Below are 51,236 nucleotides of genomic sequence, written 5' to 3' on the forward strand. Positions count from 1 at the left end.
TGAAGGAGCTGCTAGTATATGAAAAGTCATGTTTATAAAGTAACACACGTATTAAACACTGCAGGGATAAGATCTGTAGTCCTCTCTTTCTTCATAGACACAATGAGGATATGATTTTATTTTTAGTATTTGGATTGTTATGAAAATGAACAAAAAAATTGTGTGGTTACACTCTGTGACTTGGAAAATTTCGACATCCCTAATATTTAAAGATGCTCCCAATCATCAGAAGGGCGTGGTTTGGGCTAAATTACAAAGACGTTTTTGTCATCAGAAAAATCTATAAAAGATATTTTGCCTGAAGAAACTCTTGTTTTTATTATAAGGAAGAGCACATTTTACTTATAATTAAGAATACCATGAAGTAGAATTAAAATTCTCATTATATAAAATAAAAAAAGATCACTAACACATTTATTTACTTCTGTGTCCTGAAAATGGCAATATTTTCAGATACCAAATATTTCAGAGGTCCTTTTTGAGATCACTCTGTGATCATCGTGGAAATGAAAGTTGAGAGGATGTTTCAAGTTAATTTTTCATACATATATATGAACAAAAATAGGTTAGCAAAAAGGTGTTTTTCTTCAAAATCCAGCTATATAAGTGGTGACCTCTTGCTCAATATATATAATTGCCTATTCATATGTTTCACACATTTTCTACTGAACTTTTCCTTATTGATATATAGAGCTTTTTATAAATTAGTATGGTAGCCTTTTTGTATGTACCGTGAATTCTAATTTTGTTCAGTTTGTTGTGTCTTTTGCCTTTGGTTACCAGGACTGGGAGGGGGGTGGTTAAGCACATATTCTTATTTATATCAAGTAAAAATAAATATTTTATTGTGTAAAGTTGAAACAAGTTTTTCTTCTACATCTTTGTTGGAGATATAGATATCTATCTATCTACATATATATCATAAGTCTGAATATATATATATATATATATATACCTTTAACTGATTTGAATTTATTTTAGTGTGTATCAATTGAACCCCATTATTTTTCAAATAACTACCCAGTTTGTCACAACACCATTGATTTTAAAATTCCAAGACTCCCTGATCTATTTGAAATACTACCCTAGGATATAGTACATTTCTTCATCATCTTCTTTTCCTTGTTTTTTTTTTTTAAGATGTACTTATTTTAGAGAGAGAGAGAGAGAGAGAGAGAGAGAATGAACAGGCAGGGCAGAGAGAGGGACTGAATTTCAAGCAGATCCCATGCTAAGCACAGAGCCTGATGCTGAGCTCAATCTCAGGACCCAGAGATCACCATAGGATATAGTAAATTGCTGTACATATGTGGGTCTATTTCTGAAACTTCAGTTTATTTTATCAGTCTGTGTATCCAGAAGTCACTAACTTAATTTTAAATTGAGTTTTGTTTTTTAATAGGCCTAATCTAATCACTCTTGTCATCATTGTTACTCTTCTTTCCAAAGTTTTCGTGGATATTTATGTCTATTTGTTTTTCCATATAGCCTGTCCCTGACACTTTTATGAAGCTGTCTTTCTATAGTATATATCTCCACGTACTTCATTTTATGTTTGTGATTAAGAATGCTGAAAATAGGGACGCCTGGGTGGCTCAGTTGGTTAAGCAGCTGCCTTCGGCTCAGGTCATGATCCCATTGTCCTGGGATCGAGTCCCACATCAAGCTCCTTGCTCGGCAGGGAGCCTGTTTCTCCCTCTGCCTCTGCCTGCCACTCTGTCTGCCTGTGCTTGCTTTCTCCCCCTCTCTCTCTGATAAATAAATAAAATCTTTAAAAAAAAAAAAAAAAGAATGCTGAAAATATTTTCTCAGGTAGATTTTTCTCAACTTTCGCGTTTTTTCTAAGCTTTTATTTTTGTTGAAAATGTAAGTCAGGTCTTCTTTTACCTCATATCTTCAATTGATCATTGTGTGTATTGATGAAGCCTATTGATGTCTGTATTTTAATTTCACACCATACCACTAACTGAATTACTTTGTCATCTGTAGAATCTTTCCACTGAAGTCCAGTGGAATTGCTGGGTTTAAATCATGTCATCTGCAAATACTGATATTTTTAGTACTCTCTTTCTGATGTTTATGCTTCTAATTTCTCTCTTTTGACCAATTACATGAGTGAGAACATCTAGTGCTGTGTTAGACAGAAGAGCTGATTATAGTACTTTCATCTTCTTGACTTAGCAATAAAGCTTTCAGTATTAGCCCATATATACAATGCTTACTTTTCACATACATATGATACACACGATATATAAGATACATACGTGTACATATATATACACATATGTATTTCATATTTGTATATGTATTTTACATATGTGTGTACAATACACACCCATACACACATAGACACTCAATTCTCATTTTTCCTGCTACTAGTGTCTAGAAAATCACCACAAAAATCTACATTAACAAATACTGAACCACTGCTCCTAGGGGTATCATATGTACATGTATTTTTGTGTCTATGTTGATAGAGACATACCTCACATATAATCTTAATTCCTAAAGCATTTCATCCCGGTAGATTATACTTGCTTTATTTTACAGAGAAAAAAGTGGGTTTAGAAGTGTTAAGTGACCATCCCAATAACAGTACCAGAGTTGACCTTCAAACCCTACCTAACTGGCCATAGAGCCTGTTTCTTATACTACACAGTCCTGCCCCCTGCTGCCTCCATCCCATGGTCGTCTCTGTAGAATTGCTGGAAAGGACAAGGTAGAGCAGCACCTTGTTGGACCAGCAGGGGATGTGCACATTTGGACAACTATGATTTTTCACTGCTCTGTGTGTGTACGTGCCCTGGAATTATGGTGAAAAGGCCCCAGGTATTAATTTTAGGGTTACAAATAGATTTTAGCCAGAAGGTGAAACTGCAGATACAAATTGACAAATAAAAAGGATTTGTAAGTTATGTTAGTGAATTCCTAATCAATTTCTATTATGTTCAGTGTTTTTAAACCAGTAATTAGTGTTGTAGAGATTACTTAAAAATAAACTCTTAAAAATGTCTATTTCTTATTTATCAATAATACAAATATTTCTGTAAATGAGAAAGCTCACTTGGGACAAAGTACCAAATAGCAAAAAGTCTTGAATTATTTTATCTTGACTTTTTTCAGTATACCCACAGATTCCCTGACAAGATATTTTAGTGTGTAGAGTTTGCAAGATACACTGGCTGTGAACGCTTCTTTCATTGGACAGCATTTTATCCCTCTTTTTCCTAGTTATTTTCCTTCTCTTCTTCATAGGTCAACCCAAATTTCTTCAAAGAACTTTCCTTCATCTCTCAAGTTTTTAATTTCTGCCCATTTCATTCTCATTCATAGTCCTCTTTGTGGCATGTACTATGTTTTTGCTAGAAATACTAATTTCATAGGATTTATTTAATATCCATACCCCCAGATAAAATGTAAGCTTTGTGAGGGCAGGGATTCTGTCTGGTTAGTTCACCCTGTATCCTCAGCACCGAGCAAAGCCCAGGCAGAGAAGACAAGGAATTAAAGCCTCCATGAATGGATATGTAAACAAACAGGTAGATGGATGAGCAAAAACTCTTTTACAGACAATTATGGACATGTCATTCATGAGTGGTTGTGTCTGATTTTATGGGATGGGGCAGCCTCAGGTTCTGCTGTAGAGCTATTTGATTCTCAGGAGTCAGGCAGGAGGAGTCTGGCATGTCTGAGACTTTCTTCATAAATTAATATTCACCGAAGTTGATAACCCACCAAATCAGAAATGACTGATTTGTGATTCGGATCTCCAGGTGATTTAGTCTCAGATGGCAGCTTTGATTGTGTCAAAGTAAACAGCCCACTCTCCCATGTCACCTTTGATTTTGACTGGAGTGGACGTACTTGTGGCCAAACTGACACCAGGTCAGATTTGAGGGTTATCAGCTCAAAGCACCTCCAGCTAGTCTTTTTGGGTGATTCTATTCACGCACATATTAATTTTCTAGATAGTCTCATAAATCAGTCATTCCTTCTTTTCTCCCTTCTTTCAATTAATTTCTTAATTTGGCTGGATTGGGAGCCCAATTCTAGCTTTTAATGTTTTCTATAAAGGATATCTGCAAATGCAGATTTCAAGCATTTTGTATAAATATTATATATTTTAAGGATATTTTTTATTTATTTGAGAGAGAGAGGGAGCCCGATGCAGGATTCAATCCCAGGACCCTGGTATCATGACGGGAGCCCAAGGAAGACAGTCAAATGACTGAGCCACAGAAGTGCCCCTAAATACGGTATATTTAATATATGTTATGATTTGTGATTATAACTGCTCCAGGCAGGAGCAGCACCATTGTACATGGTCGTGGTAACTCCCGCATATCTATCCTCTAAACTGCAGTCAGAGCAACCTTGTACAACTGAAATCTGACCCCTGCACCCTCGCTTGTAACCACCCAGAGATATCGCCATGATCCACAAAATGAAGCCCATGTTTCCTTAAAAGCTTTAGAAGATTCACGAAATCCTATTTACCTCTCCTATACCTAGTTTCTTTTAGTTTCATGCTTTATGATCTCTATGAATGTAGTAGCTTCTACTGCTACCTAACCAGTTACCAAAGTTAGTTGCATAAAACAGCAGAGACTGTCTGTGGGTCAGGAATCTGGGTCCTCTGGTCAACTTGTCACAAGACTGAAACTGAGGTGTTGGTTGGCCTGTGTGTTTCTTCTGCAGGTCGGTGTCCTCTCTCAAGCTCACAGGGCTGCTGACAGTATTGTTTCTTGCAATGGTAGGACTGAGGTCTCGTTCTCTTGCTGGCTCATGGCCGGGGATGGCTCTGAGCTCTTTCAGGCTCTTCTCAGTTCCCTCCCCGGGGACCTCCTCCGCAGGCCCTCTCACACCTCAGTCTCTCTTCAGGAAGGCCCTGGATCCAGCTAAGGGCTTCTCTGGCTAGTCAGATATGCTCAGATGAACTCAAAGTCAATTGACTAATCACATAATCATAGCAGTGGTATCTCATCATGCTTACATTTCTTTCTGGTACTAAGACTAGAGTGAAAATCTTAGAGAAGTCATCTTAGGATTCTGCCCATCACAGATACCGGTCACCAGTGTGGATTTGCTGCCAATATTCACATTCCTGCTTATGCTATTTCTTCTGATGAAACGTTCCTTCCTAACTTTTGGTCCTGGTTGATCCTTGTTCACCATTTGAGATTTTGCTTAGGCATAATATTCTACAGAATATGTACTTTCCCTGAATTCATGACCTCACCTAAGTTTTCCTCTCATAAGCTGTGATAGTGATGCCATGTGTAAATGTCTCCTAGCATGCTTAAGCCACCTAAGACTGTGTTAAATGGTTTGTTTCCCAAAGGCAGATTATTAGGCACTGATGCCACCATAACAAAATACCATAGACAGCGGCTTCAACAACAGACATTTAGGTTTTCAGTATTCTGGAAACCAGAAGTTCAAGTCAGGATGCCAACACGGTCAGTTTCTGAAGAGATTTCTCTTCCTGGATGCTACAAGTTGCCTCCATCCTGCTGTGTGTTCTCATGACCTCTTCTATGTGAGCAGAGAGAGAGAGAGCCCGCTCTGGTGCCTCTTCTTAATGAGCGCACTAATCCCATCATGTGGACACCAACCGTCATGATCTCATCTAACCCTATCTACATTTTATAAAGGACCTGTCCCCAAATACAGGCACATTAGAGGGTAGAGTTTCAATATATGAACTTGGGGGACACAAACATTCAGTCCATAACATGTAGGGATGGTGACTTTTTCTCCTTTGTAATACAAATGCATAATAGCCTTTCAACAATATTTTTAACTGAACGGGTCTCGTACGGCCAAACTCAGCATATTTGATGTCTTTTGTCATTGATTACCTCTATCATCCAATTAGTTACCACTTCTTATGCTTTAATATTGCTTTATACCCTTGTAAATAATTTAATGCCTCAAGGTCCAGCTCTGAGCATACCACTCCATCAACTAGTTAGGATACAAAAATAAATTTAATATTCCTTAATCTGATCTGTCTCCTGAGGTTGAGAGAGAGATAAAAATACTGAGATAAATGTCTTCCTTTTAATTGCAACATTATATCCTAAATCCAAAATAGAAAGACATAAATGTTCTATGATACAGGATTGGTCATGCTAATTATATGTTAACAACAGTAAATTATTTACTGTTCATTGAATTCATTAATTCAATGAATACAATAATGTATTCATTGAAAAGATATTATAGAAAATAAAAGTGTCATATAATAATCATGTCAGAATATTATGTACAAAATCAATTTAAAGAAACAATATACTGTTATCATATTATTTGTTTTCCTATCTAATTCCCTGACTCCTTCACATAAACTGTATGATCCTTCAGGAAAAGGGCTGTGTTTTGTTTTATACCTTATGCCTCTGGAACCAAAGAGATTACTGACAGATAGTAAACACTGAAAACTGTTTATTGCTTTGACTGCATTGGCTGAAACCAAGTGGAAGAGATATAAAATATGAACATATTCTTAGTAACATAGAGATACACATACTGCCAAGTATTAGTAATAGTAAATGTCAATATGTCACAAACACTTTGAAGAAAATTTAAAACTACCAGTGTGATTACAAAAATAAATCCCCCTTCAGAAATGGAAGGAATTAAACTATTTTCTGTGTTCCTTCTAAGTACAGACAGCAAGTTGTCTCATTTTAAAATATTTCTTTACCTGGTGTAGTTATAATATTATTCCAGTTTCATTAAATGGGCTAAATGTATTGCTTTTCAAAACTCTTTGACTGTTTTCCTTACTCTATATAGTTTATATTGAACCCAAACGCATTCTGATAGACCTCTATGAGCATCTGCAGGTGAACAGTTCTTTAAAGCCTGCAGCTCTAACGGTCCAAAGTAGCTAGAGAAACAGTTCAGTTAGTCAGAATGAACCATTCCAGTCCTGAAACTGGGCAATCATTTAGTTATGGATTATATTGCCTGTATGTTCTTCCTTTTCCTATGTAAAGAGGTTAGTTATTTTATTGCTATGGACACCCTGGATTTCCTTAAACAACTATCTTTTGGCATAAAAAATAATTTTCTATACTATCTCAGCAGGGTCTGCACAAGAACAAAATAGCAAGTGATTCTATGTGACTTGTTTTTTTTCCCAAAGTTCAGGGTGCATGTGTGTGTGCACACATGTATGGTTGAGATTATGTATGTGTGCATGTTTGTATTTAGTTGACAATAGTAATTTTTATAAAATGAATAAACAAGACATAGCATCTTGCTTTATTTTGAGATCAACATAGAACTATCAGACATAAATATTCATTTACCTACTTAACAAATATTTCTTGAATATTCACTATTTACTATCATATTGTGTGGGAAAGTAACTTTAAATAATGAGTGAAAAAGGCATATCCCATCTTCTCCAAAACTTATTCTTTTTTCCTTTTTTTTTTTTAATGCTCTTATTTAGCTGGGGGTCAGTGGTGAGAACAGGTAAATTCTACTCTCTTAGCAAATTTCCGTTATACCATATATGTTACTAACTATAATCACCTTGTTATCCATTAGATCTTCCAACTCGATCCTATAATTGAAAGTTTGTATCCTTTGACCAAACTCTCCCTATTTCTCTCATCCCCCAACTCCTGGCACTCACACAGGCTCACTAGCATTCTCCCATGACCCACTCTCGGCTTCTGGAAGAGAAGATCTGTTTTTTTCTTTTAATCCTTTACCCATAAGGTTTTGAAGTTGCTATTCCCCACCCTCCCTCCCCAGTTTTACCTAAGTTTTTCCCCCAAAGGCACAGGGGACTGGCACAGTACCTGTTCCCCACCCAGGCAATGGCACAGAGGTCACCCTTCTGTACCTGAGGCAGACCAGCAGGGGGCACCACAAGGCCGGGCAGCATCAAATCTGTGGGAAACAAGACAAAGGCATCACAACCCACATTCTGCCTCTAAGCAATTCCAAGTTTGACTTCAACATTAATTCATTCACTCAACCAACAATCACTTATTAAGTATCAACTAGGTTATTCATAATGAAAATTAGGAAATGCAACCCGAGTATCAGACCTTTTCCCTTCCGGGGCTAGTGGTCAAACTGAAGGAACAAGCTGAGGGTCACGTTCCATGATCTCTTATTCTGCTTTTCCTAACTTTAGCTTAGTGATGTAAAGCAGAGCGTATGGTCGCTCACAGAGTACTTTCAGCTGTAAGTACAAAGTACGAAGCTTATTGAAGCCTTTCAACGGGGTCGTGGAGGCCCAGGGACCTTATGGAAGCAGCCAGGTGAGGGAGGAAACACACATGCACGAAAAATTTCATTTTTCAATGGTATGAACCCAGGAAATGGGTGCATTTATTCAAGCAGCTGGCCCTTACTAAGTTTCAGCCAATAGCCAGAATACAGGAAAATCCTCTTACCTGCTCCCCCCACCAGTTTTTTGAGCACCAGAGGCCATGTTGTGAGTATTGGGAGACGATCAGGATAGGACGACAAGGTGTAACACTGCTCAAAAAGAGACACAGGAAGACTTACTGCCAAAAGGTCAATCTCTGAGGGAACTGGACAAGCCAAACACTAAGGTCACTTTAATTTAGAAAAGAAACTCAACTCAAAGCTAGCAAGAAGGCTGTGAGGCCCTAAGAGGTTCCCTTCTTGAAGTAGGCAGATACTTAAAAAATGGAATGTCCCTTGAGACTGGGAGGCCCCTATGATTCCACCTGGATGCAGCAATGGCCTTGGGCACAGGAGATAAAAGCAGGGACAGAGAACCAACAAGGATTCCATCTGGTACCTTAGAAGCAAGTAAGTGAACAGCCTGTGGGACATGCTGAAACTTCCCCATGTTTACTACTTTTATTCCCCCTGTGCTCCCAGAGAATAGCAGTAAAACTGTAAATCAAAAAAGGCCTGTGTCTGGATAAGCGCAAAGTGGGCTGGGGGCACAGGTAACCGAAGGAGACCCCACTGCACTGGTGCAGCCAAGCTGGGGAAATAAGAGCCCCAAGTGACAAAGACAGAAAGCAAAGGATCCTGAGAGCCAGGCAGAGCCTAAGAAAGAATCCTTGTGAGATATCTGCACTGAAGGACATCACTGGACAGCTGGGTATGTAGTTCCATTAACCCAGCTTCCTTCCTATTCAGTTTCTTAAGAAAATCCTGCTACTGATAATTTTTTTTTAAGATTTTATTTATTTATTTGAGAGAGAGAGACAGTGAGAGACAGCATGAGCGAGGAGAAGGTCAGAGGGAGAAGCAGACTCCCCATGCAGCTGGGAGCCGGATGCGGGACTCGGTCCCGGGACTCCGGGATCATGACCTGAGCCAAAGGCAGTCGTCCAACCAACTGAGCCACCCAGGCGTCCCCTGATAATTTTTAAAATATTTTTTACATATCCTGAAATTTCACCCTTTTCGAGACCTCTCCTCCATCCCTACTTAACCCACTACGAACTATTATTCCTTCTTCTCAGAAATCCCTTGCCAACTACCCTCTTCCTGTGTTAGATCTTTCGTTCTCCTCCTACAGCAGTTTTTGATCTTCAAAGACCCAATTTTAGGGACACTGGGTCCAAAAAGATCCTTAGGGATGACACTGGGAGATTTTGTACTTCCCGTTTTAAGTAAGGCAGAAACAGAGGTTGGGCAAGGATTACAGTAACGGCCCTCTCCATCCTACTGGCATACCTGTTGGGTATAGATTTTTCTCCAGTTCAAACAGGATGGGGTTACCAGCACACACATACACAGTCACCGCATCCCCCCTGTGAGCATATAACTTCACAACGTTGAGCTCTTCCTTTCCAGGTACTAAGGCAGAGACCTGATCTGTTCCAAGAGTGGGGAAAGCAGCCGCCACATCAGCCCGAAGCTTTCTCCTGCAGAAAGCAAACCAACAGGTGGCATGAATCCTGCCTGGATGGATTTTAATAAATTCAAAGGACTCTGGAGGAACTACTATAAAATCACGGGGGCCAAGGAAACTGGTTTATGATGCCCTATATATGGTATATGATGCCCTACTCTTCCAAAACATGCTATCGTCTTTCTCATTCAATGTCTCATCTAGTTTCACATACTCCTGGGGGCAAGTCTTTCCATTTCACAAAGGAGGAAAACTGAGATCTAGTGAGTAACCAAGTTAGCCTGTCTAGAAACTCAGCCTTGCCCTCCACCCCACTCCTTTCTCTTATCTGCCTCGCAAATCTGTCAGCTTGTGGTCAAAAAGCTATAGGAAGGTACCAGGAGTGACAACTAGGGAACACTGGTCCCCAACTTCGCAACGTGGTACCAGCATCAGCAACACTGTGTACAGACAGCAACACTGTGTAACAGACGCAGTTCTTAAAACGCGTCCCTTGGTTCTCTCACCCTCCATCCGTCTCTCCTGCGACAAGTAGATCCCTTTTCTCCTGCAGTCGTAGTTTTCGGTGTCCCATCGGATTTTTCCTAAGGGACTCGAAGCGCTGTGGAGGGCGGGCCTGTCACTGTTCGTGTTTGCACCGCCCACACCTTATCTAGCCGCAGTCAGGAAGCGCTGGCTGGATTACGTTTTCCTTTACTAGCCTGGGAGACACGCTAGGCCTGTGCTCCGTCTTCGCCCTCAAAACGTGTCTAACCCCCCCTGGCTCTCCGGGGTCCCATCCTGGCTGGACTTTCCCCGGCCTCCACCCAGGGCGGCGGACCCAGCTCAGAGAGGGCTGTGGGCCAGCCCGCACTGGGAGATGTCTGGGTGCCTGGTGGGCGGGGCGGGCCCCTTCTCTCCCTCACCTGTCCGACATCTTGATGGCCGTGTTGGACTTGACCCGAAAGGCCTTGGCAAACATGTCTGCTGCAGTGACCTGGGGGAGGCAAGACGCGCACAGAAGCCGGGGGCTGTCAGGGAAACCAGAACGCGGCGACTTCCCGACTCGCAGCCCTGTGCGCAGCCATGTTGCGGCCCCTCTGGAAAAGCGGCTCGGCTGGAAACCCGGACCACCAGCTTCGTGGCTACAGGCGCTGCAGAGACCGCGGCCGCCCCTAGTGGCAACGCCGGGAACTGAACCTGGGTGGGCGGGGCCTGGGGAAGGCGCGGAGGACTTGGGCTCTGTAGCTAACCCAGGGCTGGAGTCTGTGTCTGTGCAAATTGCTAGCACTGGGGGGTCTCTGGCGTCCCGGCAGTGGTGACCCGGGCTTAATTTCCACTCCATTGTGTTCGATCGGAACTGTGCCAGCTCCTGTTCCGTTCAGTTTAGTTCAGGTCCACAAAATTAATTGAGCTCTTGTGTTTTATTAGTTTTGCAGGCTTCTTGAATAAATTTCTTAAGGACTTTTGTTTCTTAAAGTCTATATTTTATTACACGCTAGAGATCTCGGGATTTTATCTCTCTCTTTCTTTAATTTATGTGGAATGACAGTAACAATAACAGAGAATCCACACTTGTTCCAGGTTTGCCCCACATGTTATGAGGAGAAAACTACAAATGATCTCCAAATCTATTTAAAAATATTTTTGGACACTTCTATATATATTTTTCAAAGAGTTACTGCTTTTTGAGTTCAGGTGTTATTTGTAAAAGGGAGGTTGTTTTTAAAACTAATGAAATAGACTTTCTTATTACAAAAAAATCTGTGTGATGGATTAGTTTCAAATTATGGTTTGGCTTCTCCCTATCAATGTCATCAAGGGGCAATGGCTTATTCTTACTGAACCTCTTTAATTCTCTGAAAGATGTGGAGGTAATACCTACCTCATAGGGTTTGCATTAGAAACGATTGAGATAATGTATGTGATACGTTACACAGTGCTTTCAAACTCACAGTAATATATTTAAAAAGTCTCTGACAGCATTGAGAGAGTGGAGGGTTTCCCGGCAGGGGGCTGCTGTGCACACCTGGGGTCCTGGCCCCTACTAAATTAAATTTTGCATATGAAAAGTTAAGGACAGAGTGTCCATCCACCAATAAAAAAAAATCCTTATTATTTGACTGGATGACACAGTTACACAAAGAAAAATTCCACATTGGCTGTGCAAAGATGAAGACTTCCACAGTATCTGCCCACCACCACCATTCTTGCAGGGACCCCGAACCCCATCTGGGGGCCCCCTGCAACTTGGGCTCCTCCTACATGTCGGACCCACCAGACCTTTATTCTAAAGCATCCCAGCCACAAGGCCAAAGTTGGAGGATCCCAGAGGAGGACAGTACCCCAGAACCTTCTCTCTTTGGGCCCCTAGCCAGCAACACTTTGGTGGGGGATGATGCCAGACTGTGTTATTGACTAGGTCGATTGCAGCACAGCTACTAGGGTAGCCTCTGCCCAGGGAGCTAAGGAAGGTTATTCAAGGGGATATTAGAAATAGATACTAAAAATAAATAAATAATAAGTAAACACAAAAATGGCAATGTACAGACAAATGTGTAACATAATCCCCCTTCTCTATAAAAAAAGAAGATTAATGAAACAGGAAAGATGTCAGAAAGTAATAAAAATATAACTTTATGAAATGAGGGAACAGATAAGATGGAAGTAAGACTGCTCAGCATACTTCTCATATTACTTTTTCTTTTGAAGCATGCAGATGTTTGGGGCACATTAGTGGGTCAGATGCTTAATCTTCTAACTCTTAGTTTCCTGCCCAAGTCATGCTCTTAGGGCCCTGAGATCCAGGCCCACATCAGGATCACGCTTGGCTCAGAGACTCCTTGAGTTTCTCTCCCTCTCCCTCCGACCCTCCCTGCTCATTCTCTCTCTCTCTGAAATAAATAAATAAAATCATTTTTTAAATGTAGGTGTTTTTCATACTTTCAAAAAAGTTTAGCTTAAAAGAGGAAGATGCAAAATCTAAAATTGAAAAAATATATAAGGCAGGGGTGCCTGGGTGGCTCAGTTGGTTAAACAATTGCCTTCAGCTCAGATCATGATCCTGGAGTCCTGAGATCAAGCCCGACATCGAACTGCCTGCCCAGCAGGGAGTCTGCTTCTCCCTATGACCTCTCCCCTCTCATGCTCTGTCTCTCTCTCTCAAATAAATAAAATCTTTTAAAAAAAAATATAAGGCAAATAAGTGTAAAACTCTATTAATTTGGTAATTTGGTAAATGAACCTATCAGAGGTAAGGATGATTTCAAGTCATTTTTGAAGGGCGTACTTACACTCACAGTCAAACTTCCTGGGACAAAATAAATGCAAAGACATTTTAACCTTCATTCAGTAGTTTAACTGCAAATAGTAATGTTTACATTACACTTTTAATATTATTTTAAATACTGAAATATACGAATAAAAGAATAAACAGAAGAGACAGAATATGTATTTAAAAGTTTCTTAACCTAGTATTATTTATAACACTGAATTATAAGATCCAATAGGAGCCAATGAACTTCAATTTCATTTCTTTTTCATATTTCTGATAAGTAAAAAGACATTTAAAAACATTCTGATAGTATTAAACATTATCATCTAGTACCAATAACACAGTTCTTGTGTTCTAAACACTATTTTCCAGTAAAAAGAATCAGACCTTTTTGGAAAGCTGTATGATTATGGGTATTGGTCAGGGAAGTATACAGTGAGACTGGAGTACTGTGTTGTTCTAAAAAGAGATAAAACACTCAAAGACTAGTGGGTATAACAAAACAATCAGGAGCCAGTTTCAAGAGGCGCTCACTAGCCAAATTTGGGACAATCAGAGCTTCAAAGCATAATGACTATAACTGTGACAAATGAAATAAATAAAAATTCATGAATCCATGCTGATAGAATGTTTAAAGAAAAAAAGAAAAAAAGAAAAAAAAGCTTAAAATCCATCACAGTCACTATTATTAAGTCTTTACTCCAAAAACTGGAAATTAAAGAGCAAAAATAAAGATTTTCCAAATCATTTTTAGGCAAATTTTTTTTTAATTTTTTATTTTTTTATAAACATATATTTTTATCCCCAGGGGTACAGGTCTGTGAATCACCAGGTTTACACACTTCACAGCACTCACCAAAGCACATACCCTCCCCAATGTCCATAATCCCACCCCCTTCTCCCAAACCCCTCAGCAACCCTCAGTTTGTCTTGTGAGATTAAGAGTCACTTATGGTTTAAGGATCTGGCAAATTAACATTCATCTTCACACAAGAATGACAATTAGTAAGTTCAGAAAAAGGATAGAATGTCTTAAAACTCATTATTTTGCAGCCAACAATGAAAATGATTAGTTACAGGCTATATTGATTACAGAATAAGTGTCATAAATAGATTCCACAAGAATTAGGTAAGAGATTTTGGAGAAATAGTGTACATACCAATATTAACAGCAAAGATAACTTGCCAATTATAACAATGTCCTTTAAATGTGAGAAAACTGGTTGTCAATTGTGTTTCAGACTTAGATAAATTGGGTCCATTAGAAAGACCCAGGTTTCTAAGAATTCCACTTGATTTGATACAAAATGAAGTAACAAGTTACCACCTTAAAACATTTTTACCTTAACTCTATCTTTATTTTCATCTTAAAGTTTTCATAGTTTTGCAGAAGTTAAAAATGTGTATGGGCAACTGATTTTAACTAATTATGTTGTTTGAAATGTATGAATATAAAAATCGTATTTCAGACTCTTGTGTTTCAGTGTTTCCAAAATCCTCTATAGCAGCAAAATCATGAAGATGTCATTGGATTTGATGATCGTTACCAAAGAGGTCCTCATAATTCTCCACATATATTGTCTCACTTTCAATAAATCATTATTTTATTTTATTTTATTTTATTTTTTAAAAAGATTTATTTATATATTTAACTACATGGGGCTCAAACTCATGACCCTGAGATTGTGAGCACTCTCCACCAGCTGAGCCAGCCAGGCACCCCATTAAAATAACCACCTTATTATGGTTCAAAGATCATACATATAATGATAGAAAGCATGGAAAATACAGGTGTGCGTTAAGGACTTAACCACCAACTCTATAGCATCTCTAAAATCAATTGTAGTCATTATAAATATTTCCTTGTATTTCCTGACAATCTTCATTCTATAAATGTTTCTGTAGGGTTCAAAGCATACTGTGTGGGGAAGGAAGCAAGATCACAGAGGAGTAGGAGACTGAAATAGTATTACGTCACAGGAGTTCCGCTAGATCGTTATCAAACCATTCTAAAAACCTACAAACTCCAAAGGAGATAGAAGAAAAGAAGATCAGGATTCTAGCAACAGAAAATCAACCACTTTCTGGAAGGTAGGATGTGCAGGGAAGTGAATCCAAAGTGACAAAAAGATAGACTGTGGGGGTAGGGGCCGGCTCCTGGCAAGCAGTAGAGCAGTGGAGCACAAACTCAGAACTTTTAGAAGTTGGATCCACTGAGGGGTGTCACTCCAGAGGCTAAGCGGGATGGAACCCTCACAGAGACAGTGTGGTTTCAGGCCTATGGGGTCACAGAATGACCGGGGGTGCCTGAAATAGGCAGAGCTCCCAGGTATTGGAGCAGGGAAGCCAGGTACAGAAATGGAGCCAAGGTGGGGGCTCTCAGCTCAGGAAACCTTAAACAGTGATCCAAAGCACAGACCACAGCTCTTTGAGCAGGGACACCACAAGTGGTAGATCCGGGGATACTCACCTTCCTCTTCTGGGAGGAGCAGTGCAGCAGAAATATGGTTGGTTTGGAGACTCCAAAGAGGGCTGTGTGTCATAGAAAGGAATGCTTGGTCACAGGCCAAGTGAGCTTGGAACATGGCTGGAGAGGGAGATAGGAATAATTGACCACTTTTCTCTGAGAGCACACTGAGGAGTGGGGCCCCGAGCTCTCTGCTCCTCTGGGCTGGAGATTGTAGGCTGCCATTTTCATTCCCATCCTCCAAAGCTGTGTGGAAAGCTTTCAGGGAATAAAAGCTGCTGAGAGCAAACCTGAGCAGATTATTTGGCCTGGCCCTTGTAAGGACAGTGCAACTCTGCCCTGGCAAAGACATTTGAGAATCACTGCAACAGGCCCCTGTCCCAGAAAATCAAAAAGAACATCCAGCCAAGACCCAGTTTACCGATTAAGGAAAACTGTGGAACTCCAGAGCTAGGGGAAAGCAACACTTAGAATTCGTGGCTTTTTTCCAACAATGCTTTTAGTCTTGCAAGGTTAAATTTTTAAAATTTTCTTTATTTCATATTCTATTTTTTTAATTTTTCTGCTGAACTCTTTTAATGTGTTTTAACTATTTTACCTTATCCATACCTTCTAGAAATCTTTTAAAATTTTCATTGTTATAGCCATATTTTACACTGTTATTATATTTAAACTTCTTTGTTGCATACATGTAGGATTTTTCTTTAAAATTTTGGGATACAATTTATTCTAATAGATGAAAATATACCCTAAATCTAGCTGCAGCCTGATCACATTCTCTCCTCTTTTTTTTTTCCTCTTTCCAACTCACTTATCTTAACTGATTTTTTACAATCTTTTTAAATCTTCATCTTTACAGTCATATTCCACCCCTTCATTGTGTTTTCTTATTTTTGTATGTATATATATGTGTGTGTGTGTGTTTCATCCTTTAAAATTTTAGGAGGTAGTTTCTTCTAAGAGAGCAGAATATACCCAAAATCAAGCAGGTGGTTCTGCTCTATTCACCAGTCTAATATATATATATATATATATATATATATATATATATATATATATATTTCCCCCCTTTCTTCTCCCCCTGGTTTCAGGTCTCTTCTGATTCGGTTAGTGTATATTTTTCTGGGGCCTTTGCCACTCTTTCAGTATTTTACTCTCTCATTCACATATTCTTATCTGGGTAAAATGGCAAGGCAAAAAAACTCACCACAAAACAAAACAAAAACAAAAACAAAAACCAAGAGGCAGAACCTATGGCTAGGGGCCTAATCAATATGGACATTGGTAATATGTCAAATCTAGAGTTCAGAATGATGATTATCAAGGTGCTAGCTGGGCTCAGAAAAGGCATGGAAGATATTAGAGAATCCCTTTCTGAAGACATAAAATCCCTTTCTGAAGAAATAGAAGAACAAAAATCTAACAAAGTTGAAATTTTAAAAAAAGCTATTAATGAGGTGCAATAAAAAATGGAGGCTCTTACTACGAGGATAAATGATGCAGAAGAGAGAATTACTGATATAGAAGACCAAAAGACAGAGAATAAAGAAGTGGAGCAAAAGAGAGACAAACAACTACTGGACCATGAATCCCCCTCAAAATCAGTAAAATTAGGTCCACACCCCATCATCTAATAGTAAAACTTACAGTCGTAGTGACAAAGAGAAAATCCTGAAAGCAGCATGGCACAAGAAGCCTGTAACATACATACAATAGTAGAAATATTATATTGGTGGCAGACTTATCCACAGAAACCTGGCAGGCCAGAAAGGATTGGCATGATATATTCAGAGCACTAAATGAGAAGAATATGCAGCCAAGAATACTATAGTCTGATAGGCTGTCATTGAAAATAGAAGAGGTAAAAACCTTCCAGGACAAACAAAAATTAAAAGAATTTGCAAACACCAAATCAGCCCTTCAGGAAATATTGCAAGAGGTCTTCTAAGCAAACAGAGATCCTAAAAGTAGTAGACCAGAAAGGCACAGAGACAATATACAGTAACAGTCACCTTACAGGCAATACAATGACACTAAATTCATATCTTTTCATAGTTACCCTGAATGTAAATGGGCTAAATGCCCCAATCAAAAGAAACAGCGCATCAGAGCGGATTAAAAAAACAAGACCCCTTGATATGCTGTCTACAAGAAACTCATTTTAGACACAAAGACACCACCAGATTTAAATTGAGGGGGTGGAAAACAATTTACCATGCTAATGGTCATCAGAAGAAAGCTGGGGTGGCGATCTTCATTTCAGATAAGTTAGATTTTAAGCCAAAAGCCATAAGACATGAGGAAACACACTATATCATACTTAAAGCATCTAACAATCTAACAAGAAGATCATCTAACAAGAAGATCTAACAATTTAAAATATCTATACCCCTAACATGGGAACAGCCAAATATATAAACCAATTAATAACAAAATAAAAAAAAACACATCAACAATAATACAATAGTAGTAGGGGACTTTAACACCCCCCTCACTGAAATGAACAGATCATCCAAGCAAAAGATCAACAAGGAAATAAAGACTTTAAATGACACACTAGACCAGATGGATATCACAGATATATTCAGAACATCCCTTCCTAAAGCAAAAGAATACACATTCTTCTCTAGTGCACATGGAACATTCTCCAGAATAGATCACATCCTGCATCAAAAATCAGGTCTCAACTGGTACAAAAAGATTGGGATCATTCCCTGCATATTTTCAGACCACAATGCTCTGAAGCTAGAACTCAATCACAAAAGGAAAGTTGGAAAGGACTCAAATACATGGAAGCTAAAGAGAATCCTACTAAATAATGAATGGGTCAACCAGGAAATTAAAGAAGAATTGAAAAAAATTCATGGAAACAAATGAAAAGTAAAACACAACTGTTCAAAACCTTGGGGACACAGCAAAGGTGGTACTGAAAGTATATAGCAATACAAGTCTTTCTCAAGAAACAAGAAAGGTCTCAAGTACACAACACAATGCTACACCTAAAGTTGTTGGAGAAAGAAGAGCAAATAAAGCTTAAACACAGCAGGAGAAGAAAAATAATAAAGATTAGAAAAGAAATCAATGAAATAGGAACCAAAAGAACAGCAGAACAAATCAATGAAACTAGGAGCTGGTTCTTTGAAAAAATTAGTAAGATTGATAAACCCTGGCTGGATGTATCAAAAAGAAAAGAGAAAGGACCCAAATTAAAAAAAAAAAAAATGAATGAATGAGGAAAGATTACAACCAGCACCAAAGAAATACAAACAATTCTAAGAACATATTATAAGTAACTATACGCCAGCAAATTTAGCATTCTGGAAGAAATGGATGCACTCCTAGAGATATATAAACTACCAAAACTGAAGCAGGAAAAATTAGAAAACCTGAACAGACTCATAACCAGTAAGGAGATAGAAACAGTCATCAAAAATCTCTCAACAAACAAGAGCCCAAGGCCAGATGGCTTCCCAGGGGAATTCTACAAAACATTTTAAAGAATTAATACCTATTTTCCTGAAACTATTAAAAAAAAAAAAAGAAATGGAAGGAAAATTTCTAAACTGATTTTACAAGGCCAGCATTACCTTGATCCCAATACCAAAGACCCCATCAAAAAGAATTACAGATCGATATCTTTGATGAACACAGATGAAAAAATCCTACCAAAATACTAGCCAATGGGATCTAACAGTTCATTAAAAGAATTAAACACCACATCCAAGTGGGATTTATTCCTGAGTTGCAAGGTTGGTTCAACATCTGCAAATCAATCAATGTGATACAATACATTAATAAAAGAACAAGAACCATATGATACTCTCAATAGATGCTGAAAAAGAATTTGACAAAGTACACCATCCCTTCTTGATCAAAACTCTTCAAAGTGTGGGGATAGAGGGTACATACCTCAATACCATCAAAGCCATCTATGAAAAACCCATAGAAAATATCATTCTCAATGGGGGAAAATCTTAGAGCTATTCACCTAAGGTCAGGAACAAGGTAGGGATGTCCACTATCACCACTGTTATTCAACATAGTACTAGAAGTTCTAGCCTTGGCAATCAGACAATAAGAGGAAATAAAAGGCTCTCGATTCAGCAAGGAAGAAGTCAAACACTACAGATGTAGTGAAAGGAAGGGGCATGTGCACCCCAGTGTTTATAGCAGCAATGTCCACAATGGCTGAACTATGGAAGGAGCCGAGATTTCCTTCAACAGATGAATGGATAAAGAAGATATGGTTTATATATGCATGGGATACTACTCAGCCACCAGAAAGGATGAATACCCGTCATTTGCACTGACATGGGTGGAACTGGAGGGTATTACCCTAAGTGAATAAGTCAATCAGAGAAAGATAATTATCATATAATTTCATTCCTATGTGGAATATAAGGAACAGTGCAGAGGACCATAGGGGAGAGGAGGGAAAACTGAATGAGGAAGAATCAGAGAGGGGAAAAAAGAACATGAGAGACTTTGACTCTGGGAAACAATTTGAGGGTTACAGAAGGGAGGTGGGTGGGGGATGGGATAACTGGGTGATGGGCATTAAGGAAGACACGTGATGTGATGATCATTGGCTGCTTTTATGCAACTGATGAATCATTGAACACTGATGATGTACTGTATGTTGGCTGATTGAATTTAAATAAAAAATAAAAATGGGAAATTCAATGATACTGATCACCATACATATTTATTAGTATTAATTTCATTGCTAAAGTTTTTTCTTTACTTGGTTTTATGACAATCATTTAACATTCCATTCTAGAATTTCTTTTTAAAAGGCAAGGGACAAATAATCAACTGAGCTGAATCCCATCATAAAACATATGCATTATGAAAATGTTTAACATTTCATAGAAACTCCATACAAAACTATTTTTGTGTAGTAAATAACACCTGTATTGGCCTTCATATATTGTCATTTTTTTTTTGAGTTTAGCAAATTTTTAGCACTTTTATATTAGGGAACTTTTAATAAATGATTCCATAGTATAGTTTTGATTATGTGCACGTGCGCGTGCGTGCGCACACACACACACACACTGGAATACTATGTAGCCATCAAAAGAAATGAAATCTTGCCATTTGTAATGAGGTGGATGGAACTAGAGGGTATTCTACTGAGCAAAATAAGTCAATCAGAGAAAGACAAATATCATATGATCTCCCTGATATTAGGAATTTGAGAGGCAGAGTGGAGGGTGTGGGGGATAGGGAAGGAAAGAACGAAACAAGATGGGATTGGGAGGGAGACAAACCTTAAAATACTCTTAATCTCACAGAACAAACTGAGGGTTGCTAGGGGAAGGCAGGTAGGGAGGGGGTGGTTGGATTATGGACATTGAGGAGGATATATGCTATGATGAGTGCTGTGAAGTGTGTAAGCCTAACGATTCACAAGCCTGTGCCCCTGGGGCAAATAAAACATCTGTAACAAAAATAATCAAAACAAAACAGAATTTAAGTAAACATACTTTTTACTCCACTAGATGGTGCTGATGTCCTATCATAAAACAACACAAACTCCATCTCCCAGCATTTCTGCCCTTCACAAAAGCCAGATTTTTTTTTTGTTTTTGTACTCATTAGTTTTAAATTTAGTGTTCAAGTTTTCATGTGAAAATGTTATGCTTAATAACAGGCTAATATGTGCGTTTTTCAGTTTATAAATTAAGATCCACTTCACAGCATTCAGATTACTGGAAAAATATAATAGTTAAATTCAAACAAGGTTGCTATATTGTCAGTACAGAACTATGTTTCACTGGTGTATTAACATTTTGATAGAATTAGTTACTATCCTATTAAGTTAAGGCAAGGGAATTGTAATACAGTTTTTTTTATCAATTAATTTATTCAACTTAATTTTTTTTTAAAGATTTTATTTATTTGACAGACGGAGATCACAAGCAGGCAGAGAAGCAGGGAGAGAGTGAGGAAGAAGCAGGCTCCCCGCTGAGCAGAGAGCCCGATGTGGGGCTCGATCCCAGGACCCTGGGACCATGACCTGAGCCAAAGGCAGAGGCTTTAACCCACTGAGCCACCCAGGTGCCCCATATTATTATTTTTTAAAGGACTTATTTATTTAAAAGAGAGAGCACAGGAGCACAGGCTTGCATGGGGTTGGGAGGGGAGAGATAGGGAAGGGGAAAGAGAAAAACTTTTAAGCTGACTCTGAAGTTTGAAGCTGAGATCTGAATTCCACAGACGGCTTGATCTCAGGACCCTGCATGACCTGAGTCCAAACCAAGAGTAAGGCACTTAACTGGCTGTGCCACCCAGGTTCTTCTGAATTATTTTTTAAAAAGTAAAGATTCTACCAAAGGAGTAATCCATCCACAAACAGTAATCAATACACAGACACATTCACACAGGGTCAGCCCATTAGCTAGCCTGAGCCAAATGCATTTCCTCTCGGTTATATTTCAAGATAATTCTTGATTTTTTAAATTTCTTTAACCGCTTTTAGCAAGCAGATATCAAAGACAAGGGTATATCTCTTTGGCGTCATCTTCCTACCAGCTTCTCACAGTATTTACTGTTATGTATGTTTACTAAGAGGAAGAGTTCTATGGATTACCCTTTTAACTTCAAGTAATTCTTAAGAATTTCCATGAGGTTTTTTTTTTTTTTAAGATTTTATTTATTTATTTATTTGACAGACAGAGATCACAAGTAGGCAGAGAGGCAGGCGGGGGGGGGGTGGGGGGAGCCGGCTCCCCACTGAACAGAAAGACTGACGTGGGGCTCGATCCCAGGACCCTGAGATCATGACCTGAGTTGAAGGCAGAGGCTTTAACCCACTGAGCCGCCCAGGCACCCCACATTGTTAAAGCATTTGAAGAAATAAAATATTTTTAAAATTTGGAAGTATGATTATGCAAATTCTTATCAAAATTTTAACAGTGTAAAGACTACAAAGATAATTCCAGGGTTATGAAAAACAAATGGGAGAACAGGTACGAGCAAAAAGAAGTCTTGCAGAAAATAAGTATACAATAATGAGGGCTGAAACAAGCTAGTCTCAGGATACAGCTTGACTACATCACTGAAATCAAGTTTCGTGGAATGTGTAGTGTTTGGATCACTAATACCTAATGTCAATTATTGTTCAAGTAAAAATGATAGCTTCTTAAAATAGTCTATACCGACTGGTTGCTGTAAAGTGGATTTGGGTCAGAGGGTGACACTAATTGAGGACTTTTGAAAACTCTAGCAGGAATGATTTGGCATCTGAATAATTCTCGTGTCTACAGCCATACCACCCTGAACGCGCCCGATCTCGTCTGAATAATTCTCATGACAATCTTGAAGGATAAGTATTGAAAAAGAAAAAGAAGAAAAACAACACACACTATACCCAGTTTCACCTGCAGCACTTGAGGAAATGCCATTGATGGAAGATTTAGAAATGTGGGGACTGATCTCAATCCCCCATTTTTGCAGATCTACTGTTAGTCTGTTGTACACCAATTGATGTTTCTTCAGTCTTAAATGTTCTCCTTCCTATCATCCTTATCTGGTTAACCCCTATTCAACTTGCGAAGCCTACCCAAGATGCCATTGTGACCCTATTTCCCTGTCTTCATTCCAGCTCTTACAGATCAACTCCTCAACCCTATCGCACTCCGTCCTCTCATTCCTATTTGGGTTTCTCGCCTCCTCTATATGATCCTATAGTTTCTCTTTTGCTTATCTCCATCACAATATTTTATATGATAAAATACAATATGTTAATAAATTATAAGAATCATTCCTTTTATTTTTCCCACTAAATGGACTTTTGGAAAATGCTGGTCATAGGGCCTGGCACTTAACAGTCGCTCAGAAATGGTCAATGGGGAATGCTTGGGTGGCTCCAAAGGTTCAGCATCTGCCTTTGGCTCAGGTCATGATCCCAGGGTCCTTCGATAAAGCCCTGCATCAGGACCGCTTCTCCCTCAGCCGGCCACTCCCCCTGCTTGTGCTCTCTCACTCTGACAAATAAATAAATAAAACCTTTTTAAAAAAAAATGATTATTGGATGAACAAATAAATGAAAGAAAAAAAATGAATGGATGACTAGGGAATTCTCATAGAGCCTTTCCGTTATACCTGCGATTATAGGCAACCTCTGGATAGAGCATAATGGATGGTAGCAAATGTCAAAAATAAGACTTGGGAATAAATGTCTAGTGACCTTAAAGCTCTATTGCATGAACTCAAGAAACTCTGATATCTATAATTCCATTGTACATCTTGTCCACACGTCCTAAATTCAAATTTATGTCGTAATCTTGAAGTCAGGAATCATTTAAGTTTTTAGTTCAAAAAATAAAAACTTTGGGGAATCTCTGAAGTGAACGTTTTAGTAACCACTTTTCTGTCCATTACATTTTTGGTCAAAAAGTTTTAAGAAACTTGGTGTGTTCAGTTAAAATGTCAAAACAAATAAAAGTGTTCTAAGAAATCTTTTTACCCCTTTCCTTCTGGTTTGTGTGTGTGTGTGTGTGTGCTTTTTTTTTCTGTTACATTAATTTCTCTAAGCCATTTTTATAATGTCTCCTGATGATTTTCAGCTGAATTGTAACACTCCCCTACCCCCAATTACTTCAAATCCTTTTTATGCACCATATTCTGAAACCAGTTAAAATTGTTAAATGGGTAAAGTGAGCACAGGAGAGATGGGTTTGCAAGAATCTCACAGGTCTGGGCAGGTGGGGGATGGTGTGTGGGGTGAGGAGGCGGAGGCATTGCTGGGAAGAAAGAAAAGTGCAAAGGCTGTCCTACAATCAGGGATTGAGGGAAGAAAAGTGGATTGATTTAGACTTTGGCTCAAGCCCTAGCAATCAAAGGTCAAAAATGAAGACTTTTACTAATTCCTGTGTCATTTGGGAACTTACTTCTGGCTAAGAATAATTTCAGCGATACTCAATAATTCATATTCTATGTGGAGGCAGAAGAGTAGCATGCGCGTTCTCCGGACATGCCTACCCTTTAAATAAACAAGGTTTGCTCCGGCTGACCTCCCCCTCTCATGACATTCTGGGGCATCTGCTCTGACCCTTCTCATGGGCTCTTCTCCTCAGATCTCCCCTCCTCAGGAATACCCCACGTGCCAGACTTGCTTAATCCAGTTCTTAATCTCATCTTCCCTTTCTACCTTTCCTCACTAAAATGCTAGAGAAGTTGTCAACATTGATAATTGACAGTGAACTGCAGTGAGGAACACTAGCTTTCACTCTTCTAAAGTATTTGTTCAGAGATTTGTCATTCCACATAAAATTTCAGGTTTGTTGAATCTGGTGATATCAAATTTTTGAAGAAGAGAGGATACTGAAGGCAGTTGGGTCAAAGCACAACTTTAAATCACACTCTATGGGTAAACACCACACAACTATCTCTGAAAATGGTGGGTGTTGGTGAAGAAAGAAGGAGAAATCTTACTTATGATATTGGAATTGAAACATAGAATTTTGGATTAAAAACCTCTACCTTAAATTTTCTGGATTAGAAAACTGTGTATTACATTCACATATAACCTCATAAAGGAAGATAGTTTAGAATTAATTCTTATGATTTATAGTGTCAATTATTCTTCCATTATAGGGATAATTCAAATTTGAAACCCTCTTGTACTTGAAACAATATATAATTTTTCCCCCTTCTTTTTCTGATAGAAGAGAATCTCTCTACCTTTGACCTATAATATATTTTAAATCCTGAAAGAACTTTTTTGACCTTTAAACATCCAGAATTAGATAACACATATATCTCAACACAAAATAGCCAGTGTGTACTTGGACATGTTTTAGTATGTTTTAATTTATTCACAGGAATTTCTGGGCCTTTTCTGTTTGTCAAATAAATAAATTTAAGTCAGGAATTTCTGGGCTGTGGCTAATTTCAAAGAGTATGTTTAAGGGAATGTTATTCTCAACTTTGTCTTGTAAATCTGACCAGATTCTTAGCAGCCTGTGGGGACTCCTGCAAACACAATGTTTTATAAGGAAGCAACTCATATTTCTATACAAATGGAATGGGAATGCAGAGAGCCTATTTATTGTATTAAAGAAGTACTAGTTGGTCTCTGAGGCACTTGGGCCAATAAATTCTTCCTATCATCTATTATTCCTCTTTAATGGTAACTAATATTTTTTGAGGAATGCTCACTTTAAACAGAGCAGAGGCCAATTATGAAATGCTAAAATGTCAAGCTTCGTTGAGTAAAGCAGATTGTGAAAATATTCAAACATGTATCCAACCAGTAGAAACCAATATTACATTTAAACACATTTTGATGGAATATAAAATATAGATGAAATGAGTCAGCTGGAGTCAATTATGTAATGAGTTCAAATTGGTATGTTTTTATTTTTATTACATACTTTGTAGTACCCCATTTTAATATTTCCAATTCTACTTTGTAATCACTTAAATGGTTTAATTAAACTTGCCCTCAATTCTTGAGTTTTGAACATGAACTAGAAATAAAACAAGTCTTATTTACATGACAAATGATTGCTACATAAAGCCTCAGCAAACAGCATGTAAATATTGAGATACTGAAACTATTCCTGTTAAAGGAAAGACAAAAAACACTTACATAAAGAAAAAGATGTTTGTGGGGCGTCCGGGGTGACTCAGTTTGCTATGCATCTGCCTTCTGCTCAGGTCATAATCCCAGGGTCCTGGGATCCAGTCCCACACTGGTTCCTTAGCAGGGAGCCTGCTTCTTTCCCTATGCCACTCCCCCTGCTTGCGCTCTCTCTCTCTCTGTTTGTCAAATAAATAAATAAAATGTTGGGGGGGGGAGGAAAAGATGTTTATTATGATTGGTAACATTAACAGGGTTCTGGAACTCTTTGCCAATACAATAATATTTTAGTTTTGAATACTAACTGTAATATGTATGTGTGCAGGGGAATGATGGAATACCTAGGGTTGGATATAAGGTTTCCAAGCTAAAAGTCAAGCAGGAGCATATTAGAATGCAAAATTGAAAAAAAAAGGCTCTGTCCTCGGAAAAAATTAAACACATTTAAGTAAACCTTACAAAAATGACTAGAGGATGTAATTAAAGAGGTATCTTTGCATTTATTTTCTTGATTGAAAGACGCTCAAGGAGAGAGATTTTATGTTATTTGCTAACATTTCTCAATGCATAGAGGCTTAGATGAAGTAAGCAGTTAATCAAAACTTGCTGACTTAGTGAAAAGTTTTGGAAGTTTATGAATGATAGGTAACTGATTTGGTTTAAAAATGTCAGTCAAATATTACCACATAATTTAGTTACCTATCATGAATTAGAAACAAAATTTCCTTCAAAGAAATTTTTTAATCTGTGAGAAGGACTGTTCGAATTAAATTTAATATAAATCTAATAATTATCTACCGATACCAGAAAGACAACTTCTACATTCATATTTACTACTCTTGAAGACTGATCTTCTAGAATGTATCTCAAATACACTACAGGAAAAAGCCCTTTAGAATAACTAAGATGTACAATTGCTGGGTCATAGGGCAGTTCTATTTTCAACATTTTGAGGAACCTCCATGCTGTTTTCCAGAGTGGTTGCACTGAAATAAGTCAAGCGGAGAAAGACAACTATCATATGATCTCCCTGATATGAGGAAGTGGAGATGCAACATGGGAGGGTTAAGGGGGTAGGAGACGAATAAATGAAACAAGATGAGATTGGGAGGGAGACAAACCATAAGTGACTCTTAATCTCACAAAACAAACTGAGGGTTGCTGGGGGGAGGGGGGTTGGGAGAAGGGGGGTGGGGTTATGGACATTGGGGAGGGTATGTGCTTTGGTGAGTGCTGTGAAGTGTGTAAACCTGGCGATTCACAAACCTGTACCCCTGGGGATAAAAATATATTATATGTTTATAAAAAATAAAAAATTTTTAAAAAAAGAAAAAAAGAATAACTTAGATGTACAAACATTGCATGTTCAAATTTTTCAAACTTCTGTGATATTTTCATTTTAATGATACAAGTAATGCTTGCTTGTCTACAAGACTTCTAATTTCTGTTCTGGTTCTATAAATGTTCATATGCTTCTTAATACTTTCATACAAAACATTTTGGTGAAAATTCTAAACAAACAAAATAAATTATGATAATTTCAAGGGAAATTATGATGATATATTACAGTTTTCAAAATGTTTATTAAAACAATGTTTGAGGGGCACCTGAGTGGTTCAGATGGCTAAGCTTCTACTTTTGGCTTAGCTTATGATCTCCAGGTCCTGGGATAGAGCTCCAGGGGATGGGGGTTGGGATTCCCCTCAGCGGAGAGTCTGCTTCCTCCTTTCCATCTGCTTCTCCCCCTGCTTGTCCTTTCCTTGTCTCTCTGTTTCTTTCTCTCAAAAATGATTCCATAAAATCTTAAAAATTTTTTTTGAGTTTTTACATTAAATAAAATCATGATAAATAATCACATTATTTAAATAAGCTACTTACATTTTTTTTAACTTAGCAATGTCAAAAGCCACTCACACACATGAAGTTACAGAACAGAAATTAAATCACATTTTCTAGACCAAATTCCTATTACCACTGTGAAAAACATATTGGCAAATGTTTTATAATATAGGAAAAAGCCTTCCCTTTTTTTACGCTTACCTTGTGCAACACAAACAGTCCCCGATATAAGCCAAATGATCGCCCCTGGAAATCTCATTCTGAGGATCTTTGAGGGGAACATTTAATAGCTGACAGTGCTCACACGATGTCAAGTTCTCTTCCTCTAAGAAATGTGATTAGTGCAGGAAAGCACTTGCTCGAAAGGAAATTGAAACACAACTCAGGAATTAAAGGGAGTACCAGATGCTCCGCCCCTCAGAAATTTTGCAAGATAGAAGAAAAAAATCAACCCCAAGCCCCAGCAATGTCAGAGTTTGAATCTGATTCTCCCTGCATTCCCACTGAATGTTAATGCTGTGGCCTGCTTTTCATTTGTTTCATTAACCCAGGCATGCTCTCTGCTGGAACACGTTCAAGTTCTTAGAATGTGCAAAGCAGTAACTGCTGATATCCTCTGCATTTCATAAACCCTCAAAAGATAAAAGAATAGAAATTCTTGGTGGGAGTTTAGGTGAGCCTGGTGGTGGGTAGAAAGGAGGTACCTATTGCATGGAGCACGGGTGTGGTGCATGAACAATGAATCTAGAAACACTGAAAAAATAAAATAAAATTTAAAAAATCATTTACACAACTTGGAATGAGTCAATGCTTTCATAAATAAGACCCAGACAAGTGTGAGCAAACTTTGCCTAGAATGTAGTGCTGACTTGCTTTTCCCACAATCCAGGAAATTATTCCTTTTAGGGTTTCTTAAAGATGTGTGTGAAGCAACAGGATCACTCTCCTTGGTCATAACTGCATTTAATAATTCAAAAATCAAGAAATTTGAACACTGAGTTTTTAAACCTTTTATTGAAACATAATATGCATAAAGAGCATATAAACAAGTGGGTTGATGAATATTGAGATGGTGGAGATGGAGACCGCTCTGTGTGAACCCAGCACCAAGCTCAGGACACTGAAGAGCACTAGATCTCCAGGAAGCCCCAGCTGTCCCTTTTAATGAGCCCCTCTCAACCTCTCCCTCACCACACACAGGGGGACTATGGTCCTGATCTCTAAGAACATGGAATCCATTGGTCTATTTTGTACTTTACATAAAGTGAAAGACACTTATTTTTTTAGTGTGTAGAGCCTTTCATGAGAAATTATGTTTATTATTCAACTGCACTGTTGGGTTTAATTACAGATTAGTAATTCTTATTGTTGTGTAATATTCAATTCTGTGAATGTACCACATTTTATTTGTGTGTCTGTTCATGAGCATCTGAATAGATTCTGGTTTGGAGCCTATAGAAATAGGGCTGTTGTTATGAGTTTTTTGACAAAGGCATGCCCTCATTTCTGATGAGTGCACACTTAGGGGTGGAACGGTAGGACAGAACGATGAACATGTCTAGGTGTAATAGGTGTAATTATGCGAATTGGTGTTCTCATCAGCAGTGAATGAACTGCTCCAAATCATCAACACACTTGATGTTTTCAATCTGTGTAATTTTAGCCATTCTGGTGAACACAGAGCTGTAATTCTCTGGGACTTTAGTATGCATTTTCCTGAGGACAAATGAAGTTGAGTGACTTTCATGTAGCGGTTGGTCCTTTAGAGATCCTCTTTGGTGAACTGTCCATTCAAGTCTTCTGCATGTATAAATATTTTCTATTGAGTTATCTGTCTTCTACTTAACTCAGTGTAGGAAATCTTTTTATATCCTTAGACATTCTTGGATATATTTATTATAAATATCTTCTTCAGTCAGTGGGTTATCATTTTGCTCAGTGTTTTTTAATAGGCAGAATTTCTGCAATTTAAATTGAACAATTGGATGTTTTGTTTACATAATTATGCTTGACTCGCATTTTTTCAAACATATTCTTGAAGAGTCCAATTGACAAAGATAGGCTGCTTTTGAAAGGGACAGTTTTTCAGAGGGTTCAAATCACAAGGTCATGCTGAATTCATTGCATGTTTAAAGCAGAAAAGAATTCTGGGTTACTAAAGCCCCTTGCATGTTTATTGTTCTAACTACAGGAGAACATTTCCTTGTAAATATCACAGGATATAACAATTGCAATGGGAAAAAAAGGAAAATGTTTGGAGCTTAAGAAGAGACATTTCTTAAAATTTAAAATAGAACAAATTTTCAATTTTTTTCTACTTGGGTTAGCGCATTTTGTGTCCTATTTAAGGATTCTTTGCCTACCTCTAGGATACAATGATGCTTTCCTCCAAAACCATTGTTTTCTGCCTCACATTTAAGACTGCATTTGACTTCTGTGTATGGTATAATGAAGGGCAACGGATACATTTTTAAAATACCGCGATCCAACTCTTCTCACACTGTTTACTGAAAATATCATCTCTTTCCTACGACACTGCTTTACTCTGACTTTCATCATAAATCAGACAACTGGATATGTCTGAGTCCATTTCCTAATCGCTTCTCTAGGCTTAGTGAATTCACACAGCAATATCTACAAGTCCCACTTTAATTTTTAAAATAAAACTTCTGAGGAAGTGTCGATTTCTGGGAACTTGGGATTTTCTACTTATCTTTTAAGTTGATTTCTTATAAAGACAAAAACCATATGATTTCACTCATACGAGGAATTTAGGAAACATAACAGATGAACATTGGGGAGAAAAGAGAGAGGAAAACCATAAAAGAGACTCATAACTATAGAGAATAAGCTGAGGGTGGCCTGGAGGGGTGGTGGGGAGGTGGATGGGTGAAATGGGTTATGGGTATGAAGGAGGGCACTTGTGAGGAGCACTGAGTGTGTATGTAAGTGATAACTCACTAAATCCTACACCTGAAACTAATATTACACTGTTTATGTTAACTAACTGGCATTTAAATGAAAACTTGGAAGAAAAAAATTTCAAAAAGTTGTTTTCTGGTTTAATTTTGTTGTGATCTAAAGAGGTACTCTCAATTCTATTCTCTCAAAATTTGATGAGATTAATAACCAAAATATGTAAAAAACGTATCAAACTCAACACCCCAAAAACAAAATAATTCAATGAAAAAATGGGCAAAAGGCATGTATAGACATTTTTCCGAGGAAGACCTATAGATGGCCAACAGACACACGAAACGATGTTCAATGTCACTCATCATCAGGGAAATACAAATTAAAATGGCAATGAGATATCTCCTCAGACTGTCAAAATGGCTTAAATCAACAATGCAAAAAACAACTGGTGTTGACAACGATGCAGAGAAAGGGGAACCCATTGCACCTCTGGTGGGAATGCAAAGTGACACAGCCAAAGTTTCTCAGAAAGTTAAAACTAGAACTACCTGATGATCCAGCAACTGCACTACTAGGTATTTATCTGAAATATGCAACAATGTAATTCAAAGGGTTACATATGCCCAATATTTATAGCAGTATTATCAACAATAGCCAAAGTATGGAAATAGCCCAAGTGTCCATTGATTCATGAATGGATAAAGAAAAAGTAGTGTATGTATACAATAGAATATTACTCAGCTATTGGCTGAGTTGGTTGAGAATAAAACCTTGCAATTGCAATGACATGAAGGAAGCTACAGTATAATGCTAAGTGAAATAAGTCAGTCAGAGAAAGACAAATACCATATAATTTCATTCATATCTGGAATTTAGGACACAAAACAAACAAGCAAAGGGGGGAAAAAAGAGGGAGAGACACAAACTAAGAAACGGACTCTTAACTATAGAGAAAAAACTGATGGTTACCAAGAGGGAGGTGAGTGGGCGGATGGGTTAAATAGGTGATGGGGATTAAGTGCACTTGTGATGAGCACTGGTGTTGTATGAAAATGATGAATCACTATATTCTACACTTGAAACTAATATTACACTAAATGTTAATTGGTATTTAAATAAAAATTTACAAAAATAATGGAAAAATGTGATGCAATTTTATTTATGGCTCATTATATGGTCAATATTCTACCCATGTCAGTAGGTCAAATTTATGATTCTGTTGTTCAAATCTTTTATATTTTTACTATGTCTTAATCTGTTTATTCTATTAGATATTGGAAGGATAAGTATTCCATTGTGATTGTAGATTTGTCTATTTTTCAGTTTATATCAATCATTTTTATATATATTTAAAGAAATGGTGATGTTTATATACATATTTAGAATTGTGATATCCTTCTTTGCACTGATCATTTTATCATAAAATGTCCCTTTTTACCTTTCGTTTTGCTTCCCATATGGTTTTCTATTTACTTTCTTTCCTGTTTGTGTATTCAAAAAATTTGATACATAGAACTAAACTTGTCTTTTGTTTTGAAAAAATAAGAAATAAGATAGTACATGTGAAAAATCAAGCAAATATATATTTTCAGCTATCATTCTGAAGTTGAAGTTCATTTAACTGGTAGCACACGAATTAAGAGCAGAGGTTTAAACATCCTCTTTATTTTTTTTCTTGGTTTTATCTCTCTGAGTAAGAATCCAAATATCTTGCCACTACAACTTTGATTGAGAGCACCGCTGCTAATGCAAAATACAAATATTAAAGTTGTAAAAACCTATGAAGAGTCCTTTATTATTTCTCTAATAAATTCAGACCAGGAACAGGTTGTCATTTTGGTCACTGTACCTGATCTCCTGTCCAATTTTCCTCCCTTATTGACTCAGAGAATTTTCCTCTGAGGTCAAATTTTCCTCTCCTTTCTTTTGCTACCTGATAGAGCTTAAAACATCCTCACAAATTTCATTATCTCTCCTCATTGATGACATGAAAAAATATATATAAATTATCATGTGTAAGCATGGCCTAAGGTAAAGGTCATTCTTCAGATTAATTCCAGAATGTCTCCTCACTTGTACACTTGTGCAAAGACGAAACCTTCTAGAATTCCCTTTCCCACTCCTGAGGAGGGTAGCACCTTAACTTCTTTCTGAGAGGACACTGCTAACATAATCCAGTTTAACAATTTTCATAGAGGTGAAGAACTCTTAGATTTTCTTTAATTCTAGTTGTGGAAAAGTGAAAACATGTAAGTGTCTTCATTGCTATTTATTGCACTTATTTTATTAGATGCATTTCTAAAACTAGATTGCGAGCTCATCAAGTAATCAGCCCTTTTGAAAAAAAAGAAAAAAAAGAAAAATAAAAAACAAACAAAACTACTATGTCCGTAGCAACTTCCTCAGTCATACTGGAACACATGCAGAAAGCTCTTAAAGTTTGTTTTTTTTTTTTTTTAAGATTTTTAAATTTTATTTATTTGACAGACAAAGATCACAAGTAAGCAGAGAGGCAGGCAGAGAAAGAGAGAGGAGGAAGCAGGCTCCCCACGGAGCAGACAGCCCAATGTGAGGCTCGATCCCAACACCCTGGGATTGTGACCTGAGCCGAAGGCTCAGGTTTTAACCCACTGATCCACCCAGGTGCCCCAGCTCTAAAAGTTTTAAGAGAAAATTGGATCTCCTTTCCCTGTACCAGCTCTAACCTCTAATGTCTGCTTTCCTAGAGTCCTAGCCATTCATCTTAGGGTAGAACTTAAAACATAACTTTTCTCTTCTCTTTTTCTTTCTAGTGATTTATTTATATATTTTAGAGAGAGAGAGAAAGAGAGAGAGAGAGAGTGCACAGAGGGGATGGGCAGAGGGAGAGGGAGAGAGAAACCTAAGCTACCCCACCTTGAATGCAAAATCCAATATCAGGCTTGATCTTACAACCCTGAGATCACAACCTGAGCAGAAACCAAGAGTTGGATGCTTAACTAACTGTGCCAACCAGGTGCCCCATTCATGCACATTTCTGAGTCTCTTCCAGGCTATATTAAAAAACTGTGAGCAGGGTAGTTGAAAGTTGCATTCTAGAAGATGTCAACAGAGTTGGGGACCTCATTTCATCTGGTCCCTTGAAATTAACTGGATACCTATGACACTGTTCTGAACACACACGAATTCAGCCTTAGATGTAAGAAAATACATCTGGAATTCTACAAGCAGTAACACAACTGCTTTTTCAAGATAGGAGGTACAGAATCATGAATGTATGGGAAATAGCAGAAGATAAACAGATGGGGGAGGGAGCCTCCATAAGCTGGCTACTGGAAAGTGATATAACACTGGAGTTCAAAATTGGAACCCTCAGGAATCTGCTCTAGTGAGAAACATCTCTTTCTGAAAGGGACACAGAGAATGAAAGAGCAGAATTCTAGGTGGGTCATTGTGGTCTCAGGATCTTAGGAGACACAGAAAGAATGAGGTTGCCAGATCCAATAGAGTGCCCAAGCAGTAGAATGGAGAACCTGGTTATGGTCAGTGAGTCCAGAAGGGATGATCAGCTCTGTTTGCCATAAACCTTGAGCTCAGCTGGTAGGGAGACTGCTCTTTGCCTGAGCACTCTGAAAAGGACTAGAATATGTGGGCCATTTAACAGCGCCTGTGAGAGACAAAACAGCAACACTCATGACTGGAAAACATCTCTCAGGGCAGCAGTGACAGCGCCTGTGAGAGACAAAACAGCAACACCCATGACTGGAAAACATCTCTCAGGGCAGCAGTGACTCTGGAAAGGACAGTAGGATGCTATCCAACCATGACCTGCAAGCTGTGGAGCAATGTATGTGTGTGAGTCCACAACTGCTTGCAGTTGCAAAGACACAAAGTGAAGTGTTGTTGGTAGCCCCACTGACTCTCCCCAGGATAACTGCGGTGGAAGGAAAACCTGGGAATCTGTGGGTTTGGTGTACACAGAAGTGGAGATGGTTTGAACTGGGAGATTTATTGAAGAAGGGGAACCACAATCTTGTGCCTCTGATCTGAAGATTTGAGCTCAGCCATTTTTGCTCTGACCCTCTGAAAAGTCTTAGATAGCCACCAGGGAACAGAAGCTGTACCAAGGACCAGTTCACCTTGAGCCCATCTGCCTGACAAGGGGTGGGACAACTTCACCCAGGCAAAGACACCTGAGAAGTAAAATAGGAGGCCCCCCTGCAGAAGACAAAATGGAAGAATAGGTGAATGACAAGCTTGTAGATCCCACAGGACTATAAACACTAGTGCCAGGGAGAATAATATATTGAGCTTCAGGTGTTTCAACTTGACTCGTTTATCCTTCAGTACAAAATTTTACATTTTTTTGAAAACATTTTCCCCATTTCAACTAGATTCTTATTTTACTGACATGTTTTTAAGTCATTTTTTAAATTTTTTCCTCAAGTCTACATCTTATAGATTTATGTCTCATTCTAGTCCTTTTTTCACTCTGCTCAATTTTATTTATGTATATAAGCTCTGCTTTCCTTGCAATTTTGGGATGTAGTATCCTCTAACACACAAATCAAAATTCAGTCAGGAACCAGATCACTCTGCTTTGTCTACCCTGTGAGATTAGAGTCTCTCTCTTCCTACCCCTTTTTATATTGTTTTGGTTCATCCTGGCTTTGTTTACTTTTCTGTTGTGGCTTCAGTCCAGTTCGGATTTTGCATTTTGCTTGGGTCATGGATGATATTTTGGACTCTGTTCATTCACTCACCCATCCTTCCTTGGGCAGAATGACTAGAAGGAGGAACACACAACAAAGGGAAGAACCAGAGGCAATTTTCTCTGCACAGAGCTAATTCATATGGATATAGGCAAAACATCAAATATAGAATTCAGGATAGCAATTATACAGATAATAGCTAAACTTGAAAAAAGCATAAATGACAATACAGAATCTCTAACTATGGAAATGAGATCTAATCTGGCTGAATTTAGAAATGCTATGATGGAGATGAAATCTAAACTGGACGCTCTAACAGCTAGGGTCAATGAGGCAGAAGAGAGAATAAGTGATCTAGATGACAGGCTGGAAAAGAAGTTGAGAAAAGGAGAGAAAAACAACTAATAGTCCATGACGAAAGGCTTTGAGAATTTAATGATGTATTGAAAAGAACCAGGGTCACAAGAGGGAGTGGGAAGAGAGAGAGTTGGAAGGGATATTTGAGTAAATTATGGCTGAGAACTTCCCTAATCTGGGGAAGGAAGCAAGCATTCATGTCCAAGAGGCAGAGAGGATCCCTCTACAAATCAATAAAAACATATCAAAACCCTGATATATAATAGTGAAGCTTGAAAATCTTGAAGCCAAAGAAGCTATCCCAAGAGCAACTAAGGAGAGGAGAATCCTCACATATAGAGGGAGAAATCTCAGAATAATATTAGACTTGTCCACAGAAATCTGGCAGGCCAGAAAGGGCTGGCGAGATATATTCAGGGTATTAAATGAGAACATTTAGTGAAGAACACTTTATCCAGCAAGGCTGTCATTCAGAATGAAAGGAGAAGTAAAGAGTTTCCAGGAAAAACAGAAACGGAAAGAATATGTGATCATCAAGCCAGCCCTAAAGGAAATAGTAAAGGGGATATAGTAAGCAAAGAGAGACCCCAAAAGTCACATGGACCAAAAAGTAACAGAGACAATCTACAGAAACAGGAAATTTGCAGACAATACAATGGCACTAAATTCATTTTTCAATAGTTACCCTGAATGTAAATGGGCTGAATGTTCCCATCAGACACAGGGTATCAGATTGAATAAAAAAGCAGGACCCATCCATATGCTGTCTACAAGAGACTCATTTTGAACCTAAAGACACCAGCAGATTGAAGGTGAGGGGATAGAGAACAATTTATCATGTTAGTGGACCTCAAAAGAAAGCTGGAGTAGCAATCCTCATATCAGACAGATTAGATTTTAAACCAAAGACTGTAGTAAGAGATGTAGAGGGATACTATATCATACCCAAAGGGTCTATTTGACAAAAGATTTAAAAGTTGTAAGTATTTATGTCTCCAGTGTGGAAACAGCCAATTATATAAACCAATTAAAATGCAAAGTAAAGAAACATATTGATAAATATTAAACATAGTCGACTTTAACACCCCAATCACAACAACGGACAGAACATCTAAGCAGAAGATCAACAAAAAAACGAGGGCTTTGAATGACACACTGGACCAGATGGACTTCACAAATATATTCAGAACATTCTATCCTAATACAACAGAATACTCATTTTTCCCAAGTGCATATGGAGCTTTCTCCAGAATAAAGCACACATTGGGTTACAAATGGTCTCAATAGATATCAAAAGACTGGGATAATTCCCTACATATTTTCAGACCACAATACTTTCAAACTGGAATTCAATTCACAAAAAGAAATTTGAAGGTGAAGGAACATCCTGCCAAAGAATGAATGGCCAACCAGGAAATTAAAGAACTTAAACAATTCATGGAAACTAATAAAAATGAAATCATACTGATTCAAAACTTATGGGATACTTCAAAGGCAGTCCTACAAGGAAAGTACATAGCAGTGTAAGCCACTCTTAAGAAATTAGAAAAGTCTCAAATTCACAAGCTAAGTTTGTCCCTAAAGGAGTTGGGGAAATAATAGCAAATATAGCCCAATCCAAGCAAGAGAAGAGAAATAATAAGGATTAGAGCAGAAATTAATAAAATAGAAACCAGAAGAAGAGTAGAATAGATCAACAAAACTGGAAGCTGGTTCTTTGATAGAATTAATGAGATCAATAAACCTCTGGCCAGACTTATCCAAAAGAAAAGAGAAAAGATCCAAATTAATAAAATCATGAATGAAAGGGGAGAGATCACAATCAATACCAAGGAATAAGAGGTAGTTGTTAGAGCATTTTATGAGGATCTATATGCCAACAAAATAGGCAATCTGGAAGGAATGGATACATTCTGGAAACTTATGAATTACCAAGACTGAACCAGGAAGATGCAGAACATCTGAACAAACCAGTAGCCAGCAAGGAAATTAAAACCGTAAACAAAAACCACCCAAAAAAACAAGAATTCCAGTGGCAGATGGCTTCCCAAGGGAATTCTACCAAACACCTAAGAAGAAATAATACCTATTCTGCTGAAGCTGTTTCAAAAAATAGAAATAGGAGAAAAACTTCCAAATTCATTCTATGAGGCCAGCCTTATCTTGATCCCAAAACCAGACATAGACCCCATCAAAAAGAATTACAGACCAATATCCCTGATGAATATGGATGTCAAAATACTCAGCAAGATCATAGCCATTAGTATCCAAAAGTACATTAAAATGTTTATTCACCATGACCAGGTGGGATTTATTCCTGGGTTTCAAGGGTGGGTCAACATTTGCACATCAATCAACATAATAGAGCACATTAATAAAAGAAAAGACAAGAACTCTATGATCTTCTCAACTGATGCAGAAAAACATTTGACAAAACACAACATCGCTTCTTTATAAATACTTTCCAAAAATAGGGATAGAGGGAACAGACCTAAATATCATTAAATCCATCTATGACAAACTCAAAGCAAATATTATTCTAAATAGGGAAAGACTGAGAGCTTTTCCCTTAAAGTCAGGAACACAACAGGGATGCCCACTCTCACCACTGTTGTTCACCATAGCACAAGAAGTCCTGGCCTCGAGAATCAAACAAAGAGAAATAAAAGGCATTCGAATTGCAATGAAGAAGTCAAACTCTTTCTCTTTGTAGATGACATGGTACTTCATGTGGAAAACCCAGAGGGCTCAACCCCCAAATTGTTAGAGCTCATACAGCAATTCAGCAACGTGTCAGGATGCAAAATCAATGCAGAGAACTCACTTGCATTACTATAAACTAACAATGTGCCTGAAAAAAGAGGAATTAAGGAATTGATCCCATCTATAAGTGCTCTAAAACCCATAAGATAACTAGGAATAAACCTAACCAAAGAGGTAAAGGATCTGTACTCTAGAAACAATAGAACAGTTATGAAAGAAATTAAGGAAGACAAAAAGAGATGGAAAAGCATTCCTTGCTCATGGATTGGAAGAATAAATATTGTTAAAATGTCTATACTGCTCAGTGCAATCTACACAGTCAAGGCAATTCCTATCAAAATACCATTGACATTTTTCACAGAGCTGGCACAAACAATCCTAAAATTTGTATGGAAACATAGACTTCAAGCTATATTGCAAAGCTTTGATCATCAAGTACTAGCACAAAAGCAGACACATAGATCAATGGAACAGAATAGAGAGCCCAGAAATGGGCCCTCAACTCTAGTAAACTAATTTTCGACAAAGCAGGAAAGAATATCCAATGGAGAAAAGGCTATCCGATAAGTGGTGCTGGGAAAATTGAACAGCCACATGCAGAAGAATAAAACTGGACCATTCTCTTGCACCATACCCAAAGATAAACTCAAAACGGATAAAAGACCTAAATGTGAGAAAGGAATCCATCAAAATCCCAGAGGAGAACACAGGCAGCAGTCTCTTTGATTTTGGCCACAGCAACTTTCTCTAAGACACATTTCTAAAGGCAGGGGAAACAAGAGCAAAAATGAACTATTGAGACTTTTTCTAGATAAAATATTTCGGCACAGTGAAGGAAACAATCAACAAAACTAAAAGGCAACCTATGGAATGGGAGAAGATATTTGCAAATGACATTGCAGATAAAGGGCTGGCATCCAAGATCTACAAAGAACTTCTCAAACTCAACACACCAAAACAAAAAATTCAAGAAATGGACAGAAGACATATGAATGACTAACAGACAAATGAAAAAAATGCTCCACATCACTTGTCATCTGGGAAATGCAAATCTAATCCAAAATGAGATTCCACCTTACACCAGTTAGAATCACCAAAATTAACAAAGCAGGGAATAGCAAATGTTCACACTGATGTGGAGAAAGGGGAACCCTCCTACACTGTTGGTGGTAATCCAAGCTGGTACAGCCACTCTCAAAAAGTGTATGGAGGTTCTTCAAGATGTTAAAAATAGTGATACCCTACAACCCAGCAATTGCATTACTGGAAAGATGGGGCACCTGAACCCCAATGTTCATAGCAGCAATGTCCACAATAGCCAAACTACGGACAGTGCCAAGACGTCCTTCAACAGATGAATGGATAAGGAAGATGTGGTGCATATATACATTGGAATATTACTGAGCCATCACAAAGGATGAGGTGCTTTGACATGGATGGAACTGGAGGGTATTATGCTAAGTGAAATAAGTCAATCACAGAAAGGCAGTTATCATATGGTTTCACTTACATGTGGAACATAAGGTTTAGTGCAGAGGACCATAAGGGAAGTGAGGGAAAACTGAATGGGAAGAAATCAGAGAGGAAGACAAACTATGAGGTACTCTGGACTCCAGGAAACAAATTGAGGTTACAGAAGGGAGGGGTTGGGGTTTGGGAAACTGAGTGATAGGCATTGAGGAGGTTACATGATCAGATGAGTAATGGGTGTTATATGCAACTAATGGGTCATTGAACACTACATCAAAAACAAATGATGTACTATATTTTGGCTAATTGAACTTAATAAAAAAAAAAATCTGTGAGCAGAGTCACTTGTTTAGCCCTGCAGTGACATTGTTTCAAGTTTCAAAGCTCTACTGATCTAATGATAATTGCTAATTAATGATTAATTTTTGTGTGTCAAGTGTTGTATTAAATGTATCATCTGCTTTCATCCCCTTATGAACCTTGTAAGATAGTTCTGTCATTCCTTTTTCCACATAATGGTAGCTGAATTTCAGAGAGGATTAAGTAGATTACTAAAACAGATTAGAAACCAGGATGTCTGGTTCCACATTTGAACATTTAACGCTAGGCTAACCATTTTTCTGACCCAATTGTATACAAGTCCCCTCTTAGCCATAGTGTCAGTTATCCATGGTCACCTCCAGTTTGGAAGCAAGTGGTCCTCCTTCTGACAAATGGCCAGAAGGTCATTAGTATCCTAATGTTAGATCACAATGTCTGCATCATTCACCTCACTTCACCATGTAGGCATTTTATCATCTCACATCATCACAAGGAGAATGGTGAGTACAGTGCTATAAGATGTTCTGAGAGAGAGAGAGAGAGAGACCATATTCACATAATTTTTATCATAGTATAGTGTTATAATTATTCTATTTTATGATTAGTTATTGTTGTTAACCTCTTATTATACCTAATTTTTTAAATTTAACTTTATTATAGTTATATATATATATGAAAAAAATCATATATGTAGGGTCCAATACTATCTGCGATTTCAGGCATCCACTGGGAATCTAGGAATGTATCCCTTGCAGAGAAGTGGGGCTACCTTATTTGCAAACTTTGTTATCAATTTTTGCTCTGGACTGAGGAAATCCTTAGAATTAATCTTCTTCTTGTCTCTAATGAAGACTCACAGGCACATAATGTAATACTTTGTGTAATGATACTACACTGTATTTGGTAATAGGACTATAATTTCTTTTTGTAAGTTATCCTTCTAGAAATACCTTTTAAATTATGTACTGCAAAATAGAAGTGATCATTTCTTGGGGAAAAATAAAACAAGTCTTGCCTTTGATGTATAGTTAGTTGAAAGTCAATGGTTAATAGTCCAGTTAATATAACCAGCTCAGCCAGATTATATGTCACTATTTAAATGAAATTCAAGCATAAAATGATACTGAAAACTTCTGTTTGGACGTGTATTTAACAATCAGAGGGAATAAAACATATGTAAAAGTCAGGCTGGGTATATGACCAAGTTTTAGTAGATTAGATATAAGATTCTATTTATATCACAAAAGACATGGTTGCTGCTAGTTCTATTGTTAAAGTTTATATTCTTTTAAGAAATCCTGTTAATTAGTAATTAAACATCATGTTATAATATTCCTAATGTTATTAGTAAACCCACAAAAATACAACTGATTATAAAACAGAGATTTTTCTTTTAGGTATTCTGGGAGAATAAAATTTCATTTACAAAGTATTTCTCAAAAGATAATTTTAAAGTACTCATCTCCAAAATTTCATTTTATAGGAATACTATAATTTAAAAATCCACCCATAGCATAGTTTCGATAAACCAAAAAAATGGAACATCCTTTTAATTCCTTGTGATCCTTCTTAATGGTATTCTAGTTTTTATTTTTCTCTGTTAAGAAATGACTGGAAATAAATTGAAATGATCAGAAATAAATTTGAATGCCAAGGTTATGAAGATCCCTTTAGATTGCATATAAAAATCTATTTTTTAATTGTTCACAGATTAAAATTGTCATTTCCTGAAGGGCACAACACTGGGGTCTTATATATGAAAAATAGTTGAACTGCTGAATAAAATAGTCAACCATCCTTGTCTCATTTGTTTTTTGTTTTTGTTTTTGTTTTAAAGATTTTATTTATTTATTTGACAGACAGAGATCACAAGTAGGCAGAGAGTCAGGCAGAGAGAGGAAGGGAAGCAGGCTCCCTACTGAGCAGAGGACGTGATGTGGGGCTTGATCCCAGGACCCTGGGATCATAAACTGAGCCAGAGCCAGAGGCTTTAACCCACTGAGCCACCAAGGCACCCCCTCATTTTTTATCTTCAGTCCTGTTATTTGCAGTTGTGGTGCAAACTGAGGCTTACTGCAATGTTCTGCTGCATGTGCCATGAGGGTAAGAGTGACTGTTCTGATACTGACATCTTGAAATGTTTACATCATTCAATTTTGAAAAGACATTAAAGTGGAGTAAATTGGCTATACCCAGGCAGCCTTATGATAAATTTTGCTGGAGGGGAGGTAGGCAGGGGATGGGTTAATTGGGTGATGGGCATTAAGGAAGGCACTTGCTGCGATGAGCACTTGGTGTTATAAGTAAGTGACAAATCACTACGTTTTATTCCCGAAACCAATACTACAGTATTAGTTAGCTAACTTGAATTTAAATAAAAACGTTGAAAAAAAAAAAGGTTATGTAATCAATAGCTTTCTTTTGTTCCTAAAAACAATGGTCAAAGTTAGTTGAAATCTATCCTTAATGAAAAAAATGGCTGTTGCTAGTATGGATTTAATCTCTCTACCAGCAGTACCCATCTGATGGCAAACACAGTACAGGATTCAGGGTTAGGGGAGCTAAAAAGAAGTATTCTTTTTATTGCTTATGTTATTTTAAGATTGAACTACACATTGACCTTAGTAACAAGAAAGGAAATGGTATCTTGATTCTTTACACATAGAACTGGCTGCAAAGAAAACCTGAATCAGATTACACAGCAGGGAAAGAAAGAGATAGCGAAAAAGAAAGAGACAACTCTTACTTCATTACAAACTTAACTGTGAAAATGGATTAGGTAGTATTGGCTAAAATAAGTTTAGGAGGAAATTTCTAACATGAGAGTTAACTTGTGAAATTACAGATGCTATGAATTTTTATGTTAAAACCATTTCAAATTGTCATCCAAGAATGTCATCCTAATTCCCAACCCCCCAATAGCACATAAAAACATGCTGTTGGGGATTTTGCTCACCTTGCAAAATTGCTTAATATAAAAAAATTAAATAATAATTATTAAAATAGGTGAAAAAGCATCTTTTTCTTTTGATATAAAAATTTTGAAATGATTTTTTTATTTATTAATTTATTTTTATTTTTTAAAGATTTTATGTATTTATTTGACAGAGATCACAAGTAGACGGAGAGGCAGGCAGAGAGAGAGAGAGAGAGGGAAGCAAGCTCCCCGCCGAGCAGAGAGCCCGATACGGGACTCAATCCCAGGACCCTGAGATCATGATCTGAGCGGAAGGCAGCGGCCCAACCCACTAAGCCACCCAGGTGCCCCTTGAAATGATGTTTTTTGATTATGAAATTAATTTCTTCACCTCTCATGCACTTCCCAGCTATTCATAATTTTGCTATATGTCTCTCATCTGAAACAATTCCCTTGGAATTCTCCTAGGGAACTTCCAAATCATCTATTTAGTCCTTTTCAGTGTATTGGTTTCTGAGGGCTACTGTAATAAATTACCAGAAACTGGGTGGTTTAGAACAAAAATTTGTTTCCTCACAGTTCTGGAGGTCAGAAGTCTGAAGTGAAGGTGTTGGCAGAGCCTCATTATTTCCAGAAATACTAAAGAGTAGTTTTCTATGCTCTCTCTAGCTTCTAGTGATTGTTGTCATCCTTGTAGTTCCTTGTTTTGTAGGGGCATCACTCCAGTCTCTGCCTCCATTGTCATGTGGCCTTCCTCCGCATGTGTGGTCTCCATGTTTCTGTGTCTAAATCTCCCTCTTTTATAAGAACACCAATCACTGATTATGGACCCTAATAGTATGACTTAATCTTACCTCCTCTAAACTTCCCCCTCTTGTCTTTCATGATATTGAATTTTTCTTGTTCTTAATTTTCTCTAACCTTGTTCAGTTATCTTCTTGATTGTTTTATTTTCTGGTTGTTTTTTCAATATGGCATTCCTGTATTTTTGTCTTTATTTCTTTCCCTTCTATAGTCTCAGTCTCCATGCATTTAATAAGGACATGCTGGTAACTACATGTACTTACATGAGCTGGATGCTGACCATGAACAGAAAAATAATCATAAATTCTACTTGGGAATATACGGTGAAACAGAGAGACACAGGTAAACATATCAATAAGTGTAACACTGAGTGGAAAAGGAACATAAATCATGCAATATGAAAACCTTCAAAATACAGAAGATACTCTAACTGAATTTTGAAAAAATGAGTGAGTGTTCAACAGTCTAATTTTCATGAATTTCTATTCCACTTTTCTTGGTGGAAAGGTTTTAGTTATGAAATACATTTTAAAATAGATATAAGAATATTCATTTAAAAATAGATACAAGAGGGGCACCTGGGTGGCTCAGTGGGTTAAAGCCTCTGCCTTCGGCTCAGGTCATGATCCCAGGGTCCTGGGATCGAGCCCCGTGTCAGGCTCTCTGCTCCGCAGGGAGTCTGCCTCCTCCCCTCTCTCTCTGCCTGCCTCTCTGCCTACTTGTGATCTCTTTCTCTCTGTCAAATAAATAAAATCTTAAAAAAAAAATAGATACAAGGATATTTAAAAATAGATATAAGAAAATATTCATAAGAATATTTAAAAATAGAATATAAGAATATTCTTATAAGAACAAGATATAAGAATATAAGAAAATTTTAGTTATGAAATACACTTAAAAAATAAGTCAAGCAGAGGAAGTCAATTATCATATGGTTTCACTTATTTGTGGAGCATAACAAATAGCATGGAGGACAAGGGGAGATGGAGAGGAGAAGGGAGTTGAGGGAAATTGGAAGGGGAGGTGAACCATGAGAGACTATGGACTCTGAAAAACTATCTGAGGGTTTTGAAGGGGTGGGGGGTGGGAGTTTGGGGGATCCAGGTGGTGGGTATTGGAGACGGCACGGATTGCATGGAGTACTGGGTGTGGTGCAAAAATAATGAATACTGTTATGCTGAAAAAATTAAAAATTAAAAAATATAGATCTATGGATATAAAAATAGATATAAGAATATTAATTTAATAGATTTATTTAGAATAGTTTTCAATATAAAGAAATGTTGCAAATATAGTAAATAGAATCCTTGGATACTTCTACTCAGCTTCCCCTGTGGTTAATATTTTACATTATTATGGTATATTTGTCATGTCTAGTGAATCAATATTGATACACTGTAATTAACTAAGCTCCAAGCTTTACTCAGATTTCCTTAGTTTTTAATCTAATGTCCCTTTTCTTTACCAAAATCCCATTCAGAGCATCACATAACATGTAGTCATGTCTTCTTAGGCTCACCTAAACGATGATAGTTTTTTTAGATTTTCTTTGTTTCCTTGACAATTTTGATCAGCAATTTTGAAGAATGTCCCTCAGTTGGAGTTTGTCTGAATTTTTTCATCATTTTTTTGAGGTGATGCATTTTTGGAGGAGGGTCACAGAAAGGAAGTGTCATTCTCATTACATTGTATAAAAGTTACATATTATCGACATGACATCATTGATGATGTTAACCTGAATTACCTAGAAGAAGTTGTGTTTGTTGGAATTAAGAATTAAGCTCCACCTCCTATGGAAAGTTATTTACATAAATTACTTAGAATTCTTCAGTATGGAAATATGTTTCTTTACACCCATTTATTTATTCAATCATTTATGAGCATCTGTATGGATTTCTGGGTATTTAGTTTATACTTGAAGTGATAACTTTATGTGCCAACCTAAAAACAAGAAACTAGTTTAAGAAGAAAAGCTTTTATTTAGGATCAAAGAATTGCAATTTGGGGTATACAGATTTAGGTAGAAACTCAAATAGTGTACTGATTACTGAAAGTGGACTTGGGAATTTTACGGGAAAGAAAAGGAAGATTAGCTAAGTTGTTTTGAAAAGAGTTCATTGGCATTGAGAAAAAGGCCTGTATTTCTACTTCCTTGATTGGTCAGGCGAAGTGATCACCAAGCTAAAGTTCAATTTTATCAGTCTTCTCAAACAGGCTATTTGATTTCCTGCTGACTTTCTGGAACACTGGTGTTTTAGTCCAACTCAAAGGTTCAGAAAATTGGACATGCAAGGCATTTGTTCTGAAATGGGTGCTCTGGCTCCATTTTAAATGGCTCTACATATGTCTTATATTCAGAATACTATATTATTTATTTTGTTTCTTAAATTGGTCCAACTTTGGACATTTTGAACTCTTTCAGGTGACTCCTGTGTACTCTTGGCATGTCGCTATAATTTTGATTTTTGTAGCACTTCCATACTTTCTAACCCTACAAGATGATTCAGGATCATCTTGTACATTTCTTGCCTAGAATAAGCCATTTCTCCAGGAGCCTGGTCCTTTTATTGAGGACAATATTAGAAACCAAGATCCAGATACTGGTGTGCCTGTTGTTACTGAAGTTCTTGTTTGTAGGCTCTCTCAGCCAGCAGAGCTAAGAAATATATGCATATACACTAATCTGTGTATATACCCATATTTCCCTCGTTCTCCGTATCTACATGTTCAGACCAATGGCTCTGACTCTAACCCAGTACTAGATAGTTCATTCTGTTCTCCCTCCTTGCTTATCTGTAAGCTCCCTTTCTAACACTAAGAAGCTTGGCTCCTACCATTTGACACTGATTTCCTTTTGTTTAATTCCAGTATACATGTATAGTATTTTCAGATTTATCAATCCACACCCCCAAGAGAAATATCTTCACCAACTATGGTACTCCTTATATACAGCTCCTTTGCCTTTTGTCTTACAGTTGCATTAATTTCTAAAGTTATTTAGGTCAGTACCCTTTTTTCCTCCCCCTTCATTGATGTGGTATCATGCATTTATAATACAGTTTTGTTTTTGTTTTTGTTTTTGTTACATTTTGCATTCCATCCTGAGATCCTTCAACCTCCTAATTGATTTTTAAAATTTTGAATAGATGAATTTTTACTTTTTGTGCTGTAAAGTTTTACGAGTTTTGACAAATTCATAATGTTATGTATCCATCACTCTAGTAAGATAAAGTTTTACTGCCCTAGAAAAAATCCTCTGCACTTCACTTAATCAAATTGTGAATTTCTAACTCATTAATTTTTATTACCTATCTCTCTTATTCTCCAGTAAATCTCCTACTATCTTGGCTAATGCCCTGAATTACCTCTCTTCTAGATTGTTATAATGGAGGCTGGAAGAAGCGGTGGATATAACGGGGAAATTCACTTTGCTAAGGAATCCTCACTGCAAAATTATTTTTTTTAAGTTCTATTTTTTTTAATTTATTTTTTATTTTTAGCATAACAGTATTCATTATTTTTGCACCACACCCAGTGCTCCATGCAATCCGTGTCCTCTATAATACCCACCACCTGGTACCCCGACCTCCCACCCCCCTTCAAAACCCTCAGATTGTTTTTCAGAGTCCATAGTCTCTCATGGTTCACCTCCCCTTCCAATTTCCCCCAACTCCCTTCTCCTCTCTATCTCCCCATGTCCTCCATGTATTTGTTATGCTCCACAAAGAAGTGAAACATATGATAATTGACTCTCTCTGTTTGACTTATTTCACTCAGCATATTTTCTTCCAGTCCTGTCCATGTTGCTACAAAAGTTGGGTATTCATCCTTTTTGATGGAGACATAATACTCCATAGTGTATATGGACCACATCTTCCTTATCCATTCGTCCGTTGAAGGGCATCTTGGTTCTTTCCACAGTTTGGAGACCGTGGCCATTGCTGCTATAAACACTGGGGTACAGATGGCCCTTCTTTTCACTACATCTGTATCTTTGGGGTAAATACTCAGTAGTGCAATGGCAGGGTCATAGGGAAGTTCTATTTTTAATTTCTTGAGGAATCTCCACACTGTTCTCCAAAGAGGCTGCACCAACTTGCATTCCCACCAACAGTGTAAGAGGGTTCCCCTTTCTCCACATCCCCCCCCAACACATGTTGTTTCCTGTCTTGCTAATTTTGGCCATTCTAACTGGTGTAAGGTGATATCTCAATGTAGTTTTAATTTGAATCTCCCTGATGGCTAGTGATGATGAACATTTTTTCATGTGTCTGATAGCCATTTCTTAACGCCTCAAAGGGCTTTTTCAATGAAACAAAGCTCTCTAGAGCTTCACAAATGTATAATAAACTGAATACTTTGTTCACATTTTGTATACATTATATATCTTAAATAATTTTATCACATTAATATAATTGTGGCTAAAGTATCATATCTTGACATCAGCAGAAATATTTTCAATGTTTAATCATTAAAGATCAAATTCTCATCTATTCTTATTTAATTCAGTTTCTTAACTAAGACAAATAACTGTAAAATATGCCAAATATCTTTTTATATTAATCAGGCAATCAGATAGGCTTTTTCTTTTGATTTATCACTATAGTTATGTGAAGAGACTCTCCAAATTGAGGCATCAATAACTGGTTAACACTAGTAGTCATCTAAAACCTGACATATATAAAACAAGATTCTTATTCCATCACTCCATCCCACAAAAAACCCTACTCTATCCTTAGACTTCCCATCTTAATGAATGTTAATCAGCTGCTCAAGGCCAAAATCAAGGAGCCATCTTCAATTTCTCATTATCTTTTATACCTCAGCTGAAGCATCTTAAAATATGTTTATCCTGTCCCCAAAATATATCCCCAATTTATCCTCTTTCACCTGCCCAAATATGCTGCTTCACTTTCCTCCATAGCTCATATATTTTACATACATAAATCTCCACTTCGTTTATTGGTATACTCTTTGGCCTGTTTGGGTGCTGCTTCTCTGTAATGCCTATTCATTAGTTTGCCCATTAAAAAATATAAGTTGTATGTTTCTTCTATTATTGATTTGTAAGAATTCTTTACAAGATGATAACATGGTACTAATTTCTTCTACCTGTGGTTTTTTTTTTTTTTTTTAGTATTTCATGTTTTGAAGTCCTTTTCTCAATAGAAACTTTAATTTTAATGTAGGTGAAAGTTTTTCATTTACAAGAAAGTAATTATAAGAATTACAAGATTATTACAATTACAAAAGCATATTAACAATGATCACAAGAAGTAATTCCTTACACTGAAGGCTCAGTGACTCTTTTGTAAAAGTTTCAAAATACTCCTTTCATGTTTATGTCTATCTAGAACTGAGTTTTTGTAGATAGTGTGAAGTAAAATCCAGTATGATTTTTTCCAATATAGATAACCAATTTTCCTAACATCATTTATGTACAAGATATTCCTTCTCACATCGACGGAGAATGCCACCTTCATTATATCATATTTGTGTATGTAAATGTTCACTTGCAGGACACTGAATTTTTTTTTTTTTATTACGTTTCATAGCATGTGTCAGATGCTAGGGATATTCTTTTTTTTTTTTAAGATTTTATTTATTTATTTGACATACAGAGATCACAAGTAGGCAGACAGGCAGGCAGAGAGGAGGAAGCAGGCTCCCTGCTGAGCAGAGAGCCCGATGTGGGGCTCGATCCCAGGACCCTGAGATCATGACCTGAGCCAAAGGCAGAGGCTTAACCCACTGAGCCACCCAGGCATCCCAGGACACTGAATTTTATTTTATTTTTTTAATGATGTTTAGTTAGCTAACATAGAGTACATCATTAGTTTTTGATGTAGCATTCAATGGTTCAATGATTAATTTTTGTCTTCCCACTGGCAATATCTTACTTATTTAGTTATTGCAACTTTCTGATAGATCTTGATATTAGATGAAACAATTTCCCATTCTATTCCAGAATATTCTAGAATCTTTGTTCCTCCAAGAATTTGAATCTGCCTGAGCCAGTTGTTAAGAAATTTGTGAAACTATACTTAACGTATAGATCAATTTACATTTCTTTCATTTCCACAAATATGGTATAACCCCCTTTTGGCTTTCCTTAAATTCCTCCAAAAAATTTAATCATTTTATCTATATAGGTCTTTAGCAACTTTTCTTGTATTTATGCATTGCAAATTTATGTAATTTCTAAAATTACATTTTCTAAATCTGCTGCATTGGCACAGGTTTTTAGAACAACATTGATAAAAGCTGAGTACAGATATTCTTTTTTCTTTTTTTTCTGATGGTAAGGAGAATGATATCAGTATTTTGAATAAGACTGTTCGCTACTCTCCTACATTGAGGAACGTTTCATATATTTCTCGCTCTTTTTAATGACTTTTTCTACCATTAATAGGTGTTACCTTTTATCACTTTTTTCTTCATTTATTGTTTATTACACAATTTCCTCCCTTTAATCTGCTACATATTTATAAATTTAAAAAATTCTATAATATTAGCACAACCTTATATTGCTGGAATAAATTCAAATTATCCATGTTCACTTTGATTAATATTGTTGAGTTGGTTTGCCTTTTTTTTTGTTTTCACAATTGATATCAGCCTATAGTATCTCTTCCTCATAATACCCACATCTAATTTAGATAACAAGTTACACCAGCTTTTCAAAGTGAATACTGGAATTGTCCCTTTTTTTGTATTCTCTGGGAAAATGTATAAAATTGGAATTATCTATCCTTTGGAAATGGGGTATAATTTGTTCTAAAATCATCTGGACCTTGTTTTTTATATTGGTTGAGTTTTAACTGAAGATTTGAGTATCTTAATAGTTACTGGGCCACTGTGGCTTCCTCTAGATTCTTGATTCAGCTTTCTCAATTTTGTTTATTTCTGTAAATTTTCTGTCAGAAATGTTTATATATTTCTGTCATCATGTCAGTTATAGCTGTAATTGTAGTCATGT

The 51,236-nt window shown here is 37.2% G+C and overlaps 1 protein-coding gene across 4 annotated transcripts; it reads right to left on the reverse strand.

The window, feature by feature from the left end:
- Positions 1 to 1,739: 1,739 nt before the first annotated feature.
- LOC101676112 lies at positions 1,740 to 28,321 on the reverse strand. Of its 4 annotated transcripts, none has more exons than XR_006607066.1 (4): positions 28,220 to 28,321; positions 9,691 to 9,881; positions 8,424 to 8,508; positions 6,426 to 7,911 (listed from the first exon to the last, which is right to left on the reverse strand). XR_006607066.1 is itself a non-coding variant. In XM_045081136.1 (3 exons), exons 1-3 carry the CDS (start codon positions 11,190 to 11,192, stop codon positions 4,919 to 4,921), a joined length of 693 nt encoding a protein of 230 aa, XP_044937071.1. In that variant the 5' UTR covers positions 11,193 to 11,207; the 3' UTR covers positions 1,740 to 4,918. The 4 variants fall into 4 exon arrangements, 2 of the variants coding, with proteins under 2 accessions (XP_044937071.1, XP_004756556.1); XR_001180094.2 differs by lacking the exon at positions 28,220 to 28,321 and adding an exon at positions 10,774 to 11,207; XM_045081136.1 differs by lacking the exons at positions 6,426 to 7,911; positions 8,424 to 8,508; positions 28,220 to 28,321 and adding exons at positions 1,740 to 5,001; positions 10,774 to 11,207.
- Between the last annotated feature and the right edge of the window lie 22,915 nt (positions 28,322 to 51,236).

Source organism: Mustela putorius, unplaced genomic scaffold (genome assembly GCF_011764305.1).
Source record: "Mustela putorius furo isolate JIRA1106 unplaced genomic scaffold, ASM1176430v1.1 tig00000508_pilon_pilon_pilon, whole genome shotgun sequence".
In the NCBI taxonomy this organism is placed as follows: Eukaryota; Metazoa; Chordata; class Mammalia; order Carnivora; family Mustelidae; genus Mustela; species Mustela putorius.

What these genes read in the sequence shown, in the direction of transcription:
- LOC101676112 (XM_004756499.3), bottom strand. Translation starts at nt 11,192, where the DNA reads ATGGAGTGGAAATTAAGCCCGGGTCACCACTGCCGGGACGCCAGAGAC. An exon ending in GCCATCAAGATGTCGGACAG is followed by an intron (nt 9,882 to 10,773) that starts GTGAGGGAGAGA and finishes TGCTTTCTGCAG; the next exon opens with GAGAAAGCTTCGGGCTGATG. An exon ending in GAAAAATCTATACCCAACAG is followed by an intron (nt 7,912 to 9,690) that starts GTATGCCAGTAG and finishes TGTTTCCCACAG; the next exon opens with ATTTGATGCTGCCCGGCCTT.